Source organism: Chlamydotis macqueenii, unplaced genomic scaffold (genome assembly GCF_036417535.1).
Source record: "Chlamydotis macqueenii isolate bChlMac1 unplaced genomic scaffold, bChlMac1.mat HAP1_SCAFFOLD_189, whole genome shotgun sequence".
NCBI lineage: Eukaryota > Metazoa > Chordata > Aves > Otidiformes > Otididae > Chlamydotis > Chlamydotis macqueenii.
The window spans coordinates 106,969-177,025 of NW_028239080.1; the positions used below are offsets into that span (position 1 = coordinate 106,969).

General features: G+C 47.5%; 2 long non-coding RNA genes across 3 annotated transcripts; both read left to right on the top strand.

The window, feature by feature from the left end:
- Nucleotides 1-5,577: 5,577 nt before the first annotated feature.
- LOC147596072 (uncharacterized) lies at nucleotides 5,578-11,152 on the top strand. Its single transcript, XR_015261628.1, has 2 exons — nucleotides 5,578-5,681; nucleotides 10,917-11,152. It is a non-coding gene; the product is annotated as an uncharacterized LOC147596072 (long non-coding RNA).
- Nucleotides 11,153-25,484: 14,332 nt separating this feature from the next.
- LOC147596073 (uncharacterized) lies at nucleotides 25,485-33,957 on the top strand. Of its 2 annotated transcripts, none has more exons than XR_015261626.1 (3): nucleotides 25,485-25,660; nucleotides 29,947-30,439; nucleotides 33,717-33,957. It is a non-coding gene; the product is annotated as an uncharacterized LOC147596073 (long non-coding RNA). The 2 variants fall into 2 exon arrangements; XR_015261627.1 differs by lacking the exon at nucleotides 25,485-25,660 and adding an exon at nucleotides 29,423-29,850.
- Nucleotides 33,958-70,057: the final 36,100 nt, after the last annotated feature.

A 70,057-nucleotide genomic window follows, 5' to 3' on the forward strand; every position in this document is an offset into this window, starting at 1 on the left:
ATTTTGAATAAGGGTTAGAGTCTGATAAGATTTTCCATACATTAACATATGGACTAATTTTAGTCCTAGATCTGGATTGAATCTTGATTCTCGGAAGTGCTTAAGGAAGAGCATGAGGCCATTTTAAAGATATTTTCTGACAAATTTTACTTGTCTATTAGATTGTGGCCTTCAAGGAGTGTGTAAATTCAATTTGATTCCCAGAATTTTCCTCAATATTTGAATAATTTCAGACACAAAATGAGGACCTCTATTTGATTATATTCTTTTGGGGATTCCAAACCATGATATTATCTCTTTTAACATATTTTTAGCCACTTCTCTTGCCTATTGGTGCGACAGGAAAAGAAAATCTTTTGGCCATATTTACTAATACCAATAGATATCTGTATCCATTTTGTTGTGGCAATTCTGAAAAATCAATCTGCCAATAATTTTCAGGCAAGTTTCCCATATATATGGTTCCTGGGGGTGGTTATTTAATATTTCTCGGGTTATTCTTTAAACAAGTTTCACACTTTTTGTTACTGATTTTATTAGCTTTATCATCCTAACACTAATCACCTGTCTTCTTAAATCACTGATCATTGCCTCTGTTTCCCAATGAATTTTTCTATGCTTTTAGCTTTGATTGTGGTGAGACCACAACTTGATTTTTAGGACTAATGATCATTTTTCATATTTATTTGAATTGATTTAGCTAATTCCAAATCAACCTTACTGTAATTTGGGGTTTGTTGCTCAAATTTCACTTCTTTAACTAGTATTATTGTCATGATGCCTTTTTCTGCTCTCTTCTTTGCCTTTTTATTGACTAATTTATTTCCAATATTCACTGGGAAATTCCCAAATTGGTGGGCTTTGCAGTGCATTATTGCAACTTCTTTGGGTTTCTGCACCACTTGGAGCAATTGCAGAATTTCTTCTTGGTGTTTAATGGATGTTCCTTGTGCTGTCAGCATTCCTCTTTCTTTCCATGTGGCTCCATGGGCATGTACTACTCCAAAAGCATACTTTAAATCAGTCCATATATTCACTTTTTATGTTCTGTCCATTTTAGGGCTTTTATGAGGGCTAGTTATCAATTCCGCCTTTTGTGCTGAGGTGTTCACTGAGAGCGGCTTTGCATCAATAACAGAGTTTGTTATTGTTATTGCATATCCAGCCAATCTTCTTCCATTTCTCACGAGGCTGCTTCCATCAGTACATATCTCGAATTCTGGGTCAGGTATGTTCACTCTTCTGTTACTTCTGCTGGAATAAACTTGTTTGATGGTCTGTAGACAGTCATGACTTAGAACTTCTTCTTCTATTGAACTTAAAAAGATGGCAGGATTTATTGTTGTAGTTGTTTTTGATTTGACATCATCTTGTTCCAACAGGACAATGTGATGTTTGAGCATCCTGCTTGGGGATAACCAGTGTCCTCCTTTCTGTTCCAGAACAGAAAGTACCATATGCGGTACATAAGCTGTTCTTGGGTGTCCCGTTGTCAGCTTACAAGCTTCTTAAGTCAGGAGGACAGTTGCTGCTACAGCCCATAGACAACCTGGTCATCCTTAGCTAACATTGTCCAATTGTTTGGAGAAATAACCAACCGGTCTTCTTCATTCTCCATTTTTCTGAGAAAGCATTCTTCTGAGGGCCGAATGTTGTCTTTCATGAACAAACAGTTCAAAGGGTTTGGTTAAATCGGGCAACCCTAGAGCAGGAGTGAACATCAGAGCTACCTTTACATTCTGGAATGCCTTTCGAGCTTCAGGTTCTCACACAAGGGGTCCCTCCTTCAATTCCTTTAATCCACAGGTGACACCAGCCAGCCATTCCCAGAAACGTTTGCAGCTCCTTAGCTCCTTTTGGCTCCGGCATTTGGCAAATTGCCTCTTTTCTCTCATTTCCCAGTTGTCTTTGTCCCTGTGTGATTTCAAATCCCAAATACATGACAGTCTCTTTTCCAATCTGTGCTTTCTTCTTGGAAAATCTGTTATCACTTTGGCCCAAGAAATTTAGCAGGTTAGTAGTCAAGTTGAAATATTCTTCTCTGGTTTCTGTGGCTATTAAAATATCATCTACATATTGCAACACCAGTCTTTCAGGATAAATTATTTTGCATGTTTCTAATTCCTTAGCCAATTGATTTCCAAAGATCATTGGGCTATTTTTAAATCCTTGAGGTAGCACTGCCCAGGTGAGCTGAGTCTTCTGCCTAGTTGTGGGATTTTGCAGTTCAAAGGCAAAATATGCCTGACTATTTTTGTCAAGAAGAATACAGAAAAAGGCATCCTATAAGTTCAATACAGTGAACCACTTGTGATTTTCTTTTAAAGCTGTCAACGAGGATACAGGTTTGCCACTAAGGGGTGAATATCTTGAACTATTAAATTTATTGCTATTAAAATCTTGTACTAACCTATATTCCTCACTTTCTGGCTTTTTCACAGGTAAAATGGGAGTATTGAATTCTGATTCACATTCGACTAATAGTCGATATTTTTTTAAGAAATTTTCAATCATTTTCTCAAGGCCTCTTCTAGCTTCTAATTTTGAAGGGTACTGGTTTTGTCTTACCAGTTTGGTGCTCTCCTTTAGAAAAATCTTTACCGGTTCTGCTGCTTTTGAATGTCCGGGAACTTCGCCAGCCCACACCAAAGGGTTACTGCATTGTCCACTTCTTGAGGGATTTCATATGGCTCTGAAGTTGTCTGCAACATAAAAATTCTTGCCTCTCTGGCTTTTGATTAGGGTATATTTAATTGAATGTCACAGTTTTAAAAATTAATTTGTGCTTTCAATTTGCTCAATAAATCTCTCCCCACTAAGGCAACAGGACACTCTGGCATGTATAAAAATTAGCCAGTTCCCCATTTTTACCCACCTTAAAGTTAAGGATTGAATGAAAAAATTATTTTCAGCTTTCCCTGTGGCACCAATTTTGTCTACATGCTTTTTACTCAATTTTCTTCTACCAGTACTTAAAATGAATAGCTCCAGTATCAAAATAGAAAATCCGTGGTTTGGGTCCCCAGCTGGATTGTAACCAGGGGTTCTGCTGCGGAATTCTCCCCCAGTCCTCTTTGCACCTCTGACACAGGCATCTGCTGTGCTGCCAGTTTTTTGTTTCTTTTTCAGAATAAGGACACGCATTTTTCCAGTGCCACCATGCTTCACACTTTGCACACTGATATTCCCAATCTCTCTCCTACTGCAGTTATTTTATCCATTCCTCTACCACACCCCGACCTCATCCCCGGTTTGTTCCCCTACTGCTTGTCAAAGTGGTAGGGGGGGCAAGGCTTGAGCCGCTCCTTGTTCTATCTGGTCTTGTCAGCTTCCAGTTCTCCCTGCAATAGGACTGAAACCCTCATAATTCAACTGTCCCACTCTACAGCTCCCACCGGGGGTTCGGTGTTCTGGCCCCTTTTTCTACTGTTTCATTTGTTAAACCTGCATCAACACTTCCAGACCGCACATAAAGATAATACAGAAATTTAACACATGAATTCTATGCTTTCCTCTTCAGTTCCACATTTTAAACATCACTTTCTATACTACAAGCCAGGATCTTTTCAACCTTTTTCCTTTTTTTTTTTTTTTTTTTTTTTTTTTTTTTTTTATGCCAAAACCATCGGATCCTTGGGGACGTATCTGCAATCTTTCTGCCACTTGGGATGATTTCCCAAAGTAAAGAACAAATCAACATCGGGGACCACATCTCACTTTCCTTCCCTTCTACAAGATAACATCAACTGTAAAATATTGGATCCATTTTTTTTTTCTAGTTACTGGGTCTCCCCTTATATCCTCCCAATGTTTAAGAACACATCCCAGTGGAGACTTCATTAATATTTCCCCTACCATTGAGGTAGACATAGAAGATATGTGTTTTCCCATATTTTACAAAGGAGTTTTTGGTACCAAAAAGACAATAACACTGTTCTACAAACAAAGTCAATCCCGTCACCAAGAAAAGTTTAAAACCCCAAATGCAATACTGTATATCATTCAAGTCCCTACACTGCAACACATGCATACAGACTTAAAAACAAAACAAAACAAAACAAAACAAAACGCACTGAAGCAACAATTAGCAGCTTGTAAATCACTTCTAAAACACCCTGGGGCCCCTTTCCAAACTATGTACAAATCTTACCAATACTCCCCATACTCTTACTCTTAAACAATTTAGACTAAATGCCAAATACCAGATAAATGCAAATGACAATTGTCCCAAATACAAAAACCAAACAAATGCAAATGACAATTGTCCCAAATACAAAAACCAAACAAATGCAAATGACAATTGTCCCAAATACACAAATGTCCAACCCAGCAATAGCTTTCGCTTATGACTTACGGGCAGACGCCTAGGCTTCCAAACCAAACGGGTACCCTCTAAGCCCCAACCCTGCGAAGCTTTCGCCGCGCCTTACGGGCAGGCTATCCAGAGCAGACAGATTTCAAAGAAGAAGTGCCTTACCCTTTTCTCCAGGGAACGTTGCGAGGAGCTTTGTGAGTCGAGAGCGATGGGTCTCCCCGAGAATACCTCGGTGCCGGCTGGAGTTCGATCAACACTCGATCTCGTTCAGTCTCACTCGCAAGGTCCCATCTGGGTCGCCAAAACTGTTACCGAAATCCGGAATAAAACTCCTTAACAGCAATGAGAAGTTAAGAAGCAGGCACTTCTTTATTGCAGCGCTGGGCGCACGGGGGATCGCTCCACCTAGCGTGCGCACCCATTTGATCAACAGCACGGGTTAAATACACATTAATTATACATATTCATTAAATTCCAAGAAATAATATGCATAAACATAAATTTTCTGAGAAACCATTACATCATTTCCCTACCCACTCGCGCATGCCCAGTCTTTTGAGTCGAGGGTCTTTTGGTGGTCTTGGTGGTCGTCAAAACGCCCCCTCCTCAAATTCGCTGGTCAAACTCCTCCTTGAAATCTCCATATCTGGTCTTGAGAACAGGTCGCGGTGCTGCTTGATTTTCCTGGCTCCAAAGTGATGGCTCAGGGCCTATTTCTGCAGGTGGTGTTTGGGGGTGTTTGGGACTTACCATTGTATTAAAGATATGCTAGGCTAGCTTCTAACAAATGCGTATTATAAGATCTCTAGGGTCCCACTCCCTCTAAGGACAAATAGATTTCGTATAAAACTTAACCTATGTGACTACAGTTCTACAGTTCGCAAGAATCACCTCATACTGATATTTAATTTTCAACATTTATGTCATGTAACAGAGCGCTTACTGCCTGTGGAGAGGAGCTGCTGCAGCTGAAGCTGGAGAGGCCACAGAAAGGTAAAGAAGAAGAAGAAACCAAAGGCCAGCCAGCCAGCAGCTGCCTCCCGCTGCAGGCCAGAGAGAGCCTAGCCTGCCTCTCCGGGTGAGGAAGGATCCCTCTTTGTACTCTTCAGCAGGCCAGACCGCCACTGCGCACTGCACAGTCTGTACGTGGAACCTGAAGCACGGTACGGCCACATAGCGCGCGAGCGAGCGAGCGTGGGTGGGTGGCTACGTGTCTAGGAAGCTTTTTGTCTAAGAGCTGTAGGACACCCACGTATTCTCTTAGGTGGAGGACAGCCAAGTGGTCGGAGTTACAGAAGAGGAGAGAAGCAGAAAGCAGCATCTGACCTGTCAGATTCTCCCAGCAGTGCCGGGAGTGAGAGCTGTGGTGAGTCCCCGGCCCCTGGGGCTCTGCCTCCTCTCTTGTGCGTCCCTGTCCTTCCCTGCCGCTCCCGTGACCCCTACCTTTCCCAAGCTGCTGTGATTTGTTGTTGTTGTTATTGTTTCCTTCTACCTCTCCTCTTCTGTCTGTTCTTGTATGCTCTTCCCCCTTTCTCTCTCCCTTTAAATCTCTTGTTCTACCGCTTCCTTTTGTTTTGTATCCCTGCACTTTTGTTCTGCTCCCTTTCCTTCCTTTGTTTGTCCTCTGTCTCTGTCCTGCGGCCCATTGCTGTTTTTGCCTTTTCCATCTCTTTGTCCTGATCTGCATCCGTCTTCTCCCCCCAACTAATTTCTCCAGCCTGTTTTCTGGCCTGCTTTTCTTTGCGCCTCTGCATGCCTGCCCTGTGCCTCTGCCTTTCTATCTCTCTCTTTCTTTTCTTATCTTTCTTTCTCTATCTCTTTGTCTTGCGTACTGTCACTGTTTTTTTTTTTCTGTTCTGTATCTCACTGTCTGTGACGTCCTCTGTGCCCCTGGATGTGTTTGCAGCCCCTGGGTGCAGAGCTGATGGCTGAGGACAGGCACAGGGAAGGGGGTGATGTGCTGTGGGGCTTTGGCAAGGGCCCCTGCTCCTGATGGGCTCCAGCTGGGGCTGGAGGTGGGGCAGCCCCAGATGGGTCCAGTGAGGCAGAGGGTGGGCCTGGCCCTGGCCCTGGCCCTGCTGTATGAGGGGCCTCCAGCTGTAAAGGGGGCCGCCTGGGCATGGCTGCTGGAGGGGACTGAGGAGTGAATCACAGGCAGGTGCCTCCAGCAAGGAGTGGCTGGTCCATCTGAGCCCTCCCTGACAGAGCAGACACCAGGACGCAGTGCCAGGAGCTCCGTGCCTCTGTCGGCCACGTGTGCGAGCCACCACGTTCTGCTACATTTGTCATTCAGCCCTGTCCAGAACGTAGCTGTGGTAGAAGTTAGATAGCATGCATGGTCTTGCTAGAAATGAAGCCTGGAGCATTTGTTTTCTTGTAGGAAGCTAAAGCAGGTGGTTTTTGATAATGTTGTCATTGCATGTAATGACATACTTTTCTAGTTAGCTTGGTATGACACCTATTTTTTTGTACCTACACCCCAGAAAAAGTAAGTTGAGCTTTGCGTCTCTCAGCATCTGAAGCACCACGAGCGGCAGTTGCGGCGTCGGACTTCTTGGCAATGAGTGGAGCCGGTGAGCAGAGCACTGCGGCGCTTTTGAGGAGGAGAGTGCCATAGAAGAGATTGGTGGTAAGTGGTGTGATGTTGAAGGGCGGTGCTGTTTGGTAGGTTTTATTTTTGGGGTTTTTTTTTTTGCAGATGGTGATGAGGAGCTGGGCGAGGAAGCGCCACCTTAGTTAGCATGGGGTTGTTCTTTTGAGGATGGAATCTGATTTCTGGCCATTTGAGAGCTAAGTTGAGGGACCACAGCCGAGGAGGGAACAAGGTTGAAAACTGCAGGGAGGGTGTAGTAAATTGATGGGAGGAAGAGGGCTCCCTGGGAACAGTCTCTCTCGGGAAGGTGAAGGGGGAGACGTTACTGGTCAGTGTACGCTGGGCAAGAGTGTTGCAGCCTGGGGCGGTCTGCCTTTTATGCAGTCTCTAGGCTGGATAACGTTTGTGGGCCTGTAGAGGCGCTGGCAAGGGCCGGCGAGGAGCAGCACGAGCTTTCAGTGCTGGCACTTTTGGTGTGGCAGCAATCGTCTGACGTCCGTTATTTTGAGGCCTTTTTTCCGGTGGGTGGCCGTGCGGAGCTGACAGTGAAAGCGGGAGCACTGGCGTCCAGGAAATCCCAGAGCCCTCCTCTGCTCGGAGGCAGTTCACGAGGACAGAAGTGTTGCTGTGCTCCTTAACAAACAAATATTCAACTTGGCACATAGAGGGTGAGGAGATCTCGGCTGTACTTAGGGTTGAGAAAATGTATGTAGGCATCTGTGTCTGTCCCCTGCCTGTATGTAGGACAGCGGTTCGAGTGAAACTAAAGCTGCCAATGAGTCAAAAAAAGGCCCGGGTGTCTGAAAAATGCAAAAGCTTTAAAGGCCAGTATCAACAGCTGTACCAAAGGTGCTGCAAGATACTCTGTCCTTCACGTGGTTTTAGTCCTGAGAAACCTCGCCCCAAAAGGAAGAGTTAGATTCCTGCCTAGCTTCAAACTAAGGGGTTTTTCCCTCTCTCTGCTGAATGTCTGCTGCCAGCGTTTCACCGTGGTCGCCCTTTCCTTGGCCGTGAAAGTACGAGATGGATGGAAAGGAGCCGCAGCGGTCTGCAAGTACAAGGTACGTCTGCGATGCGTGACTGCATTTTTCCTAAGGGACTTGCCGCATCCCTGCCAAAACCAGGACAGTATCCACCCCTTATTCCATACCACCTACGTCATGCGTATACATATACACACACATAGATGTAACTCCTTCAATCTATGGTCTATCCCTCCAAAGTCTGTTGAGTTCATTTAGTCCATGACTTTGGGTTCCATATGTCATACAGTCTTTCAGGACAAGAGAGATGGTATGTAGTATGGGACTGTTGCATGCTGCATCTGGAACTCGCAGTTGGTACATCTGGCGTGGCTGGTGTATCATGTCCATGGTCTGCAAATTGAAGATGTTGATCTTGAGGAAATTGTTGGGCGCCAGTTCCTGTTCCATCATCGTTGCATCTCTCTTGGTTTTATTGAAACTCATTCTTCACTGATCAGGGTGTTCTTGCTGCAATACCTTTGATATGACATATAAGAACTATGGAAATGATTATATACAGTTCAAATTATTGGCTGTTCTCACCTAAAATCAGATCTCCTTGAGGTACACATCGGACTTCCCCATCCTCCCGCATCACCCACCAAGTACATCCAGGTCCCTGGTTTTCCCTCATCCCTTACTAAACGAGCTGACTTTCGCTTCCAAGATTTCTTCTTCTGTACAGGGGCGACTGATACTGACACAGGTTGGTTCTCTGATTCGGTGCAGTGCCAGTAGCTAGAGTTGGAGTAGCCGCAGTGCCTGTCATTGGGGCTGGAGTAGCCACAGGGCCGGTAGCTGGGGCTGGAGCAGCCGCAGTGCCTGTCATTGGGGCTGGAGTAGCCGCAGGGCCGGTAGCCGGGGCTGGAGCAGCCGCAGTGCCTGTCATTGGGGCTGGAGCAGCCGCAGGGCCGGTAGCCGGGGCTGGAGTAGCCGCAGGGCCGGTAGCCGGGGCTGGAGCAGCCGCAGGGCCGGTAGCCGGGGCTGGAGCAGCCGCAGTGCCGGTAGCCGGGGCTGGAGCAGCCGCAGGGCCGGTAGCCGGGGCTGGAGCAGCCGCAGGGCCGGTAGCCGGGGCTGGAGCAGCCGCAGGGCCGGTAGCCGGGGCTGGAGCAGCCGCAGGGCCGGTAGCCGGGGCTGGAGCAGCCGCAGGGCCGGTAGCCGGGGCTGGAGCAGCCGCAGGGCCGGTAGCCGGGGCTGGAGCAGCCGCAGGGCCGGTAGCCGGGGCTGGAGTAGCCGCAGGGCCGGTAGCCGGGGCTGGAGTAGCCAGGGTATCGGTCGGTTGATTTTTTCTCCCTTCTTCCTGAGGGTGCTGCACGTTAAGCAGTGTTTGGTAGATACTAGCCAGTGCCCAGCACAAAGCGGTAAGCTTTGTCTCTTTAGAATAGCTATGGCATTTTTCTTTCAAATATTCAATCACTTCATCTGGATTCTGTAGTTGTTCGGGAGTGAAGTTCCAGACCATTGGAGGCGAGAAGTTTTCTAGGTACCTGCCTGTCTTCTCCCACATACCATGCCACCCCTGCCCCTCCAACCTCAAGGTAGATCTCCAGGTGAATTTTGTAAATAATTGTTTAATCCTAAACAACATCTGAAACCCATTTAGGACACAGAGCAATAGGAGTATGCTGGCTTGCACATCCCAAGGATATTCAAAATTCTCGAGAGCTGATGTGACTCGCTCAAAAGAAAAAGGGAAGGTAAAGGAGTATGGGAAGGTACCCTCCTCTGACTTCCCCATAGATTGGTTCTCCGGGGAGAAAAAGAAAAATGTGTGATTATTAATAATTCTTACCAAATGGCATCCAAAGTACGGAGTTGCCAGCAATGCCGAAAACAAGGACCAGATTAATTTAATGACCAGTGATGATACCATATCATAAGCCAGTAGTGCCCAGTAAATCAACATGAGAATTCTCATCCATTTCCGAGAAATGATAAACAGCACCAAAGGAAATACGTGATGCAACTTAGGAAAGACATAACACAACCATGTGAACACGTAATACAACATTGTGACCAGGGATTCAAATAAAATAATGAGCACTTGTAACAACTTTAACACACTCTAGTCAGATCTGTCCTTACCTCAACCCTTCGAGCCCCACGTTGGGCGCCAAAATGACTGTGATGGTTTAGCCCAAATCACCACACAGCTTCTCGCTCACTCTCCCCCTCCCCAGGGGGATGGGGGAGAGAATTGGGAAGGAAGGAGAACTCGTGGGTTGAGATGAAGACAATTTACTAAAATAAAAGGGAAAACTACAATAATAACAGAATATAAGGATATCAAAAATATACAAAGTGAACAATATGTGTTTTCTCACCACCCGATGTCCCAATGACCGATACAGCCCGTCCCGAGCAGCGATCACGGAAACAAACCCGAGCAGCAAGCAAAGGAGCAAAAGGGAGCCAGCAAGGTAGGGGGAACGATGCCAGCAAAAACAAGCAGGAAGGATGGATGCCAGGAAGGCAGATACCCACCCTCGCCTGCCCCCACTTATATACTGAGCATGACGTTTATGGCATGGAATACTCTCTTTGGCTAGTTTGGATCAATTATGCTGTCTGTCTTTCTCCCAGCTTCCTGCATCTGCAAATTAGCGAGACTTGGAAAGCAGGACGGTGTCCTTGGTCTCATTCACAACAACTGGTATCATCAGGGCGTTTATGAACATTCTTCACACACAAAATCCAAAACATACCAGCTACTGAGAGGAAAAATTAACTCCATCCCTGCCAAAACCAGGACACCAGCTCAGGTTTTTCCTGCATCTCCATCCTGCTCCCCATCCTTCTTTGCTGGTCTCTGTCCCGCTCCCTCTCCCTCTTTCCCTCTCTCTCCGCTGCTTCTTTGCCCACCTCTGTCAGGCTCCCTGTCCTTCTCTGTCCCCATCCTTCTCTCGATATCCTGTTTCCTGCCTCGTGCTTTCTCGCTACGCCCCTCTGTCTTGCAAGCTGCCTCTCTTCTCTTCTCTTGTAGTGTTCCGTGCCCTGCTCTTTGTTTTTAGCAGCCTCCAAGTCTGCCCAGCAGCCCGGCGCTCCAGGACACAGCCGACCCACCGTACGTTCCCTGCCGAACCAACGAGCGTGGCTCCTGGAATGACTTGGCAGTCGTTCCAGTGACACGGAGAGGGGATCGGAGGCTGCAAGCTCCAGAGCAGACTCGCTGCTCGGACTTATGTGCGTGACTGAATAAACACTCGCTGTCTCCTTTGACTTCATGGCTGCGTTTCTGCTCCCTTTGCCCGGGGCCATGGGAGGTGAGGAGCCCAGGGGAGGAGGTGATGCAGTGTGGGGGTCAGGCGATGGCCCCCAGTTCCTGCCGGGCTCCAGCTGTGGGCTGGGGCTGGAGGAGCCCCAGGTGCGGGCAGTGAGGGTGATGGAGGCGGCCCCTCCCTGTAAAGGGGTGGGTGCTGCTGGAGGGGCTGGTGCTGCCCTGCCCCGCCCCGGGTGGCCGTGGAGGGGCCAGTGCGAGCCATGGGAGGACTTACTGGCTGTGGACAGGAGCTGCTGCAGCGGGAAGCTGGAGAGGCTGGTGAAAGGTAAGGAAGAAAAAAACAAATGCCGTCTGACTGGTATTGGCCTCCTGCTGCAGCCCAGAGGGAGCCTCCCTCTCCAGGTGAGGAAGAATTCCTCTTCGTAGCCGGCGGCAGGCCAGACTGGCAACATGCACCGCAGGGTCTGTATGCAACCGAAAGCGCAGGACAGGCACGTGTGTGCGCGTGAGGCTGTGTGTCCTCAAAGCCTCCTACTGTAAGAGTGTAAGACGCCAATCTGTTCTCTTAAGTGGATGACAGTGAAGTGCCCAGAGGTACAGCGGAGGAAGGGAGGGTGGGGTGAGAGAGAGAGAGAGAAAAACTCATCCAAACCGTCAAATTCTCGCAGCAGATCTGAGAGCAGGAGAAGCAATGGGTCCTGGACCAGCAGCGTTGTTTCATCCCTCTTCTGCATCCTCATCCGCATGTTACATGACATAAACATTGAAAATTAAATATCAGTATGAGGTGATTCTTGCTAACTATAGAACTGTAGTCACATAGGTTAAATCTTCATAAAATTCGTTTGTTCCTAAAGGGAGTGGGACCCTAGAGATCTTACAATACGCATTTGTTAGAAGCTAGCCTAGCATATCTTTAATACAATGGTAAGTCCCAAACACCCCCAAACACCACCTGCAGAAATAGGCCCTGAGCCATCACTTTGGAGCCAGGAAAATCAAGCAGCACCGCGACCTGTTCTCAAGACCAGATATGGAGATTTCAAGGAGGAGTTTGACCAGCGAATTCGAGGAGGGGGCGTTTTGACGACCACCAAGACCACCAAAAGACCCTCGACTCAAAAGACTGGGCATGCGCGAGTGGGTAGGGAAATGATGTAATGGTTTCTCAGAAAATTTATGTTTATGCATATTATTTCTTGGAATTTAATGAATATGTATAATTAATGTGTATTTAACCCGTGCTGCTGATCAAATGGGTGCGCACGCTAGGTGGAGCGATCCCCCGTGCGCCCAGCGCTGCAATAAAGAAGTGCCTGCTTCTTAACTTCTCGTTGCTGTTAAGGAGTTTTATTCCGGATTTCGGTAACAGTTTTGGCGACCCAGATGGGACCTTGCGAGTGAGACTGAACGAGATCGAGTGTTGATCGAACTCCAGCCGGCACCGAGGTATTCTCGGGGAGACCCATCGCTCTCGACTCACAAAGCTCCTCGCAACGTTCCCTGGAGAAAAGGGTAAGGCACTTCTTCTTTGAAATCTGTCTGCTCTGGATAGCCTGCCCGTAAGGCGCGGCGAAAGCTTCGCAGGGTTGGGGCTTAGAGGGTACCCGTTTGGTTTGGAAGCCTAGGCGTCTGCCCGTAAGTCATAAGCGAAAGCTATTGCTGGGTTGGACATTTGTGTATTTGGGACAATTGTCATTTGCATTTGTTTGGTTTTTGTATTTGGGACAATTGTCATTTGCATTTATCTGGTATTTGGCATTTAGTCTAAATTGTTTAAGAGTAAGAGTATGGGGAGTATTGGTAAGATTTGTACATAGCTTGGAAAGGGCCCCAGGGTGTTTTAGAAGTGATTTACAAGCTGCTAATTGTTGCTTCAGTGCGTTTTGTTTTGTTTTGTTTTGTTTTGTTTTTAAGTCTGTATGCATGTGTTGCAGTGTAGGGACTTGAATGATATACAGTATTGCATTTGGGGTTTTAAACTTTTCTTGGTGACGGGATTGACTTTGTTTGTAGAACAGTGTTATTGTCTTTTTGGTACCAAAAACTCCTTTGTAAAATATGGGAAAACACATATCTTCTATGTCTACCTCAATGGTAGGGGAAATATTAATGAAGTCTCCACTGGGATGTGTTCTTAAACATTGGGAGGATATAAGGGGAGACCCAGTAACTAGAAAAAAAAAAAATGGATCCAATATTTTACAGTTGATGTTATCTTGTAGAAGGGAAGGAAAGTGAGATGTGGTCCCCGATGTTGATTTGTTCTTTACTTTGGGAAATCATCCCAAGTGGCAGAAAGATTGCAGATACGTCCCCAAGGATCCGATGGTTTTGGCATAAAAAAAAAAAAAAAAAAAAGGAAAAAGGTTGAAAAGATCCTGGCTTGTAGTATAGAAAGTGATGTTTAAAATGTGGAACTGAAGAGGAAAGCATAGAATTCATGTGTTAAATTTCTGTATTATCTTTATGTGCGGTCTGGAAGTGTTGATGCAGGTTTAACAAATGAAACAGTAGAAAAAGGGGCCAGAACACCGAACCCCCGGTGGGAGCTGTAGAGTGGGACAGTTGAATTATGAGGGTTTCAGTCCTATTGCAGGGAGAACTGGAAGCTGACAAGACCAGATAGAACAAGGAGCGGCTCAAGCCTTGCCCCCCCTACCACTTTGACAAGCAGTAGGGGAACAAACCGGGGATGAGGTCGGGGTGTGGTAGAGGAATGGATAAAATAACTGCAGTAGGAGAGAGATTGGGAATATCAGTGTGCAAAGTGTGAAGCATGGTGGCACTGGAAAAATGCGTGTCCTTATTCTGAAAAAGAAACAAAAAACTGGCAGCACAGCAGATGCCTGTGTCAGAGGTGCAAAGAGGACTGGGGGAGAATTCCCCAGCAGAACCCCTGGTTACAATCCAGCTGGGGACCCAAACCACGGATTTTCTATTTTGATACTGGAGCTATTCATTTTAAGTACTGGTAGAAGAAAATTGAGTAAAAAGCATGTAGACAAAATTGGTGCCACAGGGAAAGCTGAAAATAATTTTTTCATTCAATCCTTAACTTTAAGGTGGGTAAAAATGGGGAACTGGCTAATTTTTATACATGCCAGAGTGTCCTGTTGCCTTAGTGGGGAGAGATTTATTGAGCAAATTGAAAGCACAAATTAATTTTTAAAACTGTGACATTCAATTAAATATACCCTAATCAAAAGCCAGAGAGGCAAGAATTTTTATGTTGCAGACAACTTCAGAGCCATATGAAATCCCTCAAGAAGTGGACAATGCAGTAACCCTTTGGTGTGGGCTGGCGAAGTTCCCGGACATTCAAAAGCAGCAGAACCGGTAAAGATTTTTCTAAAGGAGAGCACCAAACTGGTAAGACAAAACCAGTACCCTTCAAAATTAGAAGCTAGAAGAGGCCTTGAGAAAATGATTGAAAATTTCTTAAAAAAATATCGACTATTAGTCGAATGTGAATCAGAATTCAATACTCCCATTTTACCTGTGAAAAAGCCAGAAAGTGAGGAATATAGGTTAGTACAAGATTTTAATAGCAATAAATTTAATAGTTCAAGATATTCACCCCTTAGTGGCAAACCTGTATCCTCGTTGACAGCTTTAAAAGAAAATCACAAGTGGTTCACTGTATTGAACTTATAGGATGCCTTTTTCTGTATTCTTCTTGACAAAAATAGTCAGGCATATTTTGCCTTTGAACTGCAAAATCCCACAACTAGGCAGAAGACTCAGCTCACCTGGGCAGTGCTACCTCAAGGATTTAAAAATAGCCCAATGATCTTTGGAAATCAATTGGCTAAGGAATTAGAAACATGCAAAATAATTTATCCTGAAAGACTGGTGTTGCAATATGTAGATGATATTTTAATAGCCACAGAAACCAGAGAAGAATATTTCAACTTGACTACTAACCTGCTAAATTTCTTGGGCCAAAGTGATAACAGATTTTCCAAGAAGAAAGCACAGATTGGAAAAGAGACTGTCATGTATTTGGGATTTGAAATCACACAGGGACAAAGACAACTGGGAAATGAGAGAAAAGAGGCAATTTGCCAAATGCCGGAGCCAAAAGGAGCTAAGGAGCTGCAAACGTTTCTGGGAATGGCTGGCTGGTGTCACCTGTGGATTAAAGGAATTGAAGGAGGGACCCCTTGTGTGAGAACCTGAAGCTCGAAAGGCATTCCAGAATGTAAAGGTAGCTCTGATGTTCACTCCTGCTCTAGGGTTGCCCGATTTAACCAAACCCTTTGAACTGTTTGTTCATGAAAGACAACATTCGGCCCTCAGAAGAATGCTTTCTCAGAAAAATGGAGAATGAAGAAGACCGGTTGGTTATTTCTCCAAACAATTGGACAATGTTAGCTAAGGATGACCAGGTTGTGTATGGGCTGTAGCAGCAACTGTCCTCCTGACTTAAGAAGCTTGTAAGCTGACAACGGGACACCCAAGAACAGCTTATGTACCGCATATGGTACTTTCTGTTCTGGAACAGAAAGGAGGACACTGGTTATCCCCAAGCAGGATGCTCAAACATCAAATTGTCCTGTTGGAACAAGATGATGTCAAATCAAAAACAACTACAACAATAAATCCTGCCATCTTTTTAAGTTCAATAGAAGAAGAAGTTCTAAGTCATGACTGTCTACAGACCATCAAACAAGTTTATTCCAGCAGAAGTAACAGAAGAGTGAACATACCTGACCCAGAATTCGAGATATGTACTGATGGAAGCAGCCTCGTGAGAAATGGAAGAAGATTGGCTGGATATGCAATAACAATAACAAACTCTGTTATTGATGCAAAGCCGCTCTCAGTGAACACCTCAGCACAAAAGGCGGAATTGATAACTAGCCCTCATAAAAGCCCTAAAATGGACAGAACATAAAAAGTGAATATATGGACTGATTTAAAGTATGCTTTTGGAGTAGTACATGCCCATGGAGCCACATGGAAAGAAAGAGGAATGCTGACAGCACAAGGAACATCCATTAAACACCAAGAAGAAATTCTGCAATTGCTCCAAGTGGTGCAGAAACCCAAAGAAGTTGCAATAATGCACTGCAAAGCCCACCAATTTGGGAATTTCCCAGTGAATATTGGAAATAAATTAGTCAATAAAAAGGCAAAGAAGAGAGCAGAAAAAGGCATCATGACAATAATACTAGTTAAAGAAGTGAAATTTGAGCAACAAACCCCAAATTACAGTAAGGTTGATTTGGAATTAGCTAAATCAATTCAAATAAATATGAAAAATGATCATTAGTCCTAAAAATCAAGTTGTGGTCTCACCACAATCAAAGCTAAAAGCATAGAAAAATTCATTGGGAAACAGAGGCAATGATCAGTGATTTAAGAAGACAGGTGATTAGTGTTAGGATGATAAAGCTAATAAAATCAGTAACAAAAAGTGTGAAACTTGTTTAAAGAATAACCCGAGAAATATTAAATAACCACCCCCAGGAACCATATATATGGGAAACTTGCCTGAAAATTATTGGCAGATTGATTTTTCAGAATTGCCACAACGAAATGGATACAGATATCTATTGGTATTAGTAAATATGGCCAAAAGATTTTCTTTTCCTGTCGCACCAATAGGCAAGAGAAGTGGCTAAAAATATGTTAAAAGAAATAATATCATGGTTTGGAATCCCCAAAAGAATATAATCAAATAGAGGTCCTCATTTTGTGTCTGAAATTATTCAAATATTGAGGAAAATTCTGGGAATCAAATTGAATTTACACACTCCTTGAAGGCCACAATCTAATAGACAAGTAAAATTTGTCAGAAAATATCTTTAAAATGGCCTCATGCTCTTCCTTAAGCACTTCCGAGAATCAAGATTCAATCCAGATCTAGGACTAAAATTAGTCCATATGTTAATGTATGGAAAATCTTATCAGACTCTAACCCTTATTCAAAATGTGACTGCTACTGGGGATAATGAAATGGAATTGTATTTGATATCCCTTGGAAGAACTCTGATATGGATATGGAACTGCCACAGAGCCTCTTTCTTTAGATTCCCCAGTTCATCATTTTTAACCAGGAGATTATGTGTACCTGAAAATTTGGGAATCAGAAACTCTTCAATAAGAATGGAAAGAACCATATCAGGTGCTTCTAGCAATATATACAGCCCCTAAATTTGAAGATATTGATTCTTGGATTCATTATTTGAGAGTCAAGAAGCACAGCCTCCAAAACAGAAACAATGGATTTCTAAAGAAATATGTCATTTAAAGTTAACAGTCTCTCATTTTTAATGAATTAGACAAAATCATATCAAAATAATGAAATCTATCAAAGGAATTTTAGTAGTAATGCTAATAATACTTTTTGGTTTACTGATTATGGAGATTAGTTATAAGTAAATGAGACTTATTGAAAAAAAATTAAATAAGTCTCAAAGGGGGGAAATGTTACATGACATAAACGTTGAAAATTAAATATCAATATGAGGTGATTCTTGCTAACTATAGAACTGTAGTCACATAGGTTAAATCTTCATAAAATTTGTTTGTTCCTAAAGGGAGTGGGACCCTAGAGATCTTATAATACGCATTTGTTAGAAGCTAGCCTAGCATATCTTTAATACAATGGTAAGTCCCAAACACCCCCAAACACCACCTGCAGAAATAGGCCCTGAGCCATCACTTTGGAGCCAGGAAAATCAAGCAGCACCGCGACCTGTTCTCAAGACCAGATATGGAGATTTCAAGGAGGAGTTTGACCAGCGAATCTGAGGAGGGGGCGTTTTGACGACCACCAAGACCACCAAAAGACCCTCGACTCAAAAGACTGGGCATGCGTGAGTGGGTAGGGAAATGATATAATGGTTTCTCAGAAAATTTATGTTTATGCATATTATTTCTTGGAATTTAATGAATATGTATAATTAATGTGTATTTAACCCGTGCTGTTGATCAAATGGGTGCGCACGCTAGGTGGAGCGATCCCCCGTGCGCCCAGCGCTGCAATAAAGAAGTGCCTGCTTCTTAACTTCTCATTGCTGTTAAGGAGTTTTATTCCGGATTTCGGTAACAGTTTTGGCGACCCAGATGGGACCTTGCGAGTGAGACTGAACGAGATCGAGTGTTGATCGAACTCCAGCCGGCACCGAGGTATTCTCGTGGAGACCCATCGCTCTCGACTCACAAAGCTCCTCGCAACGTTCCCTGGAGAAAAGGGTAAGGCACTTCTTCTTTGAAATCTGTCTGCTCTGGATAGCCTGCCCGTAAGGCGCGGCGAAAGCTTCGCAGGGTTGGGGCTTAGAGGGTACCCGTTTGGTTTGGAAGCCTAGGCGTCTGCCCGTAAGTCATAAGCGAAAGCTATTGCTGGGTTGGACATTTGTGTATTTGGGACAATTGTCATTTGCATTTGTTTGGTTTTTGTATTTGGGACAATTGTCATTTGCATTTATCTGGTATTTGGCATTTAGTCTAAATTGTTTAAGAGTAAGAGTATGGGGAGTATTGGTAAGATTTGTACATAGCTTGGAAAGGGCCCCAGGGTGTTTTAGAAGTGATTTACAAGCTGCTAATTGTTGCTTCAGTGCGTTTTGTTTTGTTTTGTTTTGTTTTGTTTTTAAGTCTGTATGCATGTGTTGCAGTGTAGGGACTTGAATGATATACAGTATTGCATTTGGGGTTTTAAACTTTTCTTGGTGACGGGATTGACTTTGTTTGTAGAACAGTGTTATTGTCTTTTTGGTACCAAAAACTCCTTTGTAAAATATGGGAAAACACATATCTTCTATGTCTACCTCAATGGTAGGGGAAATATTAATGAAGTCTCCACTGGGATGTGTTCTTAAACATTGGGAGGATATAAGGGGAGACCCAGTAACTAGAAAAAAAAAAATGGATCCAATATTTTACAGTTGATGTTATCTTGTAGAAGGGAAGGAAAGTGAGATGTGGTCCCCGATGTTGATTTGTTCTTTACTTTGGGAAATCATCCCAAGTGGCAGAAAGATTGCAGATACGTCCCCAAGGATCCGATGGTTTTGGCATAAAAAAAAAAAACAAAAAAAAAAAAAAAAAAAGGAAAAAGGTTGAAAAGATCCTGGCTTGTAGTATAGAAAGTGATGTTTAAAATGTGGAACTGAAGAGGAAAGCATAGAATTCATGTGTTAAATTTCTGTATTATCTTTATGTGCGGTCTGGAAGTGTTGATGCAGGTTTAACAAATGAAACAGTAGAAAAAGGGGCCAGAACACCGAACCCCCGGTGGGAGCTGTAGAGTGGGACAGTTGAATTATGAGGGTTTCAGTCCTATTGCAGGGAGAACTGGAAGCTGACAAGACCAGATAGAACAAGGAGCGGCTCAAGCCTTGCCCCCCCTACCACTTTGACAAGCAGTAGGGGAACAAACCGGGGATGAGGTCGGGGTGTGGTAGAGGAATGGATAAAATAACTGCAGTAGGAGAGAGATTGGGAATATCAGTGTGCAAAGTGTGAAGCATGGTGGCACTGGAAAAATGCGTGTCCTTATTCTGAAAAAGAAACAAAAAACTGGCAGCACAGCAGATGCCTGTGTCAGAGGTGCAAAGAGGACTGGGGGAGAATTCCCCAGCAGAACCCCTGGTTACAATCCAGCTGGGGACCCAAACCACGGATTTTCTATTTTGATACTGGAGCTATTCATTTTAAGTACTGGTAGAAGAAAATTGAGTAAAAAGCATGTAGACAAAATTGGTGCCACAGGGAAAGCTGAAAATAATTTTTTCATTCAATCCTTAACTTTAAGGTGGGTAAAAATGGGGAACTGGCTAATTTTTATACATGCCAGAGTGTCCTGTTGCCTTAGTGGGGAGAGATTTATTGAGCAAATTGAAAGCACAAATTAATTTTTAAAACTGTGACATTCAATTAAATATACCCTAATCAAAAGCCAGAGAGGCAAGAATTTTTATGTTGCAGACAACTTCAGAGCCATATGAAATCCCTCAAGAAGTGGACAATGCAGTAACCCTTTGGTGTGGGCTGGCGAAGTTCCCGGACATTCAAAAGCAGCAGAACCGGTAAAGATTTTTCTAAAGGAGAGCACCAAACTGGTAAGACAAAACCAGTACCCTTCAAAATTAGAAGCTAGAAGAGGCCTTGAGAAAATGATTGAAAATTTCTTAAAAAAATATCGACTATTAGTCGAATGTGAATCAGAATTCAATACTCCCATTTTACCTGTGAAAAAGCCAGAAAGTGAGGAATATAGGTTAGTACAAGATTTTAATAGCAATAAATTTAATAGTTCAAGATATTCACCCCTTAGTGGCAAACCTGTATCCTCGTTGACAGCTTTAAAAGAAAATCACAAGTGGTTCACTGTATTGAACTTATAGGATGCCTTTTTCTGTATTCTTCTTGACAAAAATAGTCAGGCATATTTTGCCTTTGAACTGCAAAATCCCACAACTAGGCAGAAGACTCAGCTCACCTGGGCAGTGCTACCTCAAGGATTTAAAAATAGCCCAATGATCTTTGGAAATCAATTGGCTAAGGAATTAGAAACATGCAAAATAATTTATCCTGAAAGACTGGTGTTGCAATATGTAGATGATATTTTAATAGCCACAGAAACCAGAGAAGAATATTTCAACTTGACTACTAACCTGCTAAATTTCTTGGGCCAAAGTGATAACAGATTTTCCAAGAAGAAAGCACAGATTGGAAAAGAGACTGTCATGTATTTGGGATTTGAAATCACACAGGGACAAAGACAACTGGGAAATGAGAGAAAAGAGGCAATTTGCCAAATGCCGGAGCCAAAAGGAGCTAAGGAGCTGCAAACGTTTCTGGGAATGGCTGGCTGGTGTCACCTGTGGATTAAAGGAATTGAAGGAGGGACCCCTTGTGTGAGAACCTGAAGCTCGAAAGGCATTCCAGAATGTAAAGGTAGCTCTGATGTTCACTCCTGCTCTAGGGTTGCCCAATTTAACCAAACCCTTTGAACTGTTTGTTCATGAAAGACAACATTCGGCCCTCAGAAGAATGCTTTCTCAGAAAAATGGAGAATGAAGAAGACCGGTTGGTTATTTCTCCAAACAATTGGACAATGTTAGCTAAGGATGACCAGGTTGTCTATGGGCTGTAGCAGCAACTGTCCTCCTGACTTAAGAAGCTTGTAAGCTGACAACGGGACACCCAAGAACAGCTTATGTACCGCATATGGTACTTTCTGTTCTGGAACAGAAAGGAGGACACTGGTTATCCCCAAGCAGGATGCTCAAACATCAAATTGTCCTGTTGGAACAAGATGATGTCAAATCAAAAACAACTACAACAATAAATCCTGCCATCTTTTTAAGTTCAATAGAAGAAGAAGTTCTAAGTCATGACTGTCTACAGACCATCAAACAAGTTTATTCCAGCAGAAGTAACAGAAGAGTGAACATACCTGACCCAGAATTCGAGATATGTACTGATGGAAGCAGCCTCGTGAGAAATGGAAGAAGATTGGCTGGATATACAATAACAATAACAAACTCTGTTATTGATGCAAAGCCGCTCTCAGTGAACACCTCAGCACAAAAGGCAGAATTGATAACTAGCCCTCATAAAAGCCCTAAAATGGACAGAACATAAAAAGTGAATATATGGACTGATTTAAAGTATGCTTTTGGAGTAGTACATGCCCATGGAGCCACATGGAAAGAAAGAGGAATGCTGACAGCACAAGGAACATCCATTAAACACCAAGAAGAAATTCTGCAATTGCTCCAAGTGGTGCAGAAACCCAAAGAAGTTGCAATAATGCACTGCAAAGCCCACCAATTTGGGAATTTCCCAGTGAATATTGGAAATAAATTAGTCAATAAAAAGGCAAAGAAGAGAGCAGAAAAAGGCATCATGACAATAATACTAGTTAAAGAAGTGAAATTTGAGCAACAAACCCCAAATTACAGTAAGGTTGATTTGGAATTAGCTAAATCAATTCAAATAAATATGAAAAATGATCATTAGTCCTAAAAATCAAGTTGTGGTCTCACCACAATCAAAGCTAAAAGCATAGAAAAATTCATTGGGAAACAGAGGCAATGATCAGTGATTTAAGAAGACAGGTGATTAGTGTTAGGATGATAAAGCTAATAAAATCAGTAACAAAAAGTGTGAAACTTGTTTAAAGAATAACCCGAGAAATATTAAATAACCACCCCCAGGAACCATATATATGGGAAACTTGCCTGAAAATTATTGGCAGATTGATTTTTCAGAATTGCCACAACAAAATGGATATAGATATCTATTGGTATTAGTAAATATGGCCAAAAGATTTTCTTTTCCTGTCGCACCAATAGGCAAGAGAAGTGGCTAAAAATATGTTAAAAGAGATAATATCATGGTTTGGAATCCCCAAAAGAATATAATCAAATAGAGGTCCTCATTTTGTGTCTGAAATTATTCAAATATTGAGGAAAATTCTGGGAATCAAATTGAATTTACACACTCCTTGAAGGCCACAATCTAATAGACAAGTAAAATTTGTCAGAAAATATCTTTAAAATGGCCTCATGCTCTTCCTTAAGCACTTCCGAGAATCAAGATTCAATCCAGATCTAGGACTAAAATTAGTCCATATGTTAATGTATGGAAAATCTTATCAGACGCTAACCCTTATTCAAAATGTGACTGCTACTGGGGATAATGAAATGGAATTGTATTTGATATCCCTTGGAAGAACTCTGATATGGATATGGAACTGCCACAGAGCCTCTTTCTTTAGATTCCCCGGTTCATCATTTTTAACCAGGAGATTATGTGTACCTGAAAATTTGGGAATCAGAAACTCTTCAATAAGAATGGAAAGAACCATATCAGGTGCTTCTAGCAATATATACAGCCCCTAAATTTGAAGATATTGATTCTTGGATTCATTATTTGAGAGTCAAGAAGCACAGCCTCCAAAACAGAAACAATGGATTTCTAAAGAAATATGTCATTTAAAGTTAACAGTCTCTCATTTTTAATGAATTAGACAAAATCATATCAAAATAATGAAATCTATCAAAGGAATTTTAGTAGTAATGCTAATAATACTTTTTGGTTTACTGATTATGGAGATTAGTTATAAGTAAATGAGACTTATTGAAAAAAAATTAAATAAGTCTCAAAGGGGGGAAATGTTACATGACATAAACATTGAAAATTAAATATCAATATGAGGTGATTCTTGCTAACTATAGAACTGTAGTCACATAGGTTAAATCTTCATAAAATTTGTTTGTTCCTAAAGGGAGCGGGACCCTAGAGATCTTATAATACGCATTTGTTAGAAGCTAGCCTAGCATATCTTTAATACAATGGTAAGTCCCAAACACCCCCAAACACCACCTGCAGAAATAGGCCCTGAGCCATCACTTTGGAGCCAGGAAAATCAAGCAGCACCGCGACCTGTTCTCAAGACCAGATATGGAGATTTCAAGGAGGAGTTTGACCAGCGAATTCGAGGAGGGGGCGTTTTGATGACCACCAAGACCACCAAAAGACCCTCGACTCAAAAGACTGGGCATGCGTGAGTGGGTAGGGAAATGATATAATGGTTTCTCAGAAAATTTATGTTTATGCATATTATTTCTTGGAATTTAATGAATATGTATAATTAATGTGTATTTAACCCGTGCTGTTGATCAAATGGGTGCGCACGCTAGGTGGAGCGATCCCCCGTGCGCCCAGCGCTGCAATAAAGAAGTGCCTGCTTCTTAACTTCTCGTTGCTGTTAAGGAGTTTTATTCCGGATTTCGGTAACACCCCCTGCCTCTCCCTCTCTTTCTCTCACTGCTGTAGGTTTTTTTTACTTCCCTATACCTCTCCCTCTCTCCTTCTACCTCTTTGCTTTCTTTTTCTCTCTGCTGCCCATTTTTTTTCCATTTATCTGTCTGTCTTCCTATCACAACTTTCAAAATTTCTCCTCATCTGCCTTTTAGCCTTTCACAGTTCCCAGCCCCCTATCTCTCTATGTCCAGGTCCATGTCCCTGATTTTTCAGTTCCTCTCTCTCTGCCCTGTGTCCTACATACACCTTTTCTTTCTTATATTAGATTAAGTTACTCCAGGTCCCTGTCCCTTTGTTTTAATTTCTTCCCTTTCTGTGCCATAGCCCGCTTTTGTCTGTATCATTCTCTCTGTGTCTGGCTCCCTTGGTCCCTCCCCTTAGCTCTTTGAGATTTTTTGGTATTTCTCCGGGCACCCTCGCAACCCCTGCCCTCCTGTCTCATGCCCGCACTCCCCCCTCCCCCCCTGCTCTGCCTCCCCGTATTTGACCCTGCCCCCTGTAACCCCTCTGCCTGCAGACCCTGGGGTGATGCCTGCCCCCCACCACCCCCAAACTGAAACCTCCCACCTGCTTCCCTGCACCTCACTGCATCTCAGTTGTTTTAATTGATAATTTGCAATTGTTTTCAGTTTTATCACTTCTCTTTCTGGGCATTTATTGTTCTCTCCTTTCCTCACAAGGGGTATTGGTGGTGGTTTGTTTCTTCTTAATTGTTAAACTGTTTTCATCTCAACCCGCGAGTTTCCTCACTTTCACCCTTCTCATTCTCTCCCCCTCCCACGGGGACGCTTTTTGGTACAGAGGCCACAAATGTCACTGCCCAGGCTGCGCGGGGGGAAGGGGCAGCCGTGCCCCGGGAAGGGGTGACCGGCTGCGGACGGCGCGAACGGGAGGGAGGAACCGGCCGTGGCTCGTCCGGCTGAACACCCAGGCCCGGAGCGGTGGGGGGCTGCTGCCACCTGGTGACGGAAAGCGGGAACTGCAGCTCGGGAGTCGCGCATGCGCAGTGCTCTGCCCTTCTCCCGGCAGGCACTGTGTTCGGACTTCGGACTGCGCATGCGGCCGGGAGCAGCATGGCGGTGTGCGGCCGGCGGGTCCCGGCGGCGGTGACGGGTGAGTACCGAGGGCACCCGTGAGGTGAGCGAGCCCCTTTCGTGGCTGCAGCGCTGTCTCCTGCCCGCCCGGGGAGCCTCAAGCCGCCCGCTCGGAGCCGAGCCGGGCGAGGGCAGCCCCGGGGAGTGACCCGAGAGCAGAGAGAAGGGAAGAGGGGCAGGAGGGGGCCCCCCCTCCCGGGCGGAGACGCCGGGCACCTCCCCAGCTCGCCAGAGCTCCCCCCGAGCCTCCCCCGGCCCCGTGCAGCTGCCCGCCGCTCCGGCGCGTCCCCTGAAGCCTGTCCCGTAGCACCGGGCCACGCCCTGCCCTGAAGGCTGCGAGGGGGGACCTCAGTGTATCTGGAGAATCCCCTGCGGCAGCAGGCGCTCCGGCCAGGGGCCGCGTGCGGTAATAACGGTCGCTGCTTCTTCTTTCCCTCTCCCAGAGGCCGTGGCTGTCCGTTCCTCCCTTGGGAACGCTGTTGACTGCACTCGCCTCAGGCTTGTGTGGGCTGTCTCTGCCCGGCCGCGCTCTCCTGGCGGTGCGGGAGCGAAAATGAACGGATGGAGCGCTTACTGCCTGTGGAGAGGAGCTGCTGCAGCTGAAGCTGGAGAGGCCACAGAAAGGTAAAGAAGAAGAAGAAACCAAAGGCCAGCCAGCCAGCAGCTGCCTCCCGCTGCAGGCCAGAGAGAGCCTAGCCTGCCTCTCCGGGTGAGGAAGGATCCCTCTTTGTACTCTTCAGCAGGCCAGACCGCCAGTGCGCACTGCACAGTCTGTACGTGGAACCTGAAGCACGGTACGGCCACATAGCGCGCGAGCGAGCGAGCGTGGGTGGGTGGCTACGTGTCTAGGAAGCTTTTTGTCTAAGAGCTGTAAGACACCCACGTATTCTCTTAGGTGGAGGACAGCCAAGTGGTCGGAGTTACAGAAGAGGAGAGAAGCAGAAAGCAGCATCTGACCTGTCAGATTCTCCCAGCAGTGCCGGGAGTGAGAGCTGTGGTGAGTCCCCGGCCCCTGGGGCTCTGCCTCCTCTCTTGTGCGTCCCTGTCCTTCCCTGCCGCTCCCGTGACCCCTACCTTTCCCAAGCTGCTGTGATTTGTTGTTGTTGTTATTGTTTCCTTCTACCTCTCCTCTTCTGTCTGTTCTTGTATGCTCTTCCCCCTTTCTCTCTCCCTTTAAATCTCTTGTTCTACCGCTTCCTTTTGTTTTGTATCCCTGCACTTTTGTTCTGCTCCCTTTCCTTCCTTTGTTTGTCCTCTGTCTCTGTCCTGCGGCCCATTGCTGTTTTTGCCTTTTCCATCTCTTTGTCCTGATCTGCATCCGTCTTCTCCCCCCGACTAATTTCTCCAGCCTGTTTTCTGGCCTGCTTTTCTTTGCGCCTCTGCATGCCTGCCCTGTGCCTCTGCCTTTCTATCTCTCTCTTTCTTTTCTTATCTTTCTTTCTCTATCTCTTTGTCTTGCGTACTGTCACTGTTTTTTTTTTTCTGTTCTGTATCTCACTGTCTGTGACGTCCTCTGTGCCCCTGGATGTGTTTGCAGCCCCTGGGTGCAGAGCTGATGGCTGAGGACAGGCACAGGGAAGGGGGTGATGTGCTGTGGGGCTTTGGCAAGGGCCCCTGCTCCTGATGGGCTCCAGCTGGGGCTGGAGGTGGGGCAGCCCCAGATGGGTCCAGTGAGGCTGAGGGTGGCCCTGGCCCTGCTGTATGAGGGGCCTCCAGCTGTAAAGGGGGCCGCCTGGGCATGGCTGCTGGAGGGGACTGAGGAGTGAATCACAGGCAGGTGCCTCCAGCAAGGAGTGGCTGGTCCATCTGAGCCCTCCCTGACAGAGCAGACACCAGGACGCAGTGCCAGGAGCTCCGTGCCTCTGTCGGCCACGTGTGCAAGCCACCACGTTCTGCTACATTTGTCATTCAGCCCTGTCCAGAACGTAGCTGTGGTAGAAGTTAGATAGCATGCATGGTCTTGCTAGAAATGAAGCCTGGAGCATTTGTTTTCTTGTAGGAAGCTAAAGCAGGTGGTTTTTGATAATGTTGTCATTGCATGTAATGACATACTTTTCTAGTTAGCTTGGTATGACACCTATTTTTTTTCTACCTACACCCCAGAAAAAGTAAGTTGAGCTTTGCGTCTCTCAGCATCTGAAGCACCACGAGCGGCAGTTGCGGCGTCGGACTTCTTGGCAATGAGTGGAGCCGGTGAGCAGAGCACTGCGGCGCTTTTGAGGAGGAGAGTGCCATAGAAGAGATTGGTGGTAAGTGGTGTGATGTTGAAGGGCGGTGCTGTTTGGTAGGTTTTATTTTTGGGTTTTTTTTTTTGCAGATGGTGATGAGGAGCTGGGCGAGGAAGCGCCATCTTAGTTAGCATGGGGTTGTTCTTTTGAGGATGGAATCTGATTTCTGGCCATTTGAGAGCTAAGTTGAGGGACCACAGCCGAGGAGGGAAGAAGGTTGAAAACTGCAGGGAGGGTGTAGTAAATTGATGGGAGGAAGAGGGCTCCCTGGGAACAGTCTCTCTCGGGAAGGTGAAGGGGGAGACGTTACTGGTCAGTGTACGCTGGGCAAGAGTGTTGCAGCCTGGGGCGGTCTGCCTTTTATGCAGTCTCTAGGCTGGATAACGTTTGTGGGCCTGTAGAGGCGCTGGCAAGGGCCGGCGAGGAGCAGCACGAGCTTTCAGTGCTGGCACTTTTGGTGTGGCAGCAATCGTCTGACGTTCGTTATTTTGAGGCCTTTTTTCCGGTGGGTGGCCGTGCGGAGCTGACAGTGAAAGCGGGAGCACTGGCGTCCAGGAAATCCCAGAGCCCTCCTCTGCTCGGAGGCAGTTCACGAGGACAGAAGTGTTGCTGTGCTCCTTAACAAACAAATATTCAACTTGGCACATAGAGGGTGAGGAGATCTCGGCTGTACTTAGGGTTGAGAAAATGTATGTAGGCATCTGTGTCTGTCCCCTGCCTGTATGTAGGACAGCGGTTCGAGTGAAACTAAAGCTGCCAATGAGTCAAAAAAAGGCCTGGGTGTCTGAAAAATGCAAAAGCTTTAAAGGCCAGTATCAGCAGCTGTACCAAAGGTGCTGCAAGATACTCTGTCCTTCACGTGGTTTTAGTCCTGAGAAACCTCGCCCCAAAAGGAAGAGTTAGATTCCTGCCTAGCTTCAAACTAAGGGGTTTTTCCCTCTCTCTGCTGAATGTCTGCTGCCAGCGTTTCACCGTGGTCGCCCTTTCCTTGGCCGTGAAAGTACGAGATGGATGGAAAGGAGCCGCAGCGGTCTGCAAATACAAGGTACGTCTGCGATGCGTGACTGCATTTTTCCTAAGGGACTTGCCGCATGGATTTTAGAGTGAATGTTAAGAATGTGGTGATTTTCCTTCTGTAGTCTTTTAACTAAATATTCAGACACAGGAAAAATCAAATGAGGTGTGGTCTGGAGCATAGTCTGGCCATGGGAAAAAAAATATTCTGGACAAGGAAAAAAAAAAAAGCCACTCAATTTGGGGATAGTTGGTGTGACCCAGTGGGAGACGGAGGGGTTCTCGCTGGGGATTACGCAGTGTGGGTCCATTGGCCGGTGTGGGTCATCTCGTGCAGGTTATGCCGGGTGAGTTACGTGCTGTGGATTGTCCTGCGTGGACTCCCTGCTATAGGTCATCCTTACGCACCTTTCTTCCCGCACGTACCCCTTGTCCTTGCGTGTCCGTCTCTCCCTCGTATCCGTCCCCACTGTCCCGCTCTGTGTTTCTCAGCCCTCCTGACGCGTGGATCAAACTCTACAACTCGGAGAGAGTTATAAAGCAGGCATGTTTATTTGGCACCGGGTGCGTGGGGGATTGCTTCTCCAAAAGCACGCACACTGACAGCACATTTTACCAAAAATGTATCCGGTGCAGGTACACACATTCCTAGGATTGCACAATACAGACATACATGTGCATAAGCGAGGCGGGGTTATTAAAAAACCACTTGCGTTAGCATTTCAGATCTGTCTCTGGTGGTCGTTTACTTCTTCAGGGGTCTGATCTTCCTCTAGATGAACTTCAGTCATTCACCCATGCTCTCCTTTCACTTGGGGATTTCAGCAGTTTCTGAACGACTCCTGTTATCATGTCCTTTGCTTGACATATTAGTCCTTGACTGAATACCAGTTTCTTGACAAGTACCAGTCCCTGATAAGCTTAAGTGAGTTTCAAGGCAAAGAGGATTGTTAGGCATTGTCTAGCAGACAGTTAGTCTCCTAAATCAAGCAGTATGCAGACAGTCAGTCTTCTAAATCAAGCAATATTTAGCAGACCGTTAATTCCCTGTATCACTTGCAAATGCTTTTCACTAAAACACCCCCCCACCGTGTGAGGTTTTCCTCCCTTGTGAGTTTTTTTTCCCCTGTGTTTTGCCCGTTGCGTGCCCTGCACTCTTGTTTTGTGTCCCTGTTCGACGCCCCCCTTTTTGGCGCTGCCTCCCCATGACCCCTCTGTCTCGGGATCCTTGGGGTGCTGCCTGTGTTCCCCAACTTACCCAGTGCCCCCACCCCCAACTTTTATGGAGATTGTTTCCATTCTAAAATGAAAACACTCTAAATGTTTTCATTAGAAACTTACAAGTGTGTTCATTTGTATCAGTTGCATGTCTTGGGTTTTCTTTTGCTGTATTTTTTTTTTTTGTTCCGCTTTTCCTTACCAGTGGTGGTTGTTTTTTTCCTTAATATTAAACTGTTTTTATCTCAAGACCCAAGAGTTGTCACGTTGACCTTTCTGAGTCTCTCCCCATCCCACAGGGTCGGGGGCAGTGAGCGAGCACAGTTGCTGGCTGGGGTTAAACCGCGGCACAAGGTCAGCTGCAAGCTCTGCCTGGCTGATGCTTTAGGCTGTCGATGTCATTCCTAGTGTCTTGACAGTTTGTCTTTGTTCTTTGTCGTTGCTTTTTAGTGCCTTTTCCTCTGCTGTTTTGGGCAGCAGTGGTTGTGGAGCCGCTCCAGGTAGCCACTCTCTCAAGGGCAAGGGGGTGGCAAAGCCGCAAGCTGGTGCGCAGTCCGGTCGGACGAAGGCAGCCACCTGTCACTGTGGATCGGTATTCCGGAAGACGTAACTGAAGGCCGTCTGACCGGCAGCTGCCTGTGCTGCGTGCAAGAGACAGCCTGCCTCTCTGGGTGAGGAAGATCCCGTTTTGAAGGCCGCAGCAGGCTAGATCGCCAAAGAGCGCCGCAGGGTCTGTACACATAATTTAAAAAGGGGGCACGGTCAAGTACTGGGTGAGCGAGGCTACGTTTCTAGGAAGCTTTGTCTCATAAGAGCTGTAACGCATCCCCCTCTTTTCTTAGGTTGGGGACAGTCAAGCAACTGGAGTGACAGAAGAGGAAGGGAAGAGCAGAGAAAGAAGGGTCTGAACTGGCAAACTCTCCCTGGAGCGCCGAGAGCTGCGGTGAGTCCCGGGCCCTCGGGGCCCCTTCTCCCCTCCTCTCCATCCCAGGGCCTCCTTGGCCCTCCCCCAGCTGCCTCTCTTTCCCTTTTTCTTTCTCACGCTGCTGTGATTTTCTTGGCTTCCCTGTATCTCTCTTCTTGTTCTATTTTTTTTTTGTTTTCTCAGTCTTTCTCTTTCCCCTTCTCTCTCTTCTTGTACAGCACCCTTTCTTTTTCTATCTGGGCTCTTGTTCTCCCCTCTCCTCTTCCTTTTTTCCACCCTCTGGCTCTGTCCTGCAGCCCATCGCTGTTTTTTCCTTTTATTTCCCTTTGTGCCGTTCTGCATCCTTCTCTTTTTTTCTTTGCAGTTTCTCTGGTCTGGTTTCTGGCATTTGTTTCCTCCCTGTGCCTGTACGTGCTGCTCTGAGTCCCTGCCTTCCTGTCTCTCTCCTCCCTTCCCTTTCTTGCTTTATCCCTTTGTCTTGCTTGGTGTTGCTGTTTTTCTTCCATTCTGCCTCTCACTCCGTCCTGTTCATCTCTTGCTGTCTCTGGGCCTTCATGCTGTTCCCTGGCCCTTTTTATTAAGTTGATGTGCCTTTGTAGCTCTTTTGAGATCTATCTTTATCTCTCCAACCCCTGTGGCTCTCACAAGTGCATGCTCTCTCTCTTTCAATGCTTTTTTGTTCTGTCTGTCTTGCTCCCTGTCTTGTCGTTTCTTGCTATATCCCTTTCATAGAATCATAGAATCATAGAATCACATGGTTGGATGGGACCTATAAGATCATCTAGTCCAACCGTCTTCTCACTACCATTGCTGCCACAGCTACTAAACCATATCCTGTAGCTTCTCATCAAGCCACCTCTTGAACACTGCCAGGGACGGAGACTCCACCACCTCCCTGGGCAGGCCGTTCCAGTGCCTTACCACTCTTTGAGAGAAAAAGTTTTTCCTCAAGTCCAATCTAAACCTCCTCTGGTACAACTTGTGGCCATTTCCTCGGGTCCTGCTTGTTGCCTGGAAGAAGAGGCCAAACCCCTGTTCATCACAACCTGCCTTCAGGAAGCTATAGAGTGCAATGAGGTCCCGATCCTTGCTCATATTCATGTTCTTCTCTGTCCGGCTGTCTATCCAAGGTTTTTTTCCCACCCCCATCTCCATCCTGCTGCTGCCATTTTTTTTCTCTGCCTTCTCCCTTGTCCCTCTTTCTGTCTCTTTTCCTTGGTCAGTGTTTCCCCCCCCGCCATTTTGTCCCAATCTCACTCCTATTCCTATTTATTTTCCTCTTTTTGTCCTTTTCCTCTGCTTCCTTCCACTTTATTGTCTGTTTGTTTCTTTCTCTGTCCCGTTTGCTCTCCTGTCTTTTCTAACTGTGCTCCCCTGTACAGCTGGGTGTCTCTTCTTTCCTTTCTCTTTCCCTCACTGTTTTTTTCCTTTTCTGGTATCTCTCTCCCACTGCCTATCACAGTTGATTTTTCCTCCAGAGCTGTCCTGCTCTCTGTCCTTTTATTCTCTCTCTGTCATTCTGTGCTGCTCCCCATGGTTGTTTTCTAATTTCTCCGTCTTGGTCCTGCAGGCCATTGCTTGTATTCATGTTCTTCTCTGTCCTCCTGACAATCTAAGGTTGATGGTTTTTTCCCATCTCCATCCTGCTGCTGCTGTTTCTTTTCTCTGCCATCTCCCTGTCCCTCTTTCTGTCTCTTTTCCTTGGTCAGTTTTTTTTTTTTCCCTTTTTTGTCCAGATCTCACTCCTATTTTTTCCTGGTTTTGTCCTGTTGCCCTGCTTCCTCCTACTTTATTTTCTGTTTTTCTCTCTGTGTCCCGTTTGCTCTCCTGTCTTTTCTAACTGTATTCCCCTGTTCAGCTGGGTGTCTCTTCTTTCCTTTCTCTTTCCCTCACTGTTTTTTTCCTTTTCTGGTATCTCTCTCCCACTGCCTATCACAGTTGATTTTTCCTCCAGAGCTGTCCTGCTCTCTGTTCCTTTATTCTCTCTCTGTCATTCTGTGCTGCTCCCCGTGGTTGTTTTTTAATTTCTCCGTCTCGGTCCTGCAGGCCATCGCTATTTTGTTTTGCTTCCGTTCCTGTGCCCTGCTTTCTGTCTTTGTTTCTCTTTGCCTTTGTTCAGCCTCCCAGCATTTTTTCCTTTCCCATTCTGTCCTGCTCCCTATCCCTCTTGCTGTCCCAAATCTGGGTTTGTTTACCCAGTGCGCAGTACGCCAGGCTTACGCACGGAGCAGAGGTATTTATTTCTGTAATTTCTGCACAGCGATGGGTGCTAGGGGCTAAACCCACAAAGCTAGCCCACCTGCTTGTAATGCTCAGTTTAAATTCTACATTCTCTGTCTTGCAGCTGCACGCTATTTGATTGTTTCCCCTCCATCTCTCTCTGCCTGCGGCTCCCTATCTGTCTGGTAAGCCGTCACTGTTATTTTTTTGTTTCTCCATGTCATTCTGTCTAGCTTCTCAGTCCCCGTTTTTTAATTCTTCCCTCTTCCCTGTATGCCAGTCGTGTTCCTATTATTTCACATTGTGTTCTGCCTGGTCCTCTGTCCGTATTTATCCATTGCTCCCTCTCTGCCCTGTGGCCTGTCGCACTTGCCCATTTAATTTCTGCCTCTCTCTCTGTCCAGCTCCCAGTCTCTGGCTTTCCATTTCCTCCCTCTCTGCCCTCTAGCCTGTCGCTTTTCTCCTTTATCCAGCTTGCCGTCTCTGGCTCCCTGATGCACCTGATTTTCCATTCTGCCCCTGTTCTTTCTGTATGCATTGCTACACTGTTTGTTTTTTTTTTCCCAGCTCTCTCTTTTTTTCAGGCTCCTTGACCCTATTTCTTAATTCTTCCCTCTCTGCCCTCTAAGCATGCAGCTGTATGATTTGTTTTGTGTTGTCCCCTTGCTGTCACCTCTTCTGTCCAACCTTTGATGTCCTGGCGTCCTGTCCCTGTTGTTTCACTGTTGTTTCATTCCTCCCTCTCTGCCCCGTTCTTGTTATGGCTTTAGCTTTCTCCATCTCTCTCGGTCTCGCTTCCTGCACCTAGTTGTCTTTACCTCCCTGTCGTATTGCCCAGCTCAGGTTTTTCCTGCATCTCCATCCTGCTCCCCATCCTTCTTTGCTGGTCTCTGTCCCGCTCCCTCTCCCTCTTTCTGCTGCCTCTCTTCCTCTCTCCACTGCTTCTTTGCCCACCTCTGTCAGGCTCCCTGTCCTTCTCTGTCCCCATCCTTCTCTCGCTATCCTGTTTCCTGCCTCGTGCTTTCTCGCTACGCCCCTCTGTCTTGCAAGCTGCCTCTCTTCTCTTCTCTTGTAGTGTTCCGTGCCCTGCTCTTTGTTTTTAGCAGCCTCCAAGTCTGCCCAGCAGCCCGGCGCTCCAGGACGCAGCCGACCCACCGTACGTTCCCTGCCGAACCAACGAGCGTGGCTCCTGGAATGACTTGGCAGTCGTTCCAGTGACACGGAGAGGGGATCGGAGGCTGCAAGCTCCAGAGCAGACTCGCTGCTCGGACTTATGTGCATGACTGAATAAACACTCGCTGTCTCCTTTGACTTCATGGCTGCGTTTCTGCTCCCTTTGCCCGGGGCCATGGGAGGTGAGGAGCCCAGGGGAGGAGGTGATGCAGTGTGGGGGTCAGGCGATGGCCCCCAGTTCCTGCCGGGCTCCAGCTGTGGGCCGGGGCTGGAGGAGCCCCAGGTGCGGGCAGTGAGGGTGATGGAGGCGGCCCCTCCCTGTAAAGGGGTGGGTGCTGCTGGAGGGGCTGGTGCTGCCCTGCCCCGCCCCGGGTGGCCGTGGAGGGGCCAGTGCGAGCCACGGGGGGCGTGGAGCGGTCCCGAGCGCCGCCGGGCTGCGGCTGCGCCTGCAGCGATGGAGAAGCTGAGCGGGGCCGGGCGATGGACCGGCGGGTCTCGGAAAAAGCCCCGAGGAGCGCAGCGGCCGGGCTGGCGCGGTCTGTGTGCGGGTACAGGAAGTGGCGGGGGCGCGGCCGTGCTGCGGCGTGCTGCAGTCAGCGGTGGGGGCTGCCAGCGTCCGCGCTGGGGGTTGCGAGGCTCTGCAGTGGCGCTCGGTGCAGGGGTAACGGTGTGCCCCACAGGAACGGCTGCTTTGTGCGGCATGCTGGGAACTGTAGTCCTGGGGTACAGGGCTTGCGGTTGGCCGTTATGGCTTCGCAGAGCATGCCGGGAGCTGAAGTCCTGAGGCACGAGGCGTCTGCTCCGCCATGATGTCTCCGCGGAGCATCCTGGGAGGTGTAGTCTTTCCGCACCCAGGGCCGAGCACCCATCCTGTGTTTGCCAGTGCGTGCAGGTAGGTTTAGTTTTTGCTGCCACGCCGCCGCATTGCTCTCGGGCTTATGTGGAGCATGTGCTCCCTCCTGTATGGCCTGAAGTCCATTGATATTGTTTTTCCATCTGGGCCCCTCCCTGTGGCTCCCTTGCCCTATTTCTCAAGCCCACGTCTCTGTCCTGGGGCTGATTGCTGTCGTATTGGGGTTACGTGGCAAGGTTATGTTAGCTGTGGCGGCAGGGCCGGGCAGGGGCTGCAGGGATGGGTTCTGTGAGAAGACACTGGGAGCTGCCTCCGCGCTGGACACAGCCACTTCTAGTTCCAAGACCCCTTTGCTGCCGGTCAAAGCCGAGACCGTCAGCAACACCGGTAGCACCTCTGCGATGAACGTTTTAGAGCAGGTAAAAAATGCTGCGCGCAAGCTGTGATAGAGAAAATGCGAACCAGCCCTGCCGATGCCAAGGTCAGTGAAAAAGGGGGCTGGGGGGGGCACTCCAGATGCCAGAGCAGAGGTTTCCCTGCAGCCTGTGGTGATGACCACGCTCAGGCAGGCTGTCGTCCGGCAGCGCGTGGAGCACCCCACAGCAGAGCAGGAGGATGTGCCTGAAGGAAGGCGTGACTGTGCAGAGAGATTGCGCCGGAGGCATCTCCTGGCAGAATCCGCGACTCCGTGGAGAAGAGCCTAGGCTGCAGCAATAAAAAAAGTTTGAGGACAAAGTAGCGACCGAGACTACATGCGATGAACTGACTGCACCTCTCACCCCGTGTCACCCTGCGTTGCTCAGGGCTACGATGTACAGCAGTAAGCAGTGAAGGTGAGACCAGGAAAAGGGAGAGGGGGTGGGGGAAAGCTGTTCTTTTTAGATTTGGTCTTATTTCTGTTGATTCTACTCTGACTTTGAGCGACAATAAATTTAATGGATTTCCCCAAGTTGAGTCTGTTTACGCCTGTGATGGTCATTGGTGAGCGATCTCTCTGTATGTCCGCCTACAAGGTTTTTGTTGTATTTTGTCATCCTGTCTTGCTGAGGAGCGGGAGCTATAGAGCAGCTCTGAGGGCACACGGCAGCCATCCAATATTAAGTCACTGCAGTTTCCTCCCATCGGGCTCCCTGTCTGTCTTCTTGTAATCGTTGGCTATGTTTCTTGCACCCGACCACTTCTGTAATTTTCTTTCTATCTCTCCAACCCTATCTTTTTAATTCTTGCCTAAGTCGCTCCAACTCAGTAGGTATGTACATTTTTTTTTGCCACCTTATCCTGTTTCTCTGACCTAATTCTAATTCTTTGATAGTGTTTCTCGTACCCTGTCCCTTTTCAGATTTTCTTCCTATGTCTCCCTCTGATCAGCTCCTCTACTTTTTAAGTCTTGAGTATGCTACCTGTATCCTGGCAATTTCAAAATTTTCTTGGTATGTCTGCCACTCTCCATCTCCCTGTCTGTAATTCTTAATTCTTCCCTCTGTTTTGTGCCCTGATACTTTTAAGACTTTCTGTTTCTTTGTCACTAATTTGTTAGTTCCTGGTTGCTTATGTTTGTTGTAGGTTGCTGCTTCTCAAAATTTCCTTTCTACATCCACCTCTATCTATCTCTCTGTTTCTAGTTTTGATTTTTGCCAATGTTCCCGCCCCCCCTTTATAATTTTCACCGTTCCTTGTCTTGTCTTCATCTTGGTGTTCTGGTGGTTCCTTCTGCATTTCTCTCCTGCCCTCTGTCTCTTATTCACTGCCCTATCCCCGTCTTTCTGTGTATTCACACAATGTCTTGGCTCTCCTCTCTATACACACTTCTCTGGCTCCACATCTCTCGTTTGCAGCATCCCGTTTTCCAATTCCCCATCCCCCACCTTTTCTCTATGTCCTTCCTCCTGCTTTTCTCTTTCCTCTTTCTCCCTGTGTCCTGCTGCATTTTTTGGATGGAGCCTTGTAGCTAACTCACTGCTGGGATTTTTTCAATGTGCATTCATGAATAGACTTTTCCTGCCTCCTCTGTGCCCCTGGATGTGTTTGCAGCCCCTGGGTGCAGAGCTGATGGCTGAAGACAGTTGCAGGGGAGGGGGTGATGTGCTGTGGGGCTTTGGCAAGGGCCCCTGCTCCTGATGGGCTCCAGCTGGGGCTGGAGGTGGGGCAGCCCCAGGTGGGGCCAGTGAGGCTGGTCCTGCAGTGTGAAGGGGCTCCAGCTATAAAGGGGATAGAGAGGGCAGGAGTGCTTGAGGGAGCTGATGAAGGGGAACCAGCTGAGGAGTGAGTCCAAGAGGGTTCCAGAGGCAGGTGCCTCCCAGCTGTCCTTTTCAGAGCACACACCACCACGCTGTGTTGGGAGCTCAGTAGCTCTGTCCACCACGCGCATGAGCCAACACGTATCAGGGAAGCCTCACAGATGAGGAGCATCGAGGTGTCCACTGTGTGCTTGCCGAACAGCTGAGGGTCGGGCAGGTGGCACAGTACAGGACCAAGCATCAGAGAAGGGGAGAGGAGTCATGGCGGTGAGGGTCTCCTGCCAGCACCAGGAGCTGCGGTCAGTTGCTTGTCCTGTTCTCTGCATTCGGGTTCAGGTTTGCATCCCTTCTGCAATTGCCTCCCATCCTCTTTTCCCCTGTCTCCTCCTCTCTCCATCCACATATCTGTATGGCTCCCAAAAACATGTTGTTATTTTGCCCACTCTGCCCCATACTGTCTAGTCTTTAATTTTTTTTCTTATGTTTCTCTCTAACTGGAGCTCTGTCCCTAGTTTAGTCTTCCCACATTTCATTGTACCGCAATAATTTAAAAAATATATTTCTATGTATCTCCCTTCTGGACGCCGTTTCTTAGTACATTCCCCTGCTCTTCAGTACATAAATTTCACAAACTTAATATCTCCATCTCCTTCCATTTCCCTCTCTTTTCATATTTTTTATATATTCTTGCTCCTTGATTTATCCCCTTAGTTTTCAATTTTTATTTATATATATGTGTACCTCTGACAAGCCCCTTGGTCTTATTTTTTCATTGTTCCTTCTGGGAATTGTACTCTGTTGTTTTCTAAATTTTGCCTTTACAGCTCCACTCATCTCGTGTTCTCTGCCTGTGTTTTTTTATCTCTTTGTGCCTGTCTTCTACCTTTTAAATTACGTTTTGGTAATTTCATCTATTTAGTTTACAACCCCTATTTGGTTCTTCCTCTGTTCCTCATCCCTTTGCATGGTAAATTTTATTTCTACTTTTCCGTTTCAGTTTGCCATTAGTGTTTATCGATTTTATTTCATTTTCTTCATCCCTGTCGCTTTTGACAGTTTCTTTTTACTTTTATTTTTATTTGCTGTCTTTACATTTTTCATTTTTTCCTGTTGTAATTAGTGCCTTTACTTTCTAAATTTTCCTTCTACGACTGTTTTAGGTAGTTGTGTTTTTTAAAAGTTTTCTCTATATCGCTCTAATCTCTGACCATTTCAATTTTCTACTTTTGTCTCTGTCCTTATTTTGTCATCTCTTAATTAGCTCTTGTATTTTATTTGCGTCACTGCTTTTGATTTTTTGCTATGTCTCTATTAGTTTATGGTCCCTAGTTTGAAATTTTAACATGTATTTCCCTGATCTGCCTCACTTTTAAAAGCTTCTTTATACGTCGTCTTTTTTTTCCCCACTCGATGTGTTTACGCTAATTATTTCTTCCCTTGTCTTAGCATCCTTGCTTTTTACATTTTTCTACATCTCTGGCTTAGTTTGTGGTCATGTGTTTTCGTTTTCTTTCCATTTATTTCCCTCCTCCCCTCGCTTTTGAAATGTTTATTCTGTGGCTGCATTTTTCCTTCCACGTCTTTGTTTTTTGGTATTTCTCCTCTTTCGTTACTGTTGTCGCCCTTTAGATTTTCTTTCTACGTCTCCGTTTTAGTTTGATGTAACTCTGTTTATTTTTTTCATGTTTATTTCCCTACTCCCTGTAATTTAAAAAAAATTATACCTTTATCTGTCTTGCTTGCTGTCTTTATGTTTTGGCTTTAAATCATTTCTCACCGTTCCTTAGTGCCCCAACTTCTTCATTTTTCTTAATATATCTGTTTTAGGTAGCTGTTTGTAATTTTTTTTTTTTTCTAGTTTTTGTCTTATTTTCTCTAACACGCACCACTTTTCTGTGCCCACTTTTCTTCCGTCTGCTGTCTTTTAAAAATCTATTTATTTCCTTAGCATTCTCAGTTTTTAAACTTTCTTGCTAAGTCTCTTTTAGCTGGCTGTCCCTATAATTTTAGCTTTCCTTTTATTTCCCTATTCCCCATTGCTTTTTCAGCATTCCTTCAATGTCTACTTTTATGCCCTTTGCAGTTTTTAACAGAAGAATTTCTTCTTGTTCCACAGAACCCTCACTTTGAACATTCTTTTCCTACACTTTCTTTTTCTTTTTTTTTTTTTGTTTTTGTTTGACGGCACTGTGTTTTCATTTTTTCCTTATTTCCTCAATCTTCAATTGCCTTTGAAATGTTCTCTTTACTTCTGTCTGGTGTCGGCCTTTATTTTGCAATCTGTATTTTTTTTTTTAATTATGTCCTGACTATCTCTAGTGCCCTTGTTGCATCTACGTTTTTCTTTGTACTTTTATTCTGTTTGCTATCTTTAAAAAAAAATATATATTTCTTGTCTGTATTCATGCCTCTTATTGTAAAACTTTCTAGATCCTTGTTACAGTTTTTCATTTGTGGTTTTTAATTTTTTCTCGATTTCTCTGATACCCATCACCAAGTCTTCTGTTTTTATCCGCTTCCCTGAATCTATTTGCCTGTTTTCTCCTTTATTTATTTGGTGCCTTTCCTCAGCGCCCTTGCTTTGTTCTATTTTATACGTCCCTTTTAGCTCACTGGTGCTTCTTTTTCATTTTCCCCCACTTATTTCTATAGTCCTATTTTGTTTTAAAACATTCCGTTTCTGTCTCTCTTTTATTCCCTTTCCTCTCTTTTCTTTTCATCGTGTCTTCTCCTTTCTTACCGCCCTTGCTTTTTCATTTTTATGTCTAAGTCTCTGTCTTTGGTGGTTACCTTGAGCAAAAGGTGAAAGGGAGAAGATTGCGCTGTGCCTTTTGCGGTGGACACGTTGTGCTTGATTTGTGCTCAACTGAAACACTTTTAAAACTTTTAGGTTTGTGCAGACAGACAAGGGACTCGAGGAAGTCGCCAGCCTCGCGATTCGAGCAGCAGCAGCGAGCCGTACGAGTCGGTCCACGCTGCGTATGCTTCAAAGCTAGGTTCAACTAAAGCACTCCAAGAAAGCAGTCCCCAGAGGGTCCTGAAGACCACCAAAGACCCGTGCAGAAGACCGTAAAGGACTTGAAGCACACGTGTAAGTAAGACGCGAGTACTACAGTTAGTTCCAGGCAAGAGAATGAATTTGTATACGCATTCTGAGAAATGTATTGCATCCAGATAGAGTTGGGCAAGATAAGGTTTGTCCGTTACGATTTGCAACACGTACGCTAGGTGGAACCTATCCCCCGTGTACCTAGCAGCGTCATGAAAGAATGCCAGCTTTTTAAAACTCCAGAATCGAATCTTGGAGAGTTTCTTTTGGCCGAGGCTACGGTATCGGGTTGCTGTCCCCCTTTAAGAATTTTTCCCTTATGGTCTTCATCCCTGCAGTCCAGCAAATATTTGTCTGATTTCAGTTCCCTCCCAGCCTTTAATTTGCTGTATTCGTTTTTAAATTCTATCTCATCTTTCATTAGTGTCCTCGCCTTAAAAATTTTCTTTCTATGTGTCTGTCTCGGTTTCACGAGACCATTTTGTCTTCTTTTTCCTTAAATGTCACTGCTTTAAAAAGCATCTGTCTACCTTCGTGCTGGTGATTGTCTTGATTTTTCCCTTCTTTAGTTATTTTTTGTCTGTCGTTAGTGTGGTGGCTTTTTGAAGTTTATTTTTACCTCTGGTTAGGTCCTTGTTTTCTGCGTTTTTAAGGGTTTTTTTTCATGATTTAGTTATTACTTTTTGCTTTTTTTGTTCATTGTTTCTTGTCTTTCCTTAGCATCCTGGCTTTTTAGAGATTCTTTTTACATCTCTGTTGTGGTCTGCTGTCTCTATTTCCCTCATGCTTCTTGTATTTTATTTCATTAATTCTTTTTTTTTTTTTTCCCCTCTATGTCTACCTTTACATTGGTCTCTTATTTTTTTTCTGCATTTTTTTTCTTGTTTGTTTTTAGTGCCACCACTTTTACAAATATCTGCCTCTGTTTGCGTTTGAGTTCTCTGACTGTATTGTGTGTTCCTTCTTGTCTTAAACCTCGGGCTTTAAAAATTTTCTACTTTTATGTCTTTCAGCATTATTAGTTTTTAACCTTTCCCACACCCCCCCTGAGTTTTCCCTAGAGCTGTTGCTTTTTAGATTTTCCTTCTCTATCTACGTTTTAGTTTGATGTTGCTAAGTTTTTTTTTTTTTTTTTTTTCATAAAGCCCCTTGGTCTTATTTTTTCATTGTTCCTTCTGGGAATTGTACTCTGTTGTTTTCTAAGTTTTGCCTTTACAGCTCCACTCATCTCGTGTTCTCTGCCTGTGTTTTTTATCTCTTTGTGCCTGTCTTCTACCTTTTAAATTAAGTTTCGGTGATTTCATCTATTTAGTTTACAACCCCTATTTGGTTCTTCCTCTGTTCCTCATCCCTTTGCATGGTTAATTTTCTTTCTACTTTTTTTGTTTCAGTTTACCATTATTTTTTGTTGGTTTTTTTTCATTTTCTTTATCCCTGTAGCTTGTGATATTTTATTTTTATTTTATTTTTTGTCTTTAAATTTTTTTTTTTTTTTTGTTATAAGTGCATTTATTTTATAAATTTTCCTTCTACCATTGTTTTAGGTAGGTGTGTTTTTTCAAATTTTTCTATTTATTGGTGTTATGTTTTACTGTTTAAATTTTCTATTTTTATGTCTTTTCTGTATTTTGTTGTCCCTTAATTAGATATTATGTTGTGTTTGCGTCTCTACATTTCAAATTTTTTATATGCTTATGTTAGTTTATCGTTTTTAGTTTGAAATTTTAACATGTCTTTCCGTGATCTGCCTCACTTTAAAAGGTGTATTCATTCATCATCTTTTTTCCCCGTCCTGATGTGTTTATGCTAATTATTTCTTGTTTTTTATTAGCATCCTTGCTTTTTACATTTTTGTACACACCTGGTTAAGTTTGGGGTCAGGTTTTTTTTTTTTCCCTTTTATTTCTGTGTTCTTGTCGCTTTTGCAATGTTTATTCTGTGGCTGTATTTTTCCTTCCACGTCTTTTTTTTTTTTTTTTTTGGTATGTCTAGTGTTTTGTTAATGTTGTTCCCCATTAGATTTTTTTTTGTCTTCGTTTTATTTTGATGTAAATATTTTTTTTATTATTCTCCGTAGTGCCTGTAATTTAAAAAACTTTGTATATTTATATTGCTTGCTGTCTTTATTTATTGGTTTTTAAATTTTTTGTCACGTTTCCTTAGCGTCTGAATTCTTCATTTTTTTTTAATACATCTGTTTTAGGTAGCTGTCTGCCTTTTTTTTTTTTTTTTTTTTTTTTACTTTTTGTCTTATTTTCTCTAACACTCACCACTTTTTCGTACCTACTTTTCTTTTGTGTGCTGTCTTTTAAAAACTATTTATTTCCTTAGCATTCTTGATTTTGATAGTTTCTTCCTAATTCTTTTTTTGCCGTGCTGTACCTATTTTTTTAGATCTCCTTTTATCAGCTATTCCCCGTTCCTTTTTCAGCATTTCAGTGGCTAATTTTATGCTCTTTGCAGTTTTAAAATAATAATTTCTTGTTGTTCCACAGAATCCTGACTTTCAAAATTCTCTTTCTCCTTTTTTTATTTTTGTTGGTTGACATTGAGTGTTTTATTTCTTTTTTTTTTTTTGTCATTTCTTTAATCTTCAATTGATGTTGATATGTTGTCTTTACTTCTATCTGGTTTATGTCTTTATTTTGCTATCTTTATTTTTTTTTTTAATTACATTCCAACAATGTCTAGTGTCCTTGATTTTTAAATTTTGTACGTCTCTTAGGTGGACTCTGTTATTTGGGAATTTTTCACCCAATTTCATTATTTCTATTTTATTTTGATATTGCTACTTGTTATTTTTTTCATTATTTCTGTAATCTTACTGTATTCTAACATATTATGATTTTTAATCTCCTTGCTGTATTTATTTTTGAAGCATTTCTTGTATTTATTGGAGCATTTGCTTTTCACATTTTTTTTTGCATTTCTGGTTTAGGTTTTCATCAGTTTTTTTTTTTATGCTTGTTTCTATAAATCATTTTGCTTTTTGAATGTTCTGCATTTATCTTGTTTGCTGTCTTTATGTTGTTGCTTTTTTGCCAATGTTTTTTGCCTTTCATTTGCAACCTTGCTTTTTCAAGTATCTCTACATGACTGAGTTTGTCATCTTTACGGTTTAATTTTTCTATTTATTTACTTGAATGATCTTGCTTTTTCCTTGCTTATTCTATGTGTACTCTACTTTTATTAAAAAAAACCAAAACAGTATAGTGTTTATCCAGTCCTGTGATTTTTGTAGTTTTTGTTCTATCTTGGTTTTAGTGTGCTGTTCCTATTTTTTGGGGTTTTTTTTGTCTATTTTGGGAATGCCCTGTGCTTTTTTCAGGTTTTTTAATGTTTATTGCATTGGTTAGTTTTCATTATTTATCAACCTTCCTTAGTGTTGCTGCTTTTTAATTTTTTTTCTACATCTACATTTTAGTTTGCCCTCAATGTTTTTTAATTTTTTGTTATTTCCCCCATCTCTGTTGCTTTAAAAAGTTTGTCTAGTTTTATTGTTTTTTTTGTATTCATTTTGCAGTATCTATTTTTATACCTTGAATTTTGTTAGCCTCCTCGCTTTTTAGATTTTATTTGTACATGTGTTTAGCTCCCTGTGTTGATTTCAAATTTTTTTTCATTTATTTCCATTATCTCAGTTGTTTATGTTTTCTACCTTTATCCCATTTCCCGTTTTTAAATTGCTCTTTCATATTTTACTTAGTCTCAGTGTTTCCTTAGAGGTATTGATTTTTCCATTTATTGTTACATTTATTTTGGTTAGCTGTCCCTATCTTTCATTTTTTCCCTTATTTCTTTGTTACCACATGTTTTTTAAATACTCTTTCTATGCATACTTTATTTCTGTTCCCTGTTTTTACACAATTATTTCTAATCCTTTGGTGCTGCCGTTAGCTTGTAAATTTTTTTGCACAGATGTGTTTTGGTTTGCCATTTTTGTCTTTTTAAAATTTTTTCTTTATGTCGTTATTCATTTGTGTAGGTTTGGGTTGGGGGATTGTATTTTCTGGCTAGACGGGGTCAGCTGTTCCAGGTATATCCGTCTCAGTTTCCTGCACCCGCACATTAGCGGACCCTGGAAGACAAGATAGTGGTCTTGGTCTGTATCAGAACAAGTAACAACATCAGTGTGTTTGTCAATATTGTTCTGATAGGAAATTAAAAAAAACACATTAGGTATTGAGAGGAAATGTAAGTCCATCTTAGATGAAACTAGAACAATCTCTCTAAACTCCGTAGGTTTTCGTATTTTCTGTCTCATTTTAATCAGCTTAATATTTATTGTAGTGTTTTTCTGGTTTGTGCTATACACCACTTATTTGTGATTTTTTTACCCCGTTGTTCATGTTTTAACACATTGTTTTTACATTTCGATTTTTTTTCTATTTTCCTAATCTTTTCTTTGTAAGATCCACTGCCTTTGTTTACTTTTATAGCAGTCACTGGTTTTTTTTTTTTAACCAAATCGTTTCTTAATTTTCTTTAGTCATGGTGATTTTTGGAATTTTTTCTATGTATAGAAAGTGTTAAGATAGTGGGCTTGGTTTGTATCCGAAGAAGTAATAATATCAGTGTGTTTGTCAATATTGTTCTGTTGTTGTTAGGTGTCCTTTTTTTTTTTTTGTGCCTTTATTTTTTTTATTCCTCTTGATTTTAAATTGTTTTTTTTTGTATGTTTAATCTTATTTCAGTCCTAGTTGTGTTTTTTATTACCTGTTTGTCACCAAGTCGGTTTTCAAATTTTCTTCTTGTTATGTGTAATTTTCTCTAGGTAACTGTTCCTATCGTTCCATTTTTGTCTGTCTGTGTGTTGTAGTTCAGCCCTGATCGGACCAGACTACGCAGTCTCTCTCTCACTCCCCCCACCTTCTGAGAGAACAGGGAGAGAAAATATAAGGAAAAACGGCTCGAGGTTTGAGATAAGGACAGGGAGAAATCCTTAAAGTTACCGTCACGGGCAAAACAGACTCGACTTGGGGAAAACTATTCATTTATTACTACAAACAGCAGGATAATGAGACAGGGAACAAGATAACCTCCATCCACCCCTCCCTCTTCCCAAGCTTAACATTATCTCTACTACCTTCCCCCCCCGAGCGGCACAGGGGGGAAGAGGGAATGGGGGTTGCAGTCAGTTCATCATATGTTGTTTTACGCCGCTGCTTCATGGTCGGGGGAAGAACTCCTCACATTCCTCCCCTGCTCTGTTGTGGGGTCCCTCCCACGGGCCACAGTCCTTTGTGGAACTGCTCCGGCGTGGGTCATCTCTTCCACGGGTGCAGTCTCTCCAGAACAGCTGTCCCAGCGGCTGCCTTCAGGCATCCACCTCCCCTGGTATGGGGTCCTTCACGGGCTCCAAGTGGATCTCTGCTCCTCCGTGGACCTCCATGGGCTGCAGGGGGACAACCTGCTCCACCATGGTCGTCACCACAGGCTGCAGGGGAATCTTGGCCAGGAGCCGCATTACTCCTCCCCCTCCTTCTGAACTGACCTTGGTGTCTGCAGCCGTTCCTCACAACAGGCTGGTAGATGTCTCTCAGGATCCTTTTTACATCTCATTCACTTCTCATCTCCTCTCCACTTCTTGTAGCTGGGCTGGACCGAGTTGGGCCCAATCGGCTGCCTGGCGAGAGGCCAGAGGGTGAGGCCTGCAAGGCCCATGAGGCCTGCGCCTCCCCCTCTGCGCCTCTGCCCCCGCTCAGCTTCTTCACATCTTCTCTCCTCTATCTTTTTTTCTGTTTTCCCCTTCTTAAATACGTTATCGCAGAGGCGTTATCACGAGACATTCTGCTACCACTCGGCTCGGCCTTGGCCAGCAGCAGGTCCGCCCTAGGCCCGGCCGAGTCCCCTGAACAAAGGGGAGCGACTTCTAGCAGTTTCCTACAGAAGCTACCACCTTAGGCCCCCCCTTACTAACAAAACCACGACACTGTGTTTTTTTTTATTTTCAAACTTCTTACCATTGGTGTTTGTTTATTTCATTTTCTATGTCAACTTTCAAATTTTTTTTATGTTTACTGTGTGCTGTCACTCTAAAAATTTTTGTTTTACGTCTACTTTTATCAGGATGTCTCTCTCTGGTTTTTCATGTTCTGCCGTATGTCTTGTATGCTGTCACCTTGTAAATTTACCTTTCTCCTCTTTATTTTTATTTGATTTTTCATATTTACTTTTTAATGTTGTAGTTTGTCCTGTACCCAGTCGCTTTTTACATTTTATTTCTGTGTCTTTCTCTGTTTAATTTTTTTGGCTGTTTTTAATTTTTTTCTTTATCTTTATGCCCTTGCTATTAAATTTTTGTTCATACATTCCCTTTTATGGATTTTTTGGTCTTTATTTTTGGGTTTTTTTTTTTCTATGAGTCCTGTACACTGTCACCTTTAACATTTTCTTTCTGTCTACTTTTATTCAGGTTCATGATTTTTTATTGGTTCCTTATTTTTTCATGTCTTTGTGGGTCCTTGTGTCGTTTTTTTTTTTTTCTGTGTCTTTTTATCTGGGTCATTGTAATTTTTTTTTTCCATTCTAGTCTGTAGTGTACCTTGTTGTTTTGTTTATTTTTTTATCTATGTGTTTGTTTACTTTGATATGTCTGTTATCCTTTTTCCTATTTTAATTTCTTTTTTTCTTGCAGTTTAAAAAATTTTTTTTTTATGTTTGCTTTTATTCAGGTCCCATGTCTATTTAATTTTTTCTCATGTCCCACCTACTCTCTCAATTTTTCAATTGTATTTCCGCTTCCCTGTTTACTTTGCATCTTGTGCTTGTCTATTCATTTTTTGATCTTCTTATGGTGCTGTTTTCTATTTGTTTTGTTCTATGCCCAGTTTTATCTAGCATTCTGTCCCTACTTGCATTCTTTTTTCCTTTTTGCCTTATACCACGTTGACTTTAGGATTTTATTTCTACGTCTACTGTTACTGAGCTGCGTATTTTTATTTTTTTATGTCTGTCACTCACGTTGAGCTTTTAAAAATTTTATTTTTGTCTCAGACGGTTTTTCTCTTGTCTCCATTTCTTTGTGAGGCTTCAGAGGGTCTCCTCGGCTGGCTTTTACCTCTGGAACGTAATTTGTATATTTGTTTGTCAGAACATCTCATCGGGTCATTCCTTATGCTCAGAGATGTAATTTAGTCCCACCTTCCATTTTGTTAATCTTCCTCACGCATCCTGTGCCGTCTGTTCCAATTTCTTCCCAATACCTTTGCGCCTTCAAGCCGCTTTCTATTTCTCCGCGTATTTCGGCTCCCCTCTGTTTCTCGCACGTCGCTTCCTGTAAGCGTCCTTGTGTTCTCTGGCCATCCTTCAGGTATGCGGCAAGTTTTTTGTCTTTGTTAATTGAGGAGACAAGTCTTCCTCGGGCTTTCAATTTGTGTCAGAGCGTTCATACTGTTCTTCCGCCCCATCCAGTGTCTGTGTTTCATCATCAGTTCCCCAAGGATATCTGTACTCTGTTTGGATCTCATCCCTAGTACCTCGTTGTGTCAGCGGTCCTTCATTTGCCTCTAATTCCACACTCCTCTCGCCCCCACCAGAGCTCTCTGTCATTTCCTCAGCAGAGTTGTGGAGTCTGCATCTCTGATGCAGGCTAGCAGTTTGGTTCTGTCTTCCCTCTAGCCATGTCTGTATTTGTTTCCTGGCCCTAAGATGCAATGTTTGTTCCGTTTTGATTTCGTCTGCAGTTGCTGCTTTCATGAGCCGAATGCAGGTTTCACAGTAAGCCTCGGTTGCTATTCCCACGGGTGGAGTGCAGTTTCTGTGGAAGCCAGAGGCGTAAAGGTCCTGCAGCGGGGACAGCAGACTGTCTGTTCTCCGTTACCAGGGAAGCAGCTGGCCTGCTAAGATAACCGCATAGATGCTATCCAGGAAGTAGGGACTTGTGCTTCACCCCCCGGCCTAGCCAGTCAGTCAATCCAGTCCTTGTTTGAAAACCGCAGAAGGAGGACTGCGAGGCACCTGTCAGCAATGCTGTCTTTACAGTTTATCCCTCAAGGAGCTGAGCAAGGTGGTATCAACGTGGTCTAACCGGAAATGATATTCACTTGAAGGAAAAGAAATGTCACGCATCTGCTGACAGCCCCGCCTTTGTGGGAGATGGGCAACACAAACAGTGGGCTTTTTTTCATGGAAGCAGGAAAAATACACCCCATCAGTACCCAGTGGATAATACCCTCCTTTTAACTGCTTGTTGCATCCTCAACCGAGCATATTTTTTTTTTCTTTTGTCTTTCACAGGAATTCTGAGTGAGCTGCACAGGCCTGATAATTAATTTGGAAGCCTAAATTTTAAAGGTGATCAATCGTTTAACTGGATTTATGATCGGCCTTGTAATATTTTTCTGCATCTTAGCAGTAATGTGTAACTGAAAGAATACATAACGGCAAGGTCTCGTTTGATGCGACAGCATTATAGGACGTTCTTCCAGAGACGGTCACCCAAATTTAGCTACCTTAGTAACATGTGACGACCAAATTGGCTACCACAACTACCGGGGTGACTAAACTACAACATCCTTTATAATCTTCCCTGTTGGATTTGGGAAGTAACCAATAGATGTTTACCAAAATGGGAGTAGGTGGATGAAGAGAGAGCGCGCGAGAGAGAGAGAGAGCGAGCGTGTGGGCGAGAGAGAGAGGGAGAGAGCTGTGTGTTAGTCAGGGAAAGCCCAGAGCCCCGATGTCTGTGGTGCTGTAGATGCGCTGCCAATGGCCGGGGAGGAGCAGCAAGAGCTTGACAGGCTGGCATTTAAGGTGTGGGAGCAATTGTCCGACGTTTGTGATTTTTGGGGATTTTTTTTTCAGTCGGCACCCAGGTGCAAATGGTGGTAAATGTCGAAGCCCTGTTGGTCAGGGAAAGCCCGGAGCCCCGATGTCTGTGGTGCTGTAGATGCGCTGCCAATGGCTGGGGAGGAGCAGCAAGAGCTTGTGTTGCTGGCACTTTCGTTGTGGGAGCAATCGTCGGATGAGCGTGATTTTTCGGGGTTTTTTTTCAGTGGGCGCCCAGGTGCAGCGGGTGGTAAATGTCGAAGCCCTGTTGGTCAGGGAAAGCCCGGAGCCCCGATGTCTGTGGTGCTGTAGATGCGCTGCCAATGGCCGGTGAGGAGCAGCAAGAGCTTGACAGGCTGGCACTTTCGGTGTGGGAGCAATCGTCGGATGAGCGTGATTTTTCGGGGGTTTTTTTCAGTGGGTGCCCAGGTGCAGCTGGTGGTAAATGTCGAAGCCCTGTTCGTCAGGGAAAGCCCGGAGCCCCGATGTCTGTGGTGCTGTAGATGCACTGGGAATGGCCGGTGAGGAGCAGGAAGAGCTTGACTGGCTGGCACTTTCGGTGTGGGAGCAATCGTCCGATGTTCGTGATTTTTTGGAGTTTTTTTCAGTGGGCGCCCAGGTGCAACTGGTGGTAAACGTTGAAGCCCTGTTGGTCAGGGAAAGCCAAGAGCCCCGATGTCTGTGGTGCTGTAGATGCGCTGGGAATGGGCGGTGAGGAGCAGCAAGACCTTGACTGGCTGGTACTTTCTATGTGGGAGCAATCGTCCGACATTTGTGATTTTCCGGTGGTTTTACTTTCAGTAAGCGCCCAGGTGCAGCTGGTGGTATATGTCGAAGCCCTGTTGGTCAGGGAAAACTCGGAGCCCCGATGTCTGTGGTGCTGTAGATGCGCTGCCAATAGCCGTTGAGGAGCAGCAAGAGCTTGACAGGCTGGCACTTTCGGTGTGGGAGCAATCGTCCGAAGTTCGTGATTTTTAGTTTTATTTTTTCCAGTGGGCGGCCAGGTGCAGCTGGTGGTAAATGTCGAAGGCCTGTTGGTCAGGGAAAGCCCGGAGCCCCAATGTCTGTGGTGCTGTAGATGCGCTGCCAATGGCCGCTGAGGAGCAGCAAGAGCTTGACTGGCTGGCACTTTCGGTGTGGGAGCAATTGTCCGATGTTCGTGATTTTTCGGGGTTTTTTTTCAGTGGGCGCCCAATTGCAGCTGCTGCTAAATGTCGAAGCCCTGTTGGTCAGGGAAAGCCCGGAGCCCCGATGTCTGTGGTGCTGTAGATGCGCTGCCAATGGCCGCTGAGGAGCAGCAAGAGCTTGACTGGCTGGCACTTTCGGTGTGGGAGCAATCGTCCGACGTTTGTGATTTTTCGGGGTTTTTTTTCAGTGGGCGCCCAATTGCAGCTGCTGCTAAATGTCGAAGCCCTGTTGGTCAGGGAAAGCCCGAAGCCCCGATGTCTGTGGTGCTGTAGATGCACTGCCAATGGCCGGGGAGGAGCAGCAAGAGCTTGACAGGCTGGCGCTTTCGGTGTGGGAGCAATCGTCTGACGTTTGTGTTTTATTGGGTTTTTTTTTCAGTGGGCGCCCATGTTCAGCTGGTGGTAAACGTCTAAGTCCTGTCAGTCAGGGAAAGCCCGGAGCCCCGATGTCTGTCGTGCTGTAGATGCGCTGGGAATGAGCGGTGAGGAGCAGCAAGAGCTTGAGTTGCTGGCACTTTCGGTGTGGGAGCAATTGTCCGACGTTCGTGATTTTTTTGGGGTTTTTTTCCAGTGGGCGCCCAGGTGCAGCTGGTGGTAAATGTCGAAGCCCTGTTCGTCAGGGAAAGCCCAGAGCCCCGATGTCTGTGGTGCTATAGATGCGCTACCAATGGCCCATGAGGAGCAGCAAGAGCTTGACTGACTGGCACTTTCGGTGTGGAGCAATCATCCGACGATCGTGATTTCTGGGGATATTTTTTTCAGTGGGCGCCCAGGTGCAGCGGGTGGTAATCGTCGAAGCCCTGTTGGTCAGGGAAAGCCTGGAGCACCGATGTCTGTGGTGCTGTAGATGCGCTGCCAATGGCCGGGGAGGAGCAGCAAGAGGTTGTGTTGCTGGCACTTTCGGTGTGGGAGCAATCGTCCGATATTCGTGACTTTTCGGGGTTTTTTTTCAGTGTGCGCCCAGGTGCAACTGGTGGTATATGTCGAAGCCCAGTTGGTCAGGTGAAGCCTGGAGCCCCGATGTCTGTGGTGCTGTAGATGTGCTGGGAATGGGCGGTGAGGAGCAGCAATAGCTTGACAGGCTGGAATTTAAGGTGTGGGAGAAATCGTCCGATGGTCGTGATTTTTCAGGGTTTTTTTCAGTGTGCGCCCAGGTTCAGCTGGTGGTAAATGTCGAAGCCCTGTTGGTCAGGGAAAGCCCAGAGCCCCGATGTCTGTGGTGCTGTAGATGCGCTGCCAGTGGCTGGGGAGGAGCAGCAAGAGTTTGACAGGCTGGCACTTTCGGTGTGGGAGCAATCGTCCGACGTTTGTGTTTTTTTGGGTTTTATTTTCAGTGGGCGCCCAGGTTCAGCGAGTGGTAAACGTCGAAGCCCTGTTCATCAGGGAAAGCCCGGAGACCCGATGTCTGTGGTGCTATAGATGCGCGGCCCATGGCCGGGGAGGAGCAGCAAGAGGTTGACTGTCTGGCACTTTCTGTGTGGGAGCAATTGTCCGACGTTCGTGATTTTTGGGGATTTTACTTTTACTGGGCGCCAATGTGGAGCTGGTGTTAAACGTCGAAGCCCTGTTCTTCAGGGACAGCCCGGAGCCCCGATGTCTGTGGTGCTGTAGATGCGCTGCCAATGGCCCGTGAGGAGCAGCAAGACCTTGACTGGCTGGTACTTTCGGTGTCGGAGTGTCCTGCTTCCGGCCAGGATAGAGTTAATATTTACCTGAGCTGGGTGGAGAACTGAAGCTGGTAGCCCCTATGGCTGGGATAGTTAACTAATTAGCTAACAGCTGGTGTTAATTTACCCAAATTAGGCAAAGGGCTATTCCATCCCCTCTGATATCGTGCTCAGTATATAAGTGAGGAGGGTGCTGAAGGGAGGCCGCCTGCTACTTGGAAGAGACTGGATGTGGAGATCTGTTGTGAGCTATTGTACTGTATTTGTGTTCCATCACTGTCTTGTTTTCTTCTGTCATTACTGTTAAATTTACTTTTTGTTCAATCTCAACCTGCGTGTTTGATTTTTTTCTGGTTTTCTTTTCTTTATCAAATCTCCTCCTATTCTCTCGGAGAGTGGGGGGAGTGAGAGAGAGACTGCGTAGTCTGGTCCCCGTTGGGGCTGAACTACGACGGGGAGCAGTCGTCCAACGTTCGTGATTTTTGGGGATTTGTTTTCAGTGGGCACCCAGGTGCAGCTGCTGGTAAACATCGAAGCCCTATGGGTCAGGGAAAGCCAGAGCCCCGATGTCTGTGGTGCTGTAGCTGCGCTGCCAATGGCGGTGAGGAGCAGCAAGAGCTTGACTGGCTGGCACTTTAGGTGTGGGAGCAATCATCTAACGTTTGTGATTTTTCGCGATTATATTTAAGTGGGCGCCCAGGGCAGCTGGTGGTAAACATCGACGCCCTGTTGGTCAGGGAAAGCCCGGAGCCCCGATGTCTGTGGTGCTGTAGATACGCTGCCAATGGCTGGTGAGGAGCAGCAAGAGCTTGACTGGCTGGCACTTTCGGTGTTGGAGCAATCGTCCGACCTTGATTTTTTGGGGTTTTTTTTCAGTGGGTGCCCAGGTGCAGCGTGTGGTAAACGTCGAAGCCCTGTTGGTCAGGGAAAGCCTGGAGCCCCGTTGTCTGTCGTGCTGTAGATGCGCTGGGAATGTCCGGTGAGGGGCATCAAGAGCTTGACTGGCTGGCACTTTCGGTGTGGGAGCAATCGTCCGACGTTCGTGATTTTTCGGGGTTTTTTTTCAGTGGGCTCCCAGGTTCAGCTGGTGGTAAACGTCGAAGCCCTGTTGGTCAGGGAAAGCCCGGAGCCCCGATGTCTGTGGTGATGTAGATGCACTGCCAATGGCCCGTGAGGAGCAGCAAGAGCTTGACTGACGGGGACTTTCAGTGTGGGAGCAATCGTCCGATGTTTGTGATTTTTCGGCGCTTATTTTTCAGTGGGCGCCCAAGTGCAGCTGGTGGTATATGTCGAAGCCCTGTTGGTCAGGGAAAGCCCAGAGCCCCGATGTCTGTGGTCCTGTAGATGCGCTGGGAATGGCCGGTGTGGAGCAGCAAGAGCTTGTGTTGCTGGCACTTTCGGTGTGGGAGCAATTGTCCGATGTTCGTGATTTTTTGGGTTTTTTTTTCAGTGGGCGCCCATGTGCAGCGGCTGGTAAATGTCGAAGCCCTGTTGGTCAGGGAAAGCCCGGAGCCCCGATGTCTGTGGTGCTGTAGATGGGCTGGCAATGGCCGGTGAGGAGCACAAAGAGCTTGACAGGCTGGCACTTTCGGTGTGGGAGCAGTAGTCCGATGTTCGTGATTTTTCGGGGTTTTTTTTCAGTGGGTGCCCAGGTGCAGCTGGTGGTATATGTCGAAGCCCTGTTGGTCAGGGAAAGCCCAGAGCCCTGATGTCTGTGGTGCTGTAGATGCGCTGGGAATGGCCGGTGAGGGGCAGCAACAGCTTGTGTTGCCGGCACTTTCGGTGTGTGAGCAATCGTCAGACGTTTGTGATTTTTGGGGATTTTTTTTCAGTGGGTGCCCAGGTGCAGCTGGTGGTAAATGTCGAAGCCCTGTTGGTCAGCGAAAGCCCAGAGCCCCGATGTCTGTGGTGCTGTAGATGCGCTGGGAATGGCCGGTGAGGGGCAGCAAGACCTTGTGTTGCTGGCACTTTCGGTGTGGGAGCAATTGTCCGATGTTCGTGATTTTTCGGGGTTTTATTTCAGTTGGCGCCCAGGTGCAGCTGGTGGTAAACGTCGAAGCCCTGTTGGTCAGGTGAAGCCTGGAGCCCCGATGTCTGTGGTGCTGTAGATGCGCTGCCAATGGCCTGGGAGGAGCAGCAAGAGCTTGTGTTGCTGGCACTTTCGGTGTGGGAGCAATCGTCCGATATTCGTGACTTTTCGGGGTTTTTTTTCAGTGTGCGCCCAGGTGCAACTGGTGGTATATGTCGAAGCCCAGTTGGTCAGGTGAAGCCTGGAGCCCTGATGTCTGTGGTGCTGTAGATGCGCTGGGAATGGGCGGTGAGGAGCAGCAATAGCTTGACAGGCTGGAATTTAAGATGTGGGAGCAATCGTCCGATTTTCGTGATTTTTTGGTATTTTTTTCAGTGGGCGCCCAGGTGCAGCTGGTGGTAAATGTCGAAGCCCTGTTGGTCAGGGAAAGCCTGGAGCCCCGATGTCTCTGGTGCTGTAGATGCGCTGCCAATGGCCGGTGAGGAGCAGCAAGAGCTTGACTGGCTGGCACTTTCGGTGTGGGAGCAATCGTCCGATGTTTGTCATTTTTAGGGGTTTTTTCCGCTGGGCGCCCAGGTGCAGCTGGTGGTAAATGTCGAAGCCCTGTTGGTCAGGGAAAGCCCGGAGCCCCGATGTCTGTGGTGCTCTAGATGCGCTGCCAATGGCCGGTGAGGATCAGCAGGAGCTTGACAGGCTGGCATTTAAGGTGTGGGAGCAATCGTCCGACGTTTGTGTTTTTTTGGGTTTTATTTTCAGTGGGCGCCCATGTTCAGCTGGTGGTAAATGTCGAAGTCCTGTTGGTCAGGTCAAGCCCGGAGCCCCGATGTCTGTGGTGCTGTAGATGCGCTGGGAATGGGCGGTGAGGAGCAGCAAGAGCTTGACTGGCTGGCACTTTCGGTGTGGGAGCAATCGTTAGATGTTCGTGATTTTTCGGGGGTTTTTTTCAGTGGGCGCCCATGTTGAGCTGGTGGTAAACGTCTAAGTCCTGTTAGTCAGGGAAAGCCCAGAGCCCCGATGTCTGTGATGCTGTAGATGCGCTGGCAGTGGCTGGGGAGGAGCAGCAAGAGCTTGACAGGCTGGCACTTTCGGTGTGGGAGCAATCGTCTGACGTTTGTGTTTTATTGGGTTTTTTTTTCAGTGGGCGCCCATGTTCAGCTGGTGGTAAACGTCTAAGTCCTGTCAGTCAGGGAAAGCCCGGAGCACCGATGCCTGTGGTGGTGTAGATGCGCTGGGAATGGGCGGTGAGGAGCAGCAAGAGCTTGACTGGCTGGCACTTAAGGTGTGCGAGCAATCGTCCGATGTTTGTGATTTTTCGCGTTTTTTTTCAGTGGGCGCCCAGGTGCAGCTTGTGGTAAATGTCGAAGCCCTGTTGGTCAGGGAAAGCCCGGATCCCCGATGTCTGTCGTGCTGTAGATGCGCTGGGAATGGGCGGTGAGGAGCAGCAAGAGCTTGAGTTGCTGGCACTTTCGGTGTGGGAGCAATTGTCCGACGTTCGTGATTTTTTTGGGGTTTTTTTCCAGTGGGCGCCCAGGTGCAGCTGGTGGTAAATGTCGAAGCCCTGTTCGTCAGGGAAAGCCCAGAGCCCCGATGTCTGTGGTGCTATAGATGCGCTACCAATGGCCCATGAGGAGCAGCAAGAGCTTGACTGGCTGGCACTTTCGGTGTGGAGCAATCATCCGACGATCGTGATTTCTGGGGATATTTTTTTCAGTGGGCGCCCAGGTGCAGCGGGTGGTAATCGTCGAAGCCCTGTTGGTCAGGGAAAGCCTGGAGCACCGATGTCTGTGGTGCTGTAGATGCGCTGCCAATGGCCGGGGAGGAGCAGCAAGAGGTTGTGTTGCTGGCACTTTCGGTGTGGGAGCAATCGTCCGATATTCGTGACTTTTCGGGGTTTTTTTTCAGTGTGCGCCCAGGTGCAACTGGTGGTATATGTCGAAGCCCAGTTGGTCAGGTGAAGCCTGGAGCCCCGATGTCTGTGGTGCTGTAGATGTGCTGGGAATGGGCGGTGAGGAGCAGCAATAGCTTGACAGGCTGGAATTTAAGGTGTGGGAGAAATCGTCCGATGGTCGTGATTTTTCAGGGTTTTTTTCAGTGTGCGCCCAGGTTCAGCTGGTGGTAAATGTCGAAGACCTGTTGGTCAGGGAAAGCCCAGAGCCCCGATGTCTGTGATACTGTAGATGCGCTGCCAGTGGCTGGGGAGGAGCAGCAAGAGTTTGGCTGGCTGGCACTTTCGGTGTGGGAGCAATCGTCCGACGTTTGTGTTTTTTTGGGTTTTATTTTCAGTGGGCGCCCAGGTTCAGCGAGTGGTAAACGTCGAAGCCCTGTTCATCAGGGAAAGCCCGAAGACCCGATGTCTGTGGTGCTATAGATGCGCGGCCCATGGCCGGGGAGGAGCAGCAAGAGGTTGACTGTCTGGCACTTTCTGTGTGGGAGCAATCGTCCGACGTTCGTGATTTTTGGGGATTTTACTTTTACTGGGCGCCAATGTGGAGCTGGTGTTAAACGTCGAAGCCCTGTTCTTCAGGGACAGCCCGGAGCCCCGATGTCTGTGGTGCTGTAGATGCGCTGCCAATGGCCCGTGAGGAGCAGCAAGACCTTGACTGGCTGGTACTTTCGGTGTCGGAGTGTCCTGCTTCCGGCCAGGATAGAGTTAATATTTACCTGAGCTGGGTGGAGAACTGAAGCTGGTAGCCCCTATGGCTGGGATAGTTAACTAATTAGCTAACAGCTGGTGTTAATTTACCCAAATTAGGCAAAGGGCTATTCCATCCCCTCTGATATCGTGCTCAGTATATAAGTGAGGAGGGTGCTGAAGGGAGGCCCCCTGCTACTTGGAAGAGACTGGATGTGGAGATCTGTTGTGAGCTATTGTACTGTATTTGTGTTCCATCACTGTCTTGTTTTCTTCTGTCATTACTGTTAAATTTACTTTTTGTTCAATCTCAACCTGCGTGTTTGATTTTTTTCTGGTTTTCTTTCCTTTATCAAATCTCCTCCTATTCTCTCGGAGAGTGGGGGGAGTGAGAGAGAGACTGCGTAGTCTGGTCCCCGTTGGGGCTGAACTACGACGGGGAGCAGTCGTCCAACGTTCGTGATTTTTGGGGATTTGTTTTCAGTGGGCACCCAGGTGCAGCTGCTGGTAAACATCGAAGCCCTATGGGTCAGGGAAAGCCAGAGCCCCGATGTCTGTGGTGCTGTAGATACGCTGCCAATGGCTGGTGAGGAGCAGCAAGAGCTTGACTGGCTGGCACTTTCGGTGTTGGAGCAATCGTCCGACCTTCTTGATTTTTTGGGGTTTTTTTTCAGTGGGTGCCCAGGTGCAGCGTGTGGTAAACGTCGAAGCCCTGTTGGTCAGGTAAAGCCTGGAGCCCCGTTGTCTGTCGTGCTGTAGATGCGCTGGGAATGTCCGGTGAGGGGCATAAAGAGCTTGACTGGCTGGCACTTTCGGTGTGGGAGCAATCGTCCGATGTTTGTGATTTTTCGGCGTTTATTTTTCAGTGGGCGCCCAAGTGCAGCTGGTGGTATATGTCGAAGCCCTGTTGGTCAGGGAAAGCCCAGAGCCCCGATGTCTGTGGTGCTGTAGATGTGCTGGGAATGGCCGGTGAGGAGCAGCAAGAACTTACCAGGCTGGCACTTGAGTTGTGGGAGCAATCGTCCGACCTTCTTGATTTTTGGGGTTTTTTTTCAGTGGGTGCCCAGGTGCAGCGGGTGGTAAACATCGAAGCCCTGTTGGTCAGGGAAAGCCCAGAGCCCCGATGTCTGTGGTGCTGTAGATGCGCTGCCAATGGCCGGTGAGGAGCAGCAAGAGCTTGACTGGCTGGCACTTTCGGTGTGGGAGCAATCGCCGATGATCGTGATTTTTCAGGGTTTTTTTCAGTGGGCGCCCAGGTGCAGCTGGTGGTATATGTCGAAGCCCTGTTTGTCAGGGAAAGCCCGGAGCCCTGATGTCTGTGGTGCTGTAGATGCGCTGCCAATGGCCTTTGAGGTGCAGCAAGAGCTTGACTGGCTGGCACTTTCAATGAGGGAGCAATCGTCCGATGTTCGTGATTTTTCGGGGGTTTTTTTCAGTGGGCGCCCAGATGCAGCTGGTGGTAAATGTCGAAGCCCTGTTGGTCAGGTAAAGCCCAGAGCCCCGATGTCTGTGGTGCTGTAGATGCGCTGCCAATGGCCGGTGAGGAGCAGCAAGAGCTTGACAGGCTGGCACTTTCGGTGTGGGAGCAATCGTCCGACGTTGGTTATTTTTCGGGGTTTTTTTTCAGTGGGCGCCCAGGTGCAGCTGGTGGTAAATGTCGAAGCCCTGTTTGTAAGGGAAAGCCCAGAGCCCCGATGTCTGTGGTGCTGTAGATGCGCTGCCAATGGCTGCGGAGGAGCAGCAAGAGCTTGCCTGGCTGGCACTTTCGGTGTGGGAGTAATCGTCCGACGTTCGTCATTTTTCGGGGTTTTTTTCAGTGTGCGCCCAGGTTCAGCTGGTGGTAATTGTCTAAGCCGTGTTGGTCAGGGAAAACCCGTAGCTCCGATGTCTGTGGTGCTGTAGATGCGCTGGGAATGGTCAGTGAGGAGCAGCAAGAGCTTGACTGGCTGGCACTTTCGGTGTTGGAGCAATCGTCCGACGTTTGTGATTTTTCAGGGTGTTTTTTTCAGTGGGCGCCCAGGTGCAGCTGGTGGTAAATGTCGAAGCCCTGTTGGTCAGGGAAAGCCCAGAGCCCCGATGTCTGTGGTGCTGTAGATGCGCTGCCAATGGCCGGTGAGGAGCAGCAAGAGCTTGACAGGCTGGCACTTTCGGTGTGGGAGTAATCGTCCGACGTTGGTTATTTTTCGGGGTTTTTTTTCAGTGGGCGCCCAGGTGCAGCTGGTGGTAAATGTCGAAGCCCTGTTTGTAAGGGAAAGCCCAGAGCCCCGATGTCTGTGGTGCTGTAGATGCGCTGCCAATGGCTGGGGAGGAGCAGCAAGAGCTTGACTGGCTGGCACTTTCGGTGTGGGAGTAATCGTCCGACGTTCGTCATTTTTCGGGGTTTTTTTCAGTGTGCGCCCAGGTTCAGCTGGTGGTAATTGTCTAAGCCGTGTTGGTCAGGGAAAACCCGTAGCTCCGATGTCTGTGGTGCTGTAGATGCGCTGGGAATGGTCAGTGAGGAGCAGCAAGAGCTTGAGTTGCTAGCACTTTCGGTGTGGGAGCAATCGTCCGACGTTCGTTATTTTTCGGGGGTTTTTTTCAGTGGTCGCCCAGGTGCAGCTGGTGGTAAATGTCGAAGCCCTGTTTGTCAGGGAAAGTCCGGAGCCCCAATGTCTGTGGTGCTGTAGATGCGCTGGGAATGGGCGGTGAAGAGCAGCAAGAGCTTGACAGGCTGGCACTTTCAGTGTTGGAGCAATCGTCCGATGTTTGTGATTTTTCGGGGTTTTATTTCAGTGGGCACCCAGGTGCAGCTGGTGGTAAACGTCGAAGTCCAGTTGGTCAGGGAAAGCCCAGAGCCCCAATGTCTGTGGTGCTGTAGATGCGCTGCCAATGGCCGCTGAGGAGCAGCAAGAGCTTGACTGGCTGGCACTTTCGGTGTGGGAGCAATCGTCCGATGCTCGTGATTTTTCGGGGTTTTTTTTCAGTGGGCGCCCAGGTGCAGCTGCTGCTAAATGTCGAAGCCCTGTTGGTCAGGGAAAGCCCGGAGCCCCGATGTCTGTGGTGCTGTAGATGCGCTGCCAATGGCCGCTGAGGAGCAGCAAGAGCTTGACTGGCTGGCACTTTCGGTGTGGGAGCAATCGTCCGACGTTTGTGATTTTTCGGGGTTTTTTTTCAGTGGGCGCCCAATTGCAGCTGCTGCTAAATGTCGAAGCCCTGTTGGTCAGGGAAAGCCCGGAGCCCCGATGTCTGTGGTGCTGTAGATGCACTGCCAATGGCCGGGGAGGAGCAGCAAGAGCTTGACAGGCTGGCGCTTTCGGTGTGGGAGCAATCGTCTGACGTTTGTGTTTTATTGGGTTTTTTTTTCAGTGGGCGCCCATGTTCAGCTGGTGGTAAACGTCTAAGTCCTGTCAGTCAGGGAAAGCCCGGAGCCCCGATGTCTGTCGTGCTGTAGATGCGCTGGGAATGGGCGGTGAGGAGCAGCAAGAGCTTGAGTTGCTGGCACTTTCGGTGTGGGAGCAATTGTCCGACGTTCGTGATTTTTTTGGGGTTTTTTTCCAGTGGGCGCCCAGGTGCAGCTGGTGGTAAATGTCGAAGCCCTGTTCGTCAGGGAAAGCCCAGAGCCCCGATGTCTGTGGTGCTATAGATGCGCTACCAATGGCCCATGAGGAGCAGCAAGAGCTTGACTGGCTGGCACTTTCGGTGTGGAGCAATCATCCGACGATCGTGATTTCTGGGGATATTTTTTTCAGTGGGCGCCCAGGTGCAGCGGGTGGTAATCGTCGAAGCCCTGTTGGTCAGGGAAAGCCTGGAGCACCGATGTCTGTGGTGCTGTAGATGCGCTGCCAATGGCCGGGGAGGAGCAGCAAGAGGTTGTGTTGCTGGCACTTTCGGTGTGGGAGCAATCGTCCGATATTCGTGACTTTTCGGGGTTTTTTTTCAGTGTGCGCCCAGGTGCAACTGGTGGTATATGTCGAAGCCCAGTTGGTCAGGTGAAGCCTGGAGCCCCGATGTCTGTGGTGCTGTAGATGTGCTGGGAATGGGCGGTGAGGAGCAGCAATAGCTTGACAGGCTGGAATTTAAGGTGTGGGAGAAATCGTCCGATGGTCGTGATTTTTCAGGGTTTTTTTCAGTGTGCGCCCAGGTTCAGCTGGTGGTATATGTCGAAGCCCTGTTGGTCAGGGAAAGCCCGGAGCCCTGATGTCTGTGGTGCTGTAGATGCGCTGCCAATGGCCTTTGAGGTGCAGCAAGAGCTTGACTGGCTGGCACTTTCAATGAGGGAGCAATCGTCCGATGTTCGTGATTTTTCGGGGGTTTTTTTCAGTGGGCGCCCAGATGCAGCGGGTGGTAAATGTCGAAGCCCTGTTGGTCAGGTAAAGCCCAGAGCCCCGATGTCTGTGGTGCTGTAGATGCGCTGCCAATGGCCGGTGAGGAGCAGCAAGAGCTTGACAGGCTGGCACTTTCGGTGTGGGAGCAATCGTCCGACGTTGGTTATTTTTCGGGGTTTTTTTTCAGTGGGCGCCCAGGTGCAGCTGGTGGTAAATGTCGAAGCCCTGTTTGTAAGGGAAAGCCCAGAGCCCCGATGTCTGTGGTGCTGTAGATGCGCTGCCAATGGCTGCGGAGGAGCAGCAAGAGCTTGCCTGGCTGGCACTTTCGGTGTGGGAGTAATCGTCCGACGTTCGTCATTTTTCGGGGTTTTTTTCAGTGTGCGCCCAGGTTCAGCTGGTGGTAATTGTCTAAGCCGTGTTGGTCAGGGAAAACCCGTAGCTCCGATGTCTGTGGTGCTGTAGATGCGCTGGGAATGGTCAGTGAGGAGCAGCAAGAGCTTGAGTTGCTAGCACTTCCGGTGTGGGAGCAATCGTCCGACGTTCCTTATTTTTCGGGGGTTTTTTTCAGTGGTCGCCCAGGTGCAGCTGGTGGTAAATGTCGAAGCCCTGTTTGTCAGGGAAAGCCCGGAGCCCCGATGTCTGTGGTGCTGTAGATGCGCTGGGAATGGGCGGTGAAGAGCAGCAAGAGCTTGACTGGCTGGCACTTTCGGTGTTGGAGCAATCGTCCGACGTTTGTGATTTTTCAGGGTGTTTTTTTCAGTGGGCGCCCAGGTGCAGCTGGTGGTAAATGTCGAAGCCCTGTTGGTCAGGGAAAGCCCAGAGCCCCGATGTCTGTGGTGCTGTAGATGCGCTGCCAATGGCCGGTGAGGAGCAGCAAGAGCTTGACAGGCTGGCACTTTCGGTGTGGGAGTAATCGTCCGACGTTGGTTATTTTTCGGGGTTTTTTTTCAGTGGGCGCCCAGGTGCAGCTGGTGGTAAATGTCGAAGCCCTGTTTGTAAGGGAAAGCCCAGAGCCCCGATGTCTGTGGTGCTGTAGATGCGCTGCCAATGGCTGGGGAGGAGCAGCAAGAGCTTGACTGGCTGGCACTTTCGGTGTGGGAGTAATCGTCCGACGTTCGTCATTTTTCGGGGTTTTTTTCAGTGTGCGCCCAGGTTCAGCTGGTGGTAATTGTCTAAGCCGTGTTGGTCAGGGAAAACCCGTAGCTCCGATGTCTGTGGTGCTGTAGATGCGCTGGGAATGGTCAGTGAGGAGCAGCAAGAGCTTGAGTTGCTAGCACTTTCGGTGTGGGAGCAATCGTCCGACGTTCGTTATTTTTCGGAGGTTTTTTTCAGTTGTCGCCCAGGTGCAGCTGGTGGTAAATGTCGAAGCCCTGTTTGTCAGGGAAAGTCCGGAGCCCCAATGTCTGTGGTGCTGTAGATGCGCTGGGAATGGGCGGTGAAGAGCAGCAAGAGCTTGACAGGCTGGCACTTTCAGTGTTGGAGCAATCGTCCGATGTTTGTGATTTTTCGGGGTTTTATTTCAGTGGGCACCCAGGTGCAGCTGGTGGTAAACGTCGAAGTCCAGTTGGTCAGGGAAAGCCCAGAGCCCCAATGTCTGTGGTGCTGTAGATGCGCTGCCAATGGCCGCTGATGAGCAGCAAGAGCTTGACTGGCTGGCACTTTCGGTGTGGGAGCAATCGTCCGATGCTCGTGATTTTTCGGGGTTTTTTTTCAGTGGGCGCCCAATTGCAGCTGCTGCTAAATGTCGAAGCCCTGTTGGTCAGGGAAAGCCCGGAGCCCCGATGTCTGTGGTGCTGTAGATGCGCTGCCAATGGCCGCTGAGGAGCAGCAAGAGCTTGACTGGCTGGCACTTTCGGTGTGGGAGCAATCGTCCGACGTTTGTGATTTTTCGGGGTTTTTTTTCAGTGGGCGCCCAATTGCAGCTGCTGCTAAATGTCGAAGCCCTGTTGGTCAGGGAAAGCCCGGAGCCCCGATGTCTGTGGTGCTGTAGATGCACTGCCAATGGCCGGGGAGGAGCAGCAAGAGCTTGACAGGCTGGCGCTTTCGGTGTGGGAGCAATCGTCTGACGTTTGTGTTTTATTGGGTTTTTTTTTCAGTGGGCGCCCATGTTCAGCTGGTGGTAAACGTCTAAGTCCTGTCAGTCAGGGAAAGCCCGGAGCCCCGATGTCTGTCGTGCTGTAGATGCGCTGGGAATGGGCGGTGAGGAGCAGCAAGAGCTTGAGTTGCTGGCACTTTCGGTGTGGGAGCAATTGTCCGACGTTCGTGATTTTTTTGGGGTTTTTTTCCAGTGGGCGCCCAGGTGCAGCTGGTGGTAAATGTCGAAGCCCTGTTCGTCAGGGAAAGCCCAGAGCCCCGATGTCTGTGGTGCTATAGATGCGCTACCAATGGCCCATGAGGAGCAGCAAGAGCTTGACTGGCTGGCACTTTCGGTGTGGAGCAATCATCCGACGATCGTGATTTCTGGGGATATTTTTTTCAGTGGGCGCCCAGGTGCAGCGGGTGGTAATCGTCGAAGCCCTGTTGGTCAGGGAAAGCCTGGAGCACCGATGTCTGTGGTGCTGTAGATGCGCTGCCAATGGCCGGGGAGGAGCAGCAAGAGGTTGTGTTGCTGGCACTTTCGGTGTGGGAGCAATCGTCCGATATTCGTGACTTTTCGGGGTTTTTTTTCAGTGTGCGCCCAGGTGCAACTGGTGGTATATGTCGAAGCCCAGTTGGTCAGGTGAAGCCTGGAGCCCCGATGTCTGTGGTGCTGTAGATGTGCTGGGAATGGGCGGTGAGGAGCAGCAATAGCTTGACAGGCTGGAATTTAAGGTGTGGGAGAAATCGTCCGATGGTCGTGATTTTTCAGGGTTTTTTTCAGTGTGCGCCCAGGTTCAGCTGGTGGTAAATGTCGAAGACCTGTTGGTCAGGGAAAGCCCAGAGCCCCGATGTCTGTGATGCTGTAGATGCGCTGCCAGTGGCTGGGGAGGAGCAGCAAGAGTTTGACAGGCTGGCACTTTCGGTGCGGGAGCAATCGTCCGACGTTCGTGATTTTTGGGGATTTTACTTTTACTGGGCGCCAATGTGGAGCTGGTGTTAAACGTCGAAGCCCTGTTCTTCAGGGACAGCCCGGAGCCCCGATGTCTGTGGTGCTGTAGATGCGCTGCCAATGGCCCGTGAGGAGCAGCAAGACCTTGACTGGCTGGTACTTTCGGTGTCGGAGTGTCCTGCTTCCGGCCAGGATAGAGTTAATATTTACCTGAGCTGGGTGGAGAACTGAAGCTGGTAGCCCCTATGGCTGGGATAGTTAACTAATTAGCTAACAGCTGGTGTTAATTTACCCAAATTAGGCAAAGGGCTATTCCATCCCCTCTGATATCGTGCTCAGTATATAAGTGAGGAGGGTGCTGAAGGGAGGCCGCCTGCTACTTGGAAGAGACTGGATGTGGAGATCTGTTGTGAGCTATTGTACTGTATTTGTGTTCCATCACTGTCTTGTTTTCTTCTGTCATTACTGTTAAATTTACTTTTTGTTCAATCTCAACCTGCGTGTTTGATTTTTTTCTGGTTTTCTTTTCTTTATCAAATCTCCTCCTATTCTCTCGGAGAGTGGGGGGAGTGAGAGAGAGACTGCGTAGTCTGGTCCCCGTTGGGGCTGAACTACGACGGGGAGCAGTCGTCCAACGTTCGTGATTTTTGGGGATTTGTTTTCAGTGGGCACCCAGGTGCAGCTGCTGGTAAACATCGAAGCCCTATGGGTCAGGGAAAGCCAGAGCCCCGATGTCTGTGGTGCTGTAGCTGCGCTGCCAATGGCGGTGAGGAGCAGCAAGAGCTTGACTGGCTGGCACTTTAGGTGTGGGAGCAATCATCTAACGTTTGTGATTTTTCGCGATTATATTTAAGTGGGCGCCCAGGGCAGCTGGTGGTAAACATCGACGCCCTGTTGGTCAGGGAAAGCCCGGAGCCCCGATGTCTGTGGTGCTGTAGATACGCTGCCAATGGCTGGTGAGGAGCAGCAAGAGCTTGACTGGCTGGCACTTTCGGTGTTGGAGCAATCGTCCGACCTTGATTTTTCGGGGTTTTTTTTCAGTGGGCGCCCAATTGCAGCTGCTGCTAAATGTCGAAGCCCTGTTGGTCAGGGAAAGCCCGGAGCCCCGATGTCTGTGGTGCTGTAGATGCGCTGCCAATGGCCGCTGAGGAGCAGCAAGAGCTTGACTGGCTGGCACTTTCGGTGTGGGAGCAATCGTCCGACGTTTGTGATTTTTCGGGGTTTTTTTTCAGTGGGCGCCCAATTGCAGCTGCTGCTAAATGTCGAAGCCCTGTTGGTCAGGGAAAGCTCGGAGCCCCGATGTCTGTGGTGCTGTAGATGCGTTGCCAATGGCCGGGGAGGAGCAGCAAGAGCTTGACAGGCTGGCGCTTTCGGTGTGGGAGCAATCGTCTGACGTTTGTGTTTTATTGGGTTTTTTTTTCAGTGGGCGCCCATGTTCAGCTGGTGGTAAACGTCTAAGTCCTGTCAGTCAGGGAAAGCCCGGAGCCCCGATGTCTGTCGTGCTGTAGATGCGCTGGGAATGGGCGGTGAGGAGCAGCAAGAGCTTGAGTTGCTGGCACTTTCGGTGTGGGAGCAATTGTCCGACGTTCGTGATTTTTTTGGGGTTTTTTTCCAGTGGGCGCCCAGGTGCAGCTGGTGGTAAATGTCGAAGCCCTGTTCGTCAGGGAAAGCCCAGAGCCCCGATGTCTGTGGTGCTATAGATGCGCTACCAATGGCCCATGAGGAGCAGCAAGAGCTTGACTGGCTGGCACTTTCGGTGTGGAGCAATCATCCGACGATCGTGATTTCTGGGGATTTTTTTTTCAGTGGGCGCCCAGGTGCAGCGGGTGGTAATCGTCGAAGCCCTGTTGGTCAGGGAAAGCCTGGAGCACCGATGTCTGTGGTGCTGTAGATGCGCTGCCAATGGCCGGGGAGGAGCAGCAAGAGCTTGTGTTGCTGGCACTTTCGGTGTGGGAGCAATCGTCCGATATTCGTGACTTTTCGGGGTTTTTTTTCAGTGTGCGCCCAGGTGCAACTGGTGGTATATGTCGAAGCCCAGTTGGTCAGGTGAAGCCTGGAGCCCCGATGTCTGTGGTGCTGTAGATGTGCTGGGAATGGGCGGTGAGGAGCAGCAATAGCTTGACAGGCTGGAATTTAAGGTGTGGGAGAAATCGTCCGATTTTCGTGATTTTTCAGGGTTTTTTTCAGTGTGCGCCCAGGTTCAGCTGGTGGTAAATGTCGAAGCCCTGTTGGTCAGGGAAAGCCCAGAGCCCCGATGTCTGTGATGCTGTAGATGCGCTGCCAGTGGCTGGGGAGGAGCAGCAAGAGTTTGACAGGCTGGCACTTTCGGTGCGGGAGCAATCGTCCGACGTTCGTGATTTTTGGGGATTTTACTTTTACTGGGCGCCAATGTGGAGCTGGTGTTAAACGTCGAAGCCCTGTTCTTCAGGGACAGCCCGGAGCCCCGATGTCTGTGGTGCTGTAGATGCGCTGCCAATGGCCCGTGAGGAGCAGCAAGACCTTGACTGGCTGGTACTTTCGGTGTCGGAGTGTCCTGCTTCCGGCCAGGATAGAGTTAATATTTACCTGAGCTGGGTGGAGAACTGAAGCTGGTAGCCCCTATGGCTGGGATAGTTAACTAATTAGCTAACAGCTGGTGTTAATTTACCCAAATTAGGCAAAGGGCTATTCCATCCCCTCTGATATCGTGCTCAGTATATAAGTGAGGAGGGTGCTGAAGGGAGGCCGCCTGCTACTTGGAAGAGACTGGATGTGGAGATCTGTTGTGAGCTATTGTACTGTATTTGTGTTCCATCACTGTCTTGTTTTCTTCTGTCATTACTGTTAAATTTACTTTTTGTTCAATCTCAACCTGCGTGTTTGATTTTTTTCTGGTTTTCTTTTCTTTATCAAATCTCCTCCTATTCTCTCGGAGAGTGGGGGGAGTGAGAGAGAGACTGCGTAGTCTGGTCCCCGTTGGGGCTGAACTACGACGGGGAGCAGTCGTCCAACGTTCGTGATTTTTGGGGATTTGTTTTCAGTGGGCACCCAGGTGCAGCTGCTGGTAAACATCGAAGCCCTATGGGTCAGGGAAAGCCAGAGCCCCGATGTCTGTGGTGCTGTAGCTGCGCTGCCAATGGCGGTGAGGAGCAGCAAGAGCTTGACTGGCTGGCACTTTAGGTGTGGGAGCAATCATCTAACGTTTGTGATTTTTCGCGATTATATTTAAGTGGGCGCCCAGGGCAGCTGGTGGTAAACATCGACGCCCTGTTGGTCAGGGAAAGCCCGGAGCCCCGATGTCTGTGGTGCTGTAGATACGCTGCCAATGGCTGGTGAGGAGCAGCAAGAGCTTGACTGGCTGGCACTTTCGGTGTTGGAGCAATCGTCCGACCTTCTTGATTTTTTGGGGTTTTTTTTCAGTGGGTGCCCAGGTGCAGCGTGTGGTAAACGTCGAAGCCCTGTTGGTCAGGGAAAGCCTGGAGCCCCGTTGTCTGTCGTGCTGTAGATGTGCTAAGAATGTCCGGTGAGGGGCATCAAGAGCTTGACTGGCTGGCACTTTCGGTGTGGGAGCAATCGTCCGATGTTTGTGATTTTTCGGCGTTTATTTTTCCGTGGGCGCCCAAGTGCAGCTGGTGGTATATGTCGAAGCCCTGTTGGTCAGGGAAAGCCCAGAGCCCCGATGTCTGTGGTGCTGTAGATGTGCTGGGAATGGCCGGTGAGGAGCAGCAAGAGCTTGACAGGCTGGCACTTTCGGTGTGGGAGCAATCGCCGATGATCGTGATTTTTCAGGGTTTTTTTCAGTGGGCGCCCAGGTGCAGCTGGTGGTATATGTTGAAGCCCTGTTGGTCAGGGAAAGCCCGGAGCCCTGATGTCTGTGGTGCTGTAGATGCGCTGCCAATGGCCTTTGAGGTGCAGCAAGAGCTTGACTGGCTGGCACTTTCAATGAGGGAGCAATCGTCCGATGTTCGTGATTTTTCGGGGGTTTTTTTCAGTGGGCGCCCAGATGCAGCGGGTGGTAAATGTCGAAGCCCTGTTGGTCAGGGAAAGCCCAGAGCCCCGATGTCTGTGGTGCTGTAGATGCGCTGCCAATGGCCGGTGAGGAGCAGCAAGAGCTTGACAGGCTGGCACTTTCGGTGTGGGAGCAATCGTCCGACGTTGGTTATTTTTCGGGGTTTTTTTTCAGTGGGCGCCCAGGTGCAGCTGGTGGTAAATGTCGAAGCCCTGTTTGTAAGGGAAAGCCCAGAGCCCCGATGTCTGTGGTGCTGTAGATGCGCTGCCAATGGCTGCGGAGGAGCAGCAAGAGCTTGCCTGGCTGGCACTTTCGGTGTGGGAGTAATCGTCCGACGTTCGTCATTTTTCGGGGTTTTTTTTCAGTGTGCGCCCAGGTTCAGCTGGTGGTAATTGTCTAAGCCGTGTTGGTCAGGGAAAACCCGTAGCTCCGATGTCTGTGGTGCTGTAGATGCGCTGGGAATGGTCAGTGAGGAGCAGCAAGAGCTTGAGTTGCTAGCACTTCCGGTGTGGGAGCAATCGTCCGACGTTCCTTATTTTTCGGGGGTTTTTTTCAGTGGTCGCCCAGGTGCAGCTGGTGGTAAATGTCGAAGCCCTGTTTGTCAGGGAAAGCCCGGAGCCCCGATGTCTGTGGTGCTGTAGATGCGCAGTGAGACTACGCAGTCTCTCTCTCACTCCCCCCACACTCCGAGAAAAACAGGGAGAGAAAATATAAGGAAAAACGGCTCGAGGTTTGAGATAAGGACAGGGAGAAATCCTTAAAGTTACCGTCACGGGCAAAACAGACTCGACTTGGGGAAAACTATTCATTTATTACTACAAACAGCAGGGTAATGAGACAGGGAACAAGATAACCTCCATCCACCCCTCCCTCTTCCCAAGCTTAACATTATCTCTACTACCTCCCCCCCCCGAGCGGCACAGGGGGGAAGAGGGAATGGGGGTTGCAGTCAGTTCATCATATGTTGTTTTACACCGCTGCTTCATGGTCGGGGGAAGAACTCCTCACATTCCTCCCCTGCTCCATTGTGGGGTCCCTCCCACGGGCCACAGTCCTTCGTGGAACTGCTCTGGCGTGGGTCATCTTTTCCACGGGTGCAGTCTCTCCAGAACAGCTGTCCCAGCGGGCCCTCCACGGGCCACAGCTGCCTTCAGGCATCCACCTCCCCCGGTACGGGGTCCTTCACGGGCTCCAAGTGGATCTCTGCTCCTCCGTGGGCCTCCATGGGCTGCAGGGGGACAACCTGCTCCACCATGGTCGTCACCACAGGCTGCAGGGGAATCTTGGCCAGGAGCCGCATTACTCCTCCCCCTCCTTCTGAACTGACCTTGGCGTCTGCAGCCGTTCCTCACAACAGGCTGGTAGATGTCTCTCAGGATCCTTTTTACATCACATCTCATTCACTTCTCATCTCCTCTCCACTTCTTGCAGCCGGGCCGGACCGAGTTGGGCCCAGTCGGCCGCCTGGCGAGAGGCCAGAGGGTGAGGCCTGCAAGGCCCATAGGCGTGCACCTCCCCCTCTGCGCCTCTGCCCCTGCTCAGCTTCTTCACATCTTCTCTCCTCTCTCTTTTTTTCTGTTTTCCCATTCTTAAATACGTTATCGCAGAGGCGTTATCACGAGACATTCTGCTACCAATCGGCTCGGCCTTGGCCAGCAGCGGGTCCGCCCTAGGCCTGGCCAAGTCCCCTGAACAAAGGGGAGCGACTTCTAGCAGTTTCCTACAGAAGCTACCACCTTAGGCCCCCCCTCACTAAACAAAACCACGACAGTCAGGGAAAGCCCAGAGCCCCGATGTCTGTGGTGCTGTAGATGCGCTGCCAATGGCCGGTGAGGAGCAGCAAGAGCTTGACAGGCTGGCACTTTCGGTGTGGGAGTAATCGTCCGACGTTGGTTATTTTTCGGGGTTTTTTTTCAGTGGGCGCCCAGGTGCAGCTGGTGGTAAATGTCGAAGCCCTGTTTGTAAGGGAAAGCCCAGAGCCCCGATGTCTGTGGTGCTGTAGATGCGCTGCCAATGGCTGGGGAGGAGCAGCAAGAGCTTGACTGGCTGGCACTTTCGGTGTGGGAGTAATCGTCCGACGTTGGTCATTTTTCGGGGTTTTTTTCAGTGTGCGCCCAGGTTCAGCTGGTGGTAATTGTCTAAGCCGTGTTGGTCAGGGAAAACCCGTAGCTCCGATGTCTGTGGTGCTGTAGATGCGCTGGGAATGGTCAGTGAGGAGCAGCAAGAGCTTGAGTTGCTAGCACTTTCGGTGTGGGAGCAATCGTCCGACGTTCGTTATTTTTCGGGGGTTTTTTTCAGTGGTCGCCCAGGTGCAGCTGGTGGTAAATGTCGAAGCCCTGTTTGTCAGGGAAAGTCCGGAGCCCCAATGTCTGTGGTGCTGTAGATGCGCTGGGAATGGGCGGTGAAGAGCAGCAAGAGCTTGACTGGCTGGCACTTTCGGTGTTGGAGCAATCGTCCGACGTTTGTGATTTTTCAGGGTGTTTTTTTCAGTGGGCGCCCA